General features: G+C 50.7%; 6 protein-coding genes, 1 long non-coding RNA gene and 2 pseudogenes across 14 annotated transcripts; 3 read left to right on the top strand and 6 right to left on the bottom strand.

Moving 5' to 3' along the window:
• Nucleotides 1-17,904: 17,904 nt before the first annotated feature.
• Nucleotides 17,905-22,468, bottom strand: LOC120660823 (annotated as a pseudogene).
• A 2,825-nt stretch (nucleotides 22,469-25,293) lies between these two features.
• LOC120660822 lies at nucleotides 25,294-26,096 on the bottom strand. The gene has a single exon (XM_039939467.1). It carries the CDS (start codon nucleotides 25,958-25,960, stop codon nucleotides 25,679-25,681), a length of 282 nt encoding a protein of 93 aa, XP_039795401.1. The 5' UTR covers nucleotides 25,961-26,096; the 3' UTR covers nucleotides 25,294-25,678.
• A 3,797-nt stretch (nucleotides 26,097-29,893) lies between these two features.
• Nucleotides 29,894-33,236, bottom strand: LOC120660820 (gamma-tubulin complex component 3-like). Its single transcript, XM_039939466.1, has 2 exons — nucleotides 30,883-33,236; nucleotides 29,894-30,791 (listed from the first exon to the last, which is right to left on the bottom strand). The coding sequence occupies exons 1-2, from the start codon at nucleotides 33,156-33,158 to the stop codon at nucleotides 30,536-30,538; spliced, it is 2,532 nt and encodes an 843-aa protein (XP_039795400.1). The 5' UTR covers nucleotides 33,159-33,236; the 3' UTR covers nucleotides 29,894-30,535.
• Nucleotides 33,237-35,292: 2,056 nt separating this feature from the next.
• On the top strand, nucleotides 35,293-40,156 carry LOC120660818 (uncharacterized protein C227.17c-like). Of its 8 annotated transcripts, none has more exons than XM_039939460.1 (4): nucleotides 35,302-35,455; nucleotides 37,936-38,003; nucleotides 38,906-38,995; nucleotides 39,541-40,156. In XM_039939460.1, the coding sequence occupies exons 3-4, from the start codon at nucleotides 38,983-38,985 to the stop codon at nucleotides 39,921-39,923; spliced, it is 396 nt and encodes a 131-aa protein (XP_039795394.1). In that variant the 5' UTR covers nucleotides 35,302-35,455; nucleotides 37,936-38,003; nucleotides 38,906-38,982; the 3' UTR covers nucleotides 39,924-40,156. The 8 variants fall into 8 exon arrangements, with proteins under 8 accessions (XP_039795396.1, XP_039795394.1, XP_039795392.1 ...); XM_039939461.1 differs by lacking the exon at nucleotides 35,302-35,455 and adding an exon at nucleotides 35,725-36,173; XM_039939462.1 differs by lacking the exon at nucleotides 38,906-38,995 and having other exon boundaries at nucleotides 35,293-35,455.
• Nucleotides 40,157-40,543: 387 nt separating this feature from the next.
• Nucleotides 40,544-41,444, top strand: LOC120660819. The gene is made up of 2 exons (XM_039939465.1): nucleotides 40,544-40,945; nucleotides 41,062-41,444. Exons 1-2 carry the CDS (start codon nucleotides 40,748-40,750, stop codon nucleotides 41,122-41,124), a joined length of 261 nt encoding a protein of 86 aa, XP_039795399.1. The 5' UTR covers nucleotides 40,544-40,747; the 3' UTR covers nucleotides 41,125-41,444.
• A 2,064-nt stretch (nucleotides 41,445-43,508) lies between these two features.
• On the bottom strand, nucleotides 43,509-46,834 carry LOC120660817 (annotated as a pseudogene).
• A 5,230-nt stretch (nucleotides 46,835-52,064) lies between these two features.
• Nucleotides 52,065-53,139, bottom strand: LOC120658865. The gene has a single exon (XM_039937008.1). It carries the CDS (start codon nucleotides 52,601-52,603, stop codon nucleotides 52,187-52,189), a length of 417 nt encoding a protein of 138 aa, XP_039792942.1. The 5' UTR covers nucleotides 52,604-53,139; the 3' UTR covers nucleotides 52,065-52,186.
• Nucleotides 53,140-55,046: 1,907 nt separating this feature from the next.
• LOC120660816 (zinc finger protein 8-like) lies at nucleotides 55,047-56,609 on the bottom strand. Its single transcript, XM_039939455.1, has one exon. The coding sequence runs from the start codon at nucleotides 56,237-56,239 to the stop codon at nucleotides 55,367-55,369; it is 873 nt and encodes a 290-aa protein (XP_039795389.1). The 5' UTR covers nucleotides 56,240-56,609; the 3' UTR covers nucleotides 55,047-55,366.
• A 7,576-nt stretch (nucleotides 56,610-64,185) lies between these two features.
• On the top strand, nucleotides 64,186-64,744 carry LOC120658926. The gene is made up of 3 exons (XR_005668884.1): nucleotides 64,186-64,305; nucleotides 64,380-64,490; nucleotides 64,568-64,744. It is a non-coding gene; the product is annotated as an uncharacterized LOC120658926 (long non-coding RNA).
• The last annotated feature ends 4,868 nt before the right edge of the window (nucleotides 64,745-69,612 follow it).

The raw sequence follows: 69,612 nt of genomic DNA, 5'->3' as shown, positions 1-69,612 counted from the left end.
CCTGGTTGTACCGTGCGTTTCGGATTGCTGCTCGCCACCTTCGCTCGTCAACGAGGTCCACGTCGTCGCACCGGAGCTGCTCCTGCATGGATTCGTCAAAGGCCTGGACTCGTGGTGAGCCCAGGTGAATTTCTGGGGGAAGGCATGCTTCAGCCCCGTAGACCAGGAAGAACGGAGTCTCCCCGGTGGCTCGGCTGGGTGTGGTCCGGTTGCCCCATAGTACGCATGGAAGCTCGTCAACCCATTTGGCACCGTGCTTCTTCAAGCAGTTGTAGGTGCGGGTCTTGAGTCCCCTGAGGATCTCTGCATTCGCTCTCTCAACCTGTCCATTGCTGCGGGGATGTGCTACAGAGGCAAAGCATAGCTGGATGCCGATGTCCTCACAGTACTCTTGGAAGAGCCTGCTTTTGAATTGGGTCCCGTTGTCCGCGATGATGCGGTTTGGGACGCCAAATCTGCACACAATGGACCTGAGGAATGCGACTGCCGATTTCTTGGTGATATTCACCACAGCCCGATGGCGACATAGAGGAACCGGTAGCCGCCGACAGCCCGGGGGAATGGCCCCAGAATATCCACACCCCACACAGCGAATGGCCAAGAGGGAGGAATCATCTGCAGAGCCTGAGCTGGGGTGTGTATTTGCTTTGCATGGAACTGGCATGCTTTGCAGGACCTCACCAGCTCAGCCGCATCCTGGAGTGCTGTTGGCCAGTAGAAGCCATGCCGAAAGGCCTTGCCAACAAGCGTGCGAGAGGAGGAATGACTTCCGCACTCGCCTCCATGGATCTCCGCGAGCAACTCGCGGCCCTCTCCCTGGGAAATGCACCGCATGAGGACACCGTTGGCGCCACGGCGGTAGAGATCCCCTTCTACCATCGCGTAGCGTTTAGCCAATCGGACTATGCGCTCAGCAGAGACATCGACGTCAGGGAGGATGTTATCTTTCAGGTAGTCCCGGATCTCGGAGATCCATGCATCGGGAGCTCCCAGAGTAGGTGGGGGTGGTTCTGTGAGGTCGCCAGGTTCCTCAACAGAGCACACAGCCCAGGTCGGGCACCATAGGTGGAGTGCTGCCGGGACCGTTGGCTTCAAGGTGCCAGCTTGGTCCTCTTCACCCAGCTCGGCAGTCTGGGCGGTAGGTTTCAGCAGCCGTCTTTCGAAGACACCCTCGGGCACGGGTGCCCAGGTAGATGCTCTCGCGGAGAGATCATCTGCTGCTGAGTTGAGCTCGCGGGGAACATGTTGCAGTTCCAAGGCGTCGAAGTCCTTCTCGAGCTTCCTCACGTGTATGAGGTATGCCGCGAGCTGGGGTTTGTTGCAGTTGCAATCCCCTCGGACCTGCTTGATGATTAGCTGCGAGTCCCCCTTCACCAGAAGCTGCCGGACCCCCAATGAGAGGGCTTGCGTCAGGCCGAAGATCAGAGCTTCGTACTCCGCCATGTTGTTGGTGGCCTTGAACTCAAGGTGCACCATGTACTTCAGCTGATCTCCGTTTGGGTCGATGAGGACCACACCAGCTCCGGCCCACTTTTCGCGGGCGGACCCGTCGAAGAAGAGTGTCCAGTGGGGCTCGGTGAAGACTGGTGCCCTGATTTCCGGCTCCGGGGGTCCAGCGTTGACGACCGGACCCCCAGGATTGCTTGGGGAAGGAGTCCACTCCGCTATGAAATCAGCCAGGATCTGGCTCTTGATTGCATGGCGTGGCTGGAAGTCCAGTTGGAACTCTGCCAGCTCTGCCGCCCACTTGGCGATATTGCCTGTGGCGTTGGAGTTGTGCAGGATCGCTCTTAACGGGTAAGAAGTCACTACGACAACTCGGTGTGCCTGAAAGTAGTGGCGCAGTTTCCTGGACGCAATAAGTATCGCATAGATAAGCTTATGCGTCTCAAGATACCTGGCCTTCGCCTTGTGGAGGACTTCACTGACGTAGTAAACTGGCTTTTGGACGGTCCGGACCCTGGTTACCAGGTCTGGCTTGCCCTTATCCGCCACATCGGGTCCTTGGGCCCCCAGTGGCTCTGGGTTCCCACTGGCACAAGGCTCGTCCGGACCCCCTTGTGCTGGGTCCGGGGCTTCAGGCAGAGGTGAGGCTGACGGGTCCCCGTGTCCGGGATCCGGCTCACCATCTTTGGCCGGGGAGACCCTGGTGTCCCCCTGACGAGCTTGCTCCGCCCTTTCGGCGACCAGCACCATGCTGACTGCCTCCGCAGACGCAGCAAGATACAGAAACAACGGCTCACCAGGCTCTGGAGCCACCAAAACTGGCAGCGAGGTGAGGTGCTGCTTCAGCTCCTGGAAGGCCTGCTCAGCCTCTTCGGTCCAAGAAAATGGACCGGACCTCCTCAATAGTTTGAAGAAGGGGAGGGCCCTCTCAGCTAGCCTCGATATGAAGCGGCTAAGAGCAGCGAAAGATCCAGTGAGCTTCTGGACATCCTTGATGCGGCCAGGAGGCCTCATCGCTTCGATCGCCTTGATCTTGGCTGGGTTTGCCTCGATGCCCCGATGTGAGACCAGGAAACCCAGCAGCTTCCCTGCTGAGACGCCGAAGATGCACTTCTCGGGATTCAGCTCCGTGCGCGTGGCGCGGAGCCGGTCGAAGACGAGGGACAGGTCCTCCACTAGTGTTGACCCTACCTTAGTCTTGACCACAATGTCATCGACATAAACCTCAACAACATCTCTAATTAGATTACAGAAGGTTTTGTTCATAGCTCGTACAAACGTGGGTAAGGCATTCCTTAGACCATACGGCATGACAATGTAGCAATAAAGCCCATCTACTATTACAAAGGCAGTATGCTTCCTATCCTCTCTAGACATCTGAATCTGGTGGAAACCAGAGTATGCATCTAGGAAAGACAAAAGGTCACACCCGGAGGTGGAATCCACGATCTGGTCGATACGCGGAAGAGGATAGGGGTCTCTAGGACATGTCTTGTTGAGGCTGGTGTAGTCGATGCACATCCGAAGCTTCCCGTTGGCCTTTGGGACGACGACCGGATTGGCCAACCACTCGGGGTGGTGGACCTCCTCGATGAAGCCAGCATGTAGGAGCTTGTGGACTTCTTCGCGGATGAAGTTTTGTCGCTCCACGGACTGCTTCTGAGGCTTCTGGCGCACCGGCGTGGCGTCGGGGTAGATCCTCAGATTGTGCTCGATCACTTCCCTGGGGATCCCGGGCATCTGTGACGGTTCCCAGGCGAACACGTCGACATTTGCCCGGAGGAAAGCGATGAGCGCGTCTTCCTATTTCTCCCCCAGGTTCCCCGCGATGCGGGTGGTCCTGGTGGAGTCCGCTCCAATCTGCACCGTCTTCACGGGAACATGGTCCGGATCGGACGGTTGGACCTTGGGAGCCTTTGCAGGCGCCTTAGGTTGCGAGGTGGACGGATCCTCCTCGGAACGTGCAGCCTCTGCTGCCAGAGCATGCAGTCTCTCAACTGCAGCGACGGCAGCAGTGCGGTCGCCCTGCACGGTGAGGACTTCGGCAGGGGAAGGCATCTTCAAGACCAAATACCCATAATGGGCAATGGCCATGAAGCGGTAGAGTGCCTGTCGGCCGATGATGGCGTTGAACGGAAGGTTCACCTCCGCAACATCGAACATGACGCTCTCTGTGCGGAAGTTCTCCTCGGTCCCGAACGTGACCGGCAATGTGATGCTCCCCAGAGGGAACACCGGGTGTGGGCCCACTCCGGAGAATGGGCGAGAGGGAGTCAGCTTGGACTCCGGGATCTGCAGCTGCTTGAACGCTGCATAACTGATGATGTTGAGGCCAGCCCCACCGTCAATCAGCACGTGGTAGAGCCTCACGTTGGATATGACAGGAGCAGTGACTAAAGGTAGCACACCGGCTCCGGCCATATTCTCCGGGCAGTCGGATGGCCCGAAAGAGATGGTGGTGTTCATCCACCTCTGGTGCGGCGCCGCCTTCGGGACCCCCGGTTTCACCGAAAGGACCTCCCGGCGAAGGGTCTTCACGTCCCGCCGGGAGACAAGCTCCCAGCTTCCGCCATACATTACATACAGCTTCTTGCGGCGGTCGCCGTTGTCGGAATCGGAGTCATCGTCGTGGTAGACGCCCTTCAGCTCTCGAGCGGGGGATTGGTACCCCAGCTCCTTCTTTCCGGCTGCGGCCCCGCCGTCGGAGGCCTTCTCCTTGCCGGCCCGCTGGCGAGGAGGGGGTGAACCGTCCTTAGAGGACTGCTCACGCCGCCCACTGACCCGCTTCGCGAGCTTTTGGATCTCGCGGCAGTCAGCGGCGCTGTGGCGAGCGGTGGGATGCACTGGGCATGAACCTCCGCTTCCACCTTGCGGGCGAGGGCGTTTACCATGTGCATTCTGGCCCCCAGCCGCTGCCGCTGCAGCCGGTGCCGCCGCTGGCGCTGCTGTTGCAACGACTGGTCCGCCAGAATGCGGCTCCCCGCGACCCCGGTTCTTATTCTTCTTCTTCTTGCCACCGCCCTGAGCGGTAGCACTGGAGCCACCAGCTTTGGTGTCTCCGTCTTGGGGGGCTGAGTGCCATGCACGGCCCTCAGCGGCCCTGGCACACTTGTCTACCAGCTTCTCGAGCATCTTCTCATCACGTACCCCATGGCATAAAGCAGTGATAATAGATGCATCTGAGATACGAGGAATGGTACCCCGTACCTTGGTGAAGCGCGAGATGAAGGCCCGGAGCGTTTCCCCTGGTTTTTGCCTCACGGCGTGAAGGTGTGCCTCCACACCATTCTGCTGGTATGCACTGGCGAAGTTCGCTGTGAACCTCGCACAGAGCTCTTCCCAGGACTGGATCGTCCCAGGAGTGAGGTTCATGAGCCAGGTCCGGGCTAGCCCGGACAAGGCTACATGAAAGTAGCTTGCCATGACGGCACCGTTACCACCAGCCGCTGTGATGGCGGTAACGTACACCTGCAGGAACTCCGACGGGTTAGTGGTGCCGTCGTACTTTTCCGGCAAGTGGGGGCGGAACTTGGGCGGCCATGCCACGGCGCGGAGGTGCTCCGCAAGTTCAGCACAGCCCACCCCAGCCACCGGTGCGCCTGACTGTATCCGGGCGTTCACCGGAGGCCTAGGTGCCAGCGCGTCCAGATCAGCATTGAGGTTGCGACCCTCAATGTTGAGACGGCGCTCGCACGCCCTCTCGACGGAGACGCGGGCATCCTCTCCTACGCGCCGGCGGTTGAGCTCCGCCCGCAAGTCTTCTGTTCGTGCACCCCTCATGGTAGGGGAGCGCACGGACACCGTCGCCCCGCCCTGACGCTGGCGGTAAGGTACCACCGCGTTGCCGGGCGGAGGTCGTTGCCCAGTCCTTGCAGAACTGGAGGGGGCCTGAGCCAGGTGAAGGAGACGGTCAACGTCATCCCGCCACTGCCTCAGGGCGTCTGGCGAGGCTGCCTCAGCCGGAGGGTTGCGAAGCAACTCCCTAGCTGCTGCCAGCGCTCCGCCGCTCGCAGCCTGTGAGGGGGCCTTTGATGGGCGCCCTGACTCTTGCCGGCGAGCGGCGCGCGCCGCCGCCAACGGTGGCTGTTCCACATTCACAGTTGCCCCTGGAGCAGGAACGCGAGAGGCATGCGGCGTGGAGGACGCCACACCCTCCGTCATCTCCACGTCGTCCACGCGAACCATGGGGACGAAGAAGAGACGAACTGCGACCAGCAGCCCCCTACCAGGCGCGCCAAATGTCGTGGTGCTGCAAACCACAGCCGGGTGGCGGAAGGCACCCGCCCTAGCCATGAGGATGTGTACTCGGGGGTTAGCTGGTCTTAGATCGATCTCACCAAGAACACGATGAACACAGCAGGATTTAGAGTGGTTCGGGCCGCCGGAGCGTAATACCCTACGTCCACTGTGTGTTGTATTGCCTTTCCACGAGAGTGAGGAGGTTGCGAGAGCTTGAGTCCGTCTGGCTTGTCCTGTGCGCAGCGAGCGCCTCCCTTTTATATCTCAAGGGGGAACGTACACAGCCGTTGGGTCCTCGACAGGTGGGTCCAACGATGCAACATAACGTACTGTTCATATATTATGGCATCGCAGGCAAAGGAGATCACTCTTGAATTCTCTCGCCTGCTCCCGGAGCCCTTCGTCCATCATGTCCTGGTGCTGTCTTGTCGAGACGGAGCCTGACGTAGCTAGTGGCATCGCCCGCCACGTTGCTTAAGCGGGCGGTGTAGCTTGCGGCGTAGGTGGCATGATGGAAAAGCGCCATGCTGTCGTATCCATTTAATGCTGCAGGCGGGCTCTGCGCGGGTGCGGCACAGGCGGCCCACTGTGCTCCTTGGTAATATGCGGCGCGCAGCGGGGCCTGACAAAGGCTGTCTCGTGTACCGCGGCGGCAGAGCACGCCTTGTCCATCGCATTAAATGCGGTGGGTGGGCGAGTCTTCCTGCGGAAGACTCGCGCACGATCCCGCGCCTCTGGGACACGTGGTGGCTCCGGACCCCTACATGGTGAGGGGAGTCCGGACGGGCGCAGGAGGTCCCGGACCCCTCTGGGGGTCCGAGGCCTCGGCGGTCAGATCGGAGCTTCCCTTCCTTAGACCCACGTGGCGTCACCGGACCCATCCCCAGGTGGGGTACGGTCCGGGGCCGTTGGCCTGGTGAGGGAAAAGCCTGGCCTGTGGGACCTGGCTACTCCGTCCTTCCCGTGCAGTTACGGATAACTACGCAGGTCCTGCCTAGCTGCAGGAAGAGTGGGTATCCCTGCTACAGGGTACCGACACTAACACACATGCACATGGTGTTGTTCACGTGGTTGTGTTGGCACATTTGCAAAGGAGAAAGAGTTGGAGTTGATGTTGATCAACTTTGGGAAGCAAGAAAGGTTTTTCGGTTTTCTCCGGATATTAGGTGGTCTCTTGGAGTGGAATACTGCTTTGATCCATTGTGTTTTGGATCAAGTATTCAGTTGTGTTGTGTTGCCCTCTGAATTAGCTTTCCATAGAGTCCAAGATCACCAAATTTGGACATCGGAGCTAAGAGTTATGGCCGTTTTACCGAGGTACATTTCTGCTGGAAATATACCTGCGGACGGTCCGCCCAAGGAGGGCGGACGGTCCGCCGTTATCTCGGATGAGCTCTAACAGGGCCGTTTTTGGCTCTGTTGGTGGTCCAAAATGAACTGCGGACCGTCCGGTCCTTGGGGGCGGACGGTCCGCCTCCTACTGAAAATTCTGGGACAGAAACACTGCGGTTTCTGTGTGTGCTCACGTTTTGAACGGCGGACAGTCCGCCCCTGTGGAGCGGACAGTCCGCAGGTCACTTCCAGATTTAGTCAGAGACGTTTGCAAATCGGTTGGTTCGATGTTTTGAACCGCGGACAGTCCGCCCCAGGGGTGCGGACAGTCCGCCCGGGGCTCTAACGGTCGACTCTGACACATAATCATTGCAGATCTAGCCGTTGGTTTTGAATGGCGGACAGTCCGGTTTTTGTGAGGCGGACAGTCCGCGAAAACTCTGTTTTCACGGGTTTTGAGTGTAACGGCTAGTTTGGGGTCTCCCTCTATAAATAGAGGGTGTGGCCGGCCATTTGAGATGGCTGAGCACCTTGGGGACTTGGTGTCCATGTGTGAGAGTGCTTGAGAGCCCTCTACTCACTCTAACTTGATAGTAATCATCCGATCGAGTGAGAGAGCGATTCTAGTGCGATTGCTTTAAGAGATTGCATCGAGTGGCACTAGGTGATCGTGTTGCAAGCCGGTGTGCTTGTTACTCTTGGAGGTTGCCACCTCCTAGACGGCTTGGTGGCAAGAGGCTCCGTTGAAGCCCGCAAGAAGATTGTGCGGTGCTCCGGAGAAGAGATTGTGAGGGGTATTGTGCTCACCCCGCGGGAGCCGCGAAGAGCAACTCTAGTTGAGCGAGACGTGAAGAGCAACAAGTGGTTCGGCCGGATCATGTGCTAGAGCTCGGTGTGAGCACTCCACGTGGGAGAGTGTGACTTGAGAGTCACCACTAGCAAGAGGATCGGCGGCAACCTTGGAGCTTGTCTCAACGGGGATTAGCTTGGTGGCAACCAAGTGAACCTCGGGATAAAAATCACCGTGTCAATCTTGTCTACTCTTCTCGGTGGTTTGCATTCTCCAAATCACAAGCGTTGTATTTACTTTCATATATATCTTGTGCTTGTGTAGTTGCTCTCTAGTAATTAGTTAGCTTGTGTAGCTTGCTAATCATGTTTTTGCTTGTGTAGCTAGAAGTAGAGATCCTAGTGTAACTAGTTAGCTTGTGTAGCTTAATTAGTTGCTCTTGCTTAGATTGTGTATCTAAGCAAGTTGAGCTCTTGGATTTGGATTATGTATCCTTGTCCTTGAGCATCTAGTGAGCTTAGATTTGGCTTTGTGCTTTTGCTCATTAGAATTGTGTAGGAGCTCCCCCGGTTTGTGAAGTACTAGTGCTTAGACTTGTATGACTTGGCATTAGAATTGTTAGGAGAGCTCTCACTAGCTTGGCACTCCATTTGCTTTGTGTAGGATCTTTTTGGAGGTGCCTTAGAGTCATAGTTAGAGGGGTGTAGTTTTGGCTAAGCGAATAGTTTCAATTCCGCATAAGTTTCGGTTAGCCGGCGCAATTATTTTTAGAAAGGACTATTCACCCCCCTCTAGTCCGCCATCTCGACCCTACACATGTTTTGCTCAAATTGATGTTGAAACAACTTGTTTGGGCCGCCACACCTTCTTCATTGTCGCTGACGTCTTTGGCACGGCCTCCACTTGTTGTTCCATTGCCTCCTTCTTGCACACACGTTGCAGCCTTCTCTTCTGAGTATGAGACAAGCCTGAGGGACACCACCTCGGCTGTAAATACTTTAAATCTTGCTCCTTGCTCTTCTCATTCTCTTTGCTGCAATCAACATCTTGCTTGACCGGATTATTGCTAGCAACAATCGGTCTTTGTAGTAATGCATAATTTGGATAATAGGATGATATTGAATATAATATGATTGCATATGCATCCCACTATAATCCATAGGTATATAAAAGTAAGGATACCAGCAATACCATGGAGCAATCGGTCCACTAGATGAAATATAATTACCTTGACTCGATTGCTCTTGATGTCTTGACGATGATCCCGTATCCTTGACTTCGCTTGTTCGCCCCTTGTCTCTGAGCACTCCCTTCCTTCTCATATTTGGCCAAGAGTTCCTTAAAACTCGGTCTTGTCTTGATTTTGGAGGAGTTCCCAGATTTATTGTTTGCATCGGTCAGACTAGTCCCACTACCGGTCAGACCGGTCGAACCGGTCAGACCGCCGCTTTGGCCGGTCAGACCGGTCGACTTGTTGTCGGCCTTCTTCTTCTTGTCTTGCCCCCCGAGTGTTTTTGCGCCTTGAGAGATCTTCTGTGCCAGCTTCTTTTCAGGTCTTTTATCACCAATAACTACATTCTTCCCCTTGGTTGATTCGGCTTGACCCGGCCGAACTAGCACTTTAGGAATATTCAATTCCAACACATGCACTGGAAAAGGATTCTGATCAACCTGCATATTAGGAATAACCAATCGTCCTTCATTAATGGCTGATTGAATTTGTCTACGTAACACATTGCAATCATTAGTAGCATGTGAAAAAAGTATTATGAAATTTGTAATATGCTCGCCGGTTCAACTCTTCAAGCGGCGGTAGAGTATGTGACATCTTGACATATCCAATCCTATATAACTCATCAAATATCCTTTCGCACTTGGATACATCAAAAGTAAAATTTTCATCCTGCCGATTTTTGTTAATCGGCTTAAGAGCAGAACAAGTAAATGGTTTGGCTTGAAATGGCCAAACAAACTCAGCAGCATATACATCTTTAGACTCATCGTCCGAACAATCTGAATTGCATTCTAAAGTATGCACACTAGAACAATGATGCCTATGAGATTCTTGAGACTCTTTCCTTCGGCTTTCTACAGCCAAAGCTCTTTGATGCACCTGAGTAATAGTAAAGAAATCATAGCCCTCTAATCTTTCTTTAATATGAGAGCACAAGCCATTAAAAGCCAAATCAGTTAAATCCTTTTCTGCAATATTCACACTAAAGCATCGTTTTTTTGTATCACGGAATCGTCTTATATAATCATTGACAGATTCATCACGCGATTGTCTAACCAATGTCAAGTGAGACAATTTAAGCTCATCATGCCCATAAAAAAGTGCTCATGGAACTTCTGCTCTAATTGTTCTCATGAGCCAATAGAATTAGGTGCCAAAGATGAAAACCATGAGAAAGCGGTTCCAGTTACAGATAAAGAAAATAAACGCACTTTCAACTTGTTTATTGAACCAGCTTCTCCTAATTGGGCAAGATACTGACTAATATGCTCAAAAGTACTCCTAATATCTTCCCCACTGAATTTAATAAACTCAGGCAATCTAATACCAGCAGAGTATGCAACCGAATCAAACGAAGTAGGATATGACTTTTTGTATGTGCGGGTTTTACTTCTAACATCCACTCCAAAACTTTCTCTAAGCAGATTAGCCAAATCATTCTTATAATCAGTGATCATTTTATCGAAATTACTCGAAGAATTTTGCTGTGTGGATGTAGATACCTCACGCTGGTTTGGAACAAACTGACCGGATGGACCGGTCTGTACGACCGGTCGGACCGGTTGGGGGGAACCGGTCTGACCGGATTGATATACCGGTCTGACCGGTCTCTGCCGGTTTTGCCAACGCTGCACATATCGGTCGAACATCTCGTCGGAGATAGGACCGGTGTGTGGCACTGAATTCCTGGAGATTTCTGGTGGTGTGTACTAAACAATCTCGTTTGTTCGGCTAATGTTGGCCGAACCAGAAATACTCATAAAAGGATCAGTGTACGTGGGTGTAATAGTTTGACCACTAAAATAATTGATCAGCATCCCATATTGAGGTTGACTCATAGGAGATGCTGCCGATGGTTGAGGAACATAAAATTCAGACGTAGAAACAGATGGAGGTTCATCGACTGATTCTGGTTTCTTACCAGCCGATTCCCTTTCCTTAGAGCTAAGCCAATTAACCCAATAAACATCACGCTCAGCTAGCAATTTTTGAATTTGTTCCATAGTAATACTAGAAGGTGGAGCAGTTGCACCAGGTATTACCTCAGTAGATGCATCCGAGGAGGTAGAAGCGAAGTCGATCTCCTTGATCTTGGTGACTTTGCCGCGTCGATCGACCTTGATGCTCGCAAGCGCTGCTTGTAGATCTTCTTCATCGCGCTTCTTCATGCGCTCCTCCAGTAGCAAACGAATGTCCTCCGGAAGATGTTCATATGTCGAAGGGATGATGTTTTCCTTATCGATTTCTGTGTTGGAGCACATCTTCTTTGGAGTAGATTAGATCGGTTTTATTAACCAAGATCTTTCTTTTCCAGCGGAGTCGCCAAAAAGTATGTTGACGCAAATCTCGGTCAACACACGAACGAACTAGATCGTGCGGCGCGAAAAAAAGCTCGATGTAGCTCTTCCTGCGTGGAGCGGTTAGACCGGTCGCCGGTAAGAATCGGCGACGGCCGACGAACGCAAACCCGGGAGGGACCCGTCAGCATAGGCGCATGTAGGGTTGTTTTAGGATCGGCAGGCCACCTAGAACACCTTCAAAAATCGCGGAGACAAAGGAAGAACAGCAGAGCGGGTTGGAAAAGCTAGGGTTTGGAGAAGAGGATAAAAAATAGAGTTTGTATTGATTTTGTTCGATTGGATTCCCTCAATCAGCCGTGACCCTTTATATTTATAGGGTGGGGTGGACTTATCTCGCAAGAAATCCTGTTTACAGATCTAAATCTATGAAAAACCGTAGTTGTACTCGGACTCTACCCGGACCGATCAGACCGATCGGTCCCTATCGGATAGGCCATAGTGACTCGACCGGTCAGACGACCAGTTGGTGCCAATTTTGACTGTCATCATGTCAACAGGTTGATCTCGATCCGTCGACCGGCGGCGAGGCCGGGATGCATGCATGAGGAGAAATTGCATGCATGATTTTAGTTCCTGGGTACCGTGGTAGGTATTATCATGTACGTTGAATTAGGCATTGAGATCTGTGCAATGCCCTGCCACCGATAGCTGAGTGGAGATTAAATAATATTATATACTAGAAGTACGTATTCTGTATAGTACAGTTATGTACACGTACAGTTATGTACACACTAATAAATAACGCACCCGTCTCTCTCAAAATTTCAAAATCATTTGAACCACCACTTCAGCACCCCCGTCTCTCTCCTCTCCCCCTCATCGCTTCCGGCGGCGGCGGAGCTTGCCTCCAGGCCAGATCCGGGCATGAAAGAGGCAAATCTGGGCAGCCTAGCACCAGATCTGGCGGCGGCACGGCGCAGCGGAGCCGCACGACGGCCTTGCCATGGAGGAGCTGCTCGGCGTCGGCCTCGACAAGGAGGAGTTCGGCGTCGGCCTCGGCCTTGGCGAGGAGGAGCTCGGCGTCGGCCTTGGTGTGGCTGTTGGGCGCAATAAGAGCTTGTTGTCCTTCCTCTACCTCTCGTCCTCATCCGTGTACGCGCACCAGGCCGCCGCGTCGTACGCCGCCAGCGGAGGCGCCGCCTCTGCGAGGCGGAAGTCGGTGTCCGTGGCGTCGGCGGCGTTGGCGTCCAGGACGAAGGAGCGAGTATTCCCGCTTTACTTCCGGCAACAGGTACTGCTCCGTTCTCTATGGAGGGTTGCAGGTACTACGCCGAGCCCCTATGTATGAGCGCTGGATCTGCAAGCGGCGCGCTTCCTCTTTGCGGGCGGGGTCGGGAGCCCGACGGCGACTGAGCCGGCCTTGCTGCTGCTTCCGTCTTCCTCCCAGCGGTGCTGAGCGCCATTGGACACGTCGCCATCAACCTCCATCTCGTCGCCGCGGGCGGTGTCAAGATGGAGCACCGTGACGAACATGTCGAGGTCCCCACCAGGCCCCCGCGCGGCGCTCGAGCTCCTCGACGGCAGGCATGACGGGAGGCAGGCTCTGCGGGTGAGGGAGCACTGATCCAAGGAGCTCCGCGGGCCTATCGCACACGCTCGAGCGCACGATCAGCTGCCGGTACGGGGCGGTGCTCATCGGCACCACAGCCGCGGTGACTGCTCAATCGAACTAGCTCATCTCTCTCTCTCTCTCTCTCTCTCTCTCTCTCTCTCTCTCTCTCTCTCTCTCAATCGCAGAGCCTGGACGCCTCATCCTTGTACTTGTCCAGCCAGGCCGCGCCGCCCGGGAGGTGGAGCGTCGCGACGAGGGGCACCAGGCCCGCGTGCGCGGCGAGGAGCTGCGGCAGCGCGGTCCGTAGCGACGTCAGCGATAGGAACGCCGACGACGCCAGCGAGCGGTCCAGGTCGTCGACCCTCGCGCCGGCGTCGCGTTGAAGGCGGCGGCCATCGACGAGGGCGGTGGCTGACTGTCGCTCATGGCCGGCCGCTGGCTGTGATGGTAATCGCACGAGCTTGACGGTGCAACAGTACGTGCGGATGGACGGGATCGGTGGCCTGGAGCTACGGCGACCTTGTTCTCAGCTTGCAGAGTACCTGACTTCTCTCCGCTTATTTTTGCTTTGTTAGATCCTCCCCCTTGCTTCTCTGAATGGATGTACTGCATACATGTGTGCCGTCTGCTTATACATGAATTATACAAATAGTTCTTTACATGTGTGCCGTCTGCTTATACATGAATTATACAAATAGTTCTTTCAATTCTTGTTATGTTTTAATCAGAATAGGTGATGTTTAAATGCCGAATTTCTGGTAGATAGAGATTCAATGGAAATCTGGTTGGTGTACCAGCATGTTCAAGCGTTTAAACAGCCTGCACACACACCCTAGAGGATAAGCTCAAAGTAAATTCTGATATTTTTATATATACAGCGGTACGAATGAGTAGTTGTACAAATGGTACTACTAGTATATTCTGTATCTGCACGCAAATGGTACCGGACTTAAATTTTGATATTTTTATATATACAACGGTACAATCGTGGCACTCTGATATTCTGACTATGTTTCGAAAATTCTTGACAATTTTGTATCTCTATCATATATATATATATATATATATATATATATATATATATATATATATATATATATATCAATGTGTTAGGCTCAGGCACAGTGTGGGTGTGGCCTTTGAGTGTGCTTGTATTGGTATGTATGATGTTCTAGATTGTATAGTGTAATCAACAAAAAAATGTGTATCTACATGTATGAAGAAACATATGTGAGATTTTGGATCGTGTGGATTAAGTTAGAAAAAATGATGTAACTATGACATTAAAAATGAGTGTTTATCGGTAAGGTACCAGCAGCATTTATGAGTTCAATATACCGGTATATGTTTATCCCATTGTTTTGTAACTATAGTGAAATAATAAATCAACAAAATATTATAGAAGCAGTTAAAAACATAATAAAAACAACAAAGTATCCCACTAGTAGCAACGTAGCAACGGCTAACCTCGACCATGTATTAATGGTTGAAAGGTCAGCCACTAGTAGATCCGGCGGTTCAAAATTTTTTTTTGAACAGGTCATTTGCTTTCCACGGCTGCTAAAAAAGGAACACAGTACACATGCACACAGGTTTTTCCTCGATCCGAGGGAACTTTAAGTCCTTTCACCTGGCAAACGCGCAGTAGAGCACCACCTAAATACAGGAGTAAAAAAAATACAGATAAATACACTCAAATAAGACAATGTTGCACAGATCTCGCTACATGACTTGTGGCCAGGATTCCGTCTCCCGTGGTTGCCGGGAACATAATCGAGTTTCCGCCTCATTCCATCAGGTTCAGGCACGCGACCCCGCGCGCGGAGCACGGCGTTGTGGAAGGTAGGCACGGCGCGCGGAGCACGGCGAGCGCGGTCGAAAAGGCGCCCAGAGATTCACGTCGCGTCGTCGCGTCAGCAGGCAATGATGCCTCTCCACCCCCGCGCATGAGAGAGATCTCAAGGCATCACCGTTGGCTGGTTGTTTACTACTAGTACGTACTGCAATACAACTGCTAGATCCGGCAGGTGCTCACATGTACAGTCTGCTGGTTGCGAGGAGTGGCGGGCATGCAACTCATGTTTCTACTCATTGGCCCGGCCGGCCGTTGCAGGGTGTGCGTACAGGCAAGCAAGATGATGAAACTGGCTTCAAAACAGCTCAGTTTGTTTTGAAATTTGAAGCAGTACCGATTGGTTCATTTACTACTCTGTTTGACGCGCTGATTGCTAGTAGGAATTTGACCGTAGGGGATCGGACTGGAATTTACTCAGGTAAGATTAAAACAACTTCCACGGGTCAGTAATCGTGCGTGTCCATCCGGTGCACTAGTGCAATGCATAAAAGTTGGTGTACACGGTGTTTCGGTTCATGTGTTGACTGCATTAAAGTCGTTGACTGAACAGCGCTGCCTGCCGGTGGTAGATCTCTGACGAATTCAACCCTCACGGTCTCACCCCAGGGGAGCCAACTTGATTGCCGCTACCCATTTTTCCCGTGGACGGCCAATAACTCCGTTACCTGGAATAGTCAGGTGATCCCCTCGCCGACCTGTCGTGGAGGGAAAAGCGTTTCCCCGGCATTGCTAGTAATTCCATCTAGGACCGACGGCGACGGGATCCTGCTCGCGACAGTTACCCAAACCTGCTCTCCTTCGAGGAAACAGGCAAAGCGGCCATGTGATCGAGTGAGCTCGGGTCGATTCGCCCGGCCCGGGGGCGCTGCCGGTCCCGGTGCCCTCGCGGCGAGGCCTTGACTTTCTCGCGGCTGCGCCCGTGGTTGGCTCCGCGCCGCGTCGGGCGTCGGCGACCCGCTCCGCTGCTACCGGGTTGGTCTTCGTGGCGCCTGTGCTTTTCAGTGCTGGAGTTTCCAACGCGGGGGGTGGTTAGTGATAGGGAAGGGTGTGCGTTGATGGGAAAGGGTTCCTCTGACTTTAGAGTCGCTGACGCAACACCAGGGGAGTCTCGTCCGCGTTGATGTGCAGCAGAATTGCAGGTGATGCGGCGCGGCAGCCTGTTCCAAAATACAGTCGCCGATCTGGTCGGTCTCCAGCTGGCTCGTTTGATGGCGGGTGATTTTTCTGATTGTATGCGAATTTGGAATTTTAAATATGAGCAAACTTTCATAATGTCTGCAATTTTTTGTGGGGGATTAGATATACTACTATACTACTGTCTGTGATAGTTTTGTTCTTAAAGGAAAAAGTCTACCTTGCCTCCTTTAACTATAACAAAAGTCTGATTTTTCTCTCTCAATTGCAAAACCGGATATCCACCCTCCTCCAACTATCAAAACCGTTTATTTTACCTCCCTCCATGGTTTTATAGGCGGTTTTATATTTATTTTTCATACATTTTTCTCTCTTATCTATTTTTCCACTCAATTGAGGCAGCAAATGTGGTTCAAAAATCATAAAAATTGGCATAGTGGTAAAGGAGAGTAGGAAGAACCCAAATTTGCAAAGTTAAACCTAAAAAATTTGAAACTTAAAGTTTCAAAAAAAATTGAAAATTTGTTGAATTTTTAAGGCATCAGGATGAGCTCCATCTTGGACAAAATTTGAATTGTATGACACATATTAGAGGTAAATCACTAGAAAATTTTTTGTGAGCATAAGTTCCATAGCAAGGTTTATTATGAAGGGTCAAATTTGAGCCAAATTTTATAATTTTATTTATTTTCACATAATTTAAAATATACTCAAGAATGTGCATATGTATAAATCAAAATATGCAAATAAATAAAAAAGAATTATATTTGGCTTAAATTTGACTCTTTCTAAGAAGCTTAAATTTTTTCTAAACCTATACTCCCAAAATTCTTTAATTATGCACCTCTAATATGATCATACAATTCAAAATTTGTCAAAGATGGAGCTCATCTTGATGCTTTAAAAATTCAATGAAGTCTGAATTAGGGGTGCCAATTGGTAACCATTAGGTGCCCCTCCAACCCTCTCTAGTTCAAAATTTTGTACTAATTCTTCAAAACTATATCTCAATTTAGAAAATTAGTACAAAATTTTGAACTAAAGAGGGTTGGAGGTGCACCTAAGGGTCACCCATTTGCACCCCTAGTCTGAATTCTTTATTTCTTCAAAGTTTCAAATTTTAGTTTTGTTTGAGTTCAACATCGAAACGTTACAAAATTGTGTTTGCTATACTCTTCTCTACCACTATGACAATTAATATGATTTTTTATCCATGTTTGCTATCTCAATTCAGTAAAAGAAAAAGAAAGAAGATATATATGAAAAAAATGTAAAAACAGCTTGTAAAACCGCCGAGGGAGGTAAAACAAACGGTTTTGATAGTTCGGGGAGGCTGGATACCTGGTTTTGTAGTTGAAGGAGGAAAATCAGACTTTTGCGATAGTTGAAGGAGGTAAAATAAACTTTTTCCGTTCTTAAAACATATAGGCCCAAACTGACGAGATGGAAGAAGAAGCGGCCTGCCACTGCCAGGATATGCGGCGGCGCGGGCTTGGAGAAAACCCACGGTTTGCGGCGCGGGCGACAAATGGGCTTGGCCGGGAACTCGGTCTGTCTGGCTACTATCTAAAAGGCCCAAATATTTTATCTGCTGTTCAGATTTGACCCAACCAATGGTCGCTTCGGGGTCACCTCGAGATCAAGCTGCAGTCCAATCGCCAGTCAGACAAAACGAGTCTCAGGTTGTGTTTAGTTCCCTCCTATTCCTCCAAATTTTCCAAACTTTCCATCACATCAAAACATTAAATATAGCAAATGACCCATGCATGGAGTACTAAATGTAGGTAAATAAAAAAACTAATTGCATAATTTTGATGTACATTGCAAGACGAATCTTTTGAGCCTAGTTTGCTTAAACAATATTTACCACATACAAACGAAAAGTGCTACAATACTTTTCGCAAACACTTTTCGCATACTTTTTGTAACTGAACACAGCCTCAGCAGTCAGCACTCACTTTAGCAATCACCGTCAAACTTCAAAGACAGTTCATAAAAAAATCACTATAAACCTGCCATAATTAGAGATGGATGCAGGATTTGAGATATGGGACACAAGAACAGAGTCTAAACAATCTCCGGGTTTACCGTTAAAGCAGTAACACTGAATTAGCCGGAGCCAGGAACGGATACTTATTACTATTATTTATCTCAACGAAAGGAATGACCCAAAATGCTGTAGCTGCACAATTCCGCTCCAATGCAAATGTGATCCGGCCGGTCCCGAAACGGCACCAGCTGAGCTACAGTTTATGACAGGCCCATGACCTTCCCGGTGGCAGTGTCGACGTCGATCTCGTAAAAGCAGGGCCTTGTGGGAAGGCCGGGCATTGTGCTCATGGTGCCCACGAGCGGGTAGATGAACCCAGCTCCTATGCTGGCCCTCACGTCCCTTATTGGTAGAACAAAGCTGGTCGGGGCGCCCTTCATGGAGGGAACATGTGAGAATGAGTACTGGGTTTTCGCCATGCAGATTGGGAGGTTGGAGAAGCCTTGTTTGGTGTACATCTCAATCTGCTTCTCAGCCTGCAGCAAAGTCAGAGAGAAGTCAGCAGAGCAGGGCATGGCAAAATTTTATGACTATGAATGAATCAAATCTCAAACACAAAGGAGGTACCTGTTCAGAATATTCGACACCACTAGCACCATAGAACTTAGCTATGGATTCAATCTTCTCCTTTATGCTAGATTCCAAAGGTTACAGAAACTTCAGAGGCTCTGACTGGCTTTCACATGCTCGTTGAACCGCAAGTCCAAGTTCAACCTGAAAAGAAGTTAAATGGAAAGATCTAATTACACGATTAAATTAATTCCCACGATTCTGACATTCATACCACTCTAGGCAAAAATGGACCCGTGAACTCTTTTGTACCAGCGTGGAAAGTTGAAAAATAATGAATTTTGTTTCGACATCGGAGCAGATTTACAATTCAATGTTTCCAGCTAAACAGGGACAGGTATCTATATTTCATAGGATTAAAAATGTAGGGAAAGGGAACTAACCGCTCCTTTACCACCATGGGCATGGTGTGTGCAGACGACAGCATCAAAGGCTCCAGCAGCCATAGATGCATTCCGCACTGCGTTCATTTCTGCTTCAGCATCTGATGCAAATTTGTTGATTGCGACTACAACATTAACTCCATAACTCCTTGTGTTTGCTATATGTTTAGCAAGGTTGACACATCCAGCTTCAACAAGGGCCACATTTTCACTCACATATGCATGATCCAGAGGCTTTCCAGCTACAACATCTGGCCCCCCCACCATGCATTTTAAGAGCTCTAATTGTGGCCACAATAATAGCACACTGGCACCAATCCACTGTATCTACACTTAATATCCATGAACTTTTCAGTTCCAATATCAGCACCAAAACCTGCCTCAGTAACAACAAAACCACCCTTCCCAACAAACTTTAAAGCTATCTTATCAGCAACTATCGAGGAATTTCCATGAGCAATGTTAGCAAACGGTCCAGCATGTACCAAAACTGGTGTGCCTTCAAGAGTTTGCATGAGGGTGGGATGAATTGCATCTTTCATTAGGACAGTTAAGGCACCTCCAACGCCAAGATCGTCAGCAGTAATTGGCACTACTGACTTGCTGTTCCCTATCACCATTCTTCCTAGCCTTTCTCTCATGTCAGCAAGGGAAGTTGTAAGAGCTAACACAGCCATTATCTCACTAGCCACTGATATGTCAAAGCCTGTTTCTCTCACCATTCCTTTTTCTTCAGGGCCCTGTCCAATAGTGATTTTCCTCAGGAAATGATTGTTGACATCCATCACCCGTCGCCATGTAATGGACTCAGGGTCAATGTCAAGCCTTGCAAAACGTCTAACTTCATCTGGAGTAAGTTCATTGGGATCTGTCTTCAAAATGCCAAGCTTTGTCAGTGTCATGGGCAGCCAGCAGGCTGCCACCGAGATGGCAGGCGGAGCCAGCCCAAGGGCCCACGCGGAACAGTACCGCGTGAACAGTGCCCGTCAAATTAGATTAGATGGATTTGGTTTGTTAGGAAAGGAATAAGATAGATTGATTAGGTTAGGATATTACTTAGGGGTTAAGTAAGCCTTGCTTACAGGTCAAGTAACCCTCTCTATATAATGAGAGAAGATGTATCAATCTAATTAAGCAATGAACACCTATCTCCTATCTCCCTCTCTCTACTCTTAATCTCATCTCCTTCACCATTGAGCAGTTAGGCAAAAACCCTAGCGCTCCTAACCGCCGAGACTAATTATATAGAGAGGGTTACTTGACCTGTAAGCAAGGCTTACTTAACCCCTAAGTAATATCCTAACCTAATCAATCTATCTTATTCCTTTCCTAACAAACCAAATCCATCTAATCTAATTTGACGGGCACTGTTCACGGGGTACTGTTCCGCGTGGGCCCTTGGGCTGGCTCCGCCTGCCGTCTCGGTGGCAGCCTGCTGGCTGCCCATGACAGTCAGACGTTTGAGCATTACGTCAGCAAAGCGCCTCTTGCCTTCTTTGTTTGCTGGACATAATCTGTTGAATAGTGCCTTGTCTGACTGAGAATTTTCATGGAAGATCCTTGTATCAATAGCAGCAGCCAAGAGATTGTTTGCAGCTGTAATTGCATGGATATCGCCTGTCAGATGAAGGTTGAACTCATCCATGGGTATAACTTGGCTGTAGCCACTTCCAGCTGCACCTCCCTTGATTCCAAAGGTAGGCCCTTGCGATGGTTGACGAAGGCAAGTGACAACCTATAATAACAACAATATATCAATATATGAAATGATTTCCACATTCTCTGTCAGTATGCAACGTACGCTTGTCTTTGATATTGACAGTAATTTAGCGACACAAACAATGGTGCAGCCACTCATAAGAACCCAAAGGTTTACACAAGCCATAAGATCAAGCTAACAGAAATGCATGGACAGTAAAAGTGGAAATGATTTTTAAGGCATCGATAGCAAGAAGTTACATAGAATAAAGATCAACACCAACTGATGGTTCCATATGTTTCTACAAAGCTTACTCAAACCTACACATTTAACTTAACCATAAATCCGGATTGCCATAGAGAAAAAAAGGCTGCAAGTATAACCAATGCATGCACAGCTATTCACTACCAAAGTGGCAGAAACAAGATAGCCTTCTGCAATCCGGTCCAAGATTGCATCAAACAGAGTTTTCAGACAAGACCCATGGTTCCAAGCAGCTCGCAAGGTTTGCACTATCAGTCCCTAACACCTTAAGGCTGAATTGATCGGACTATGGATCAAGCAAAATTAGCAGTAGGAAGCCCACCTTTTTATCAAGGAACGCGCCCAGAGCCTGGCACAGGCAGACGGTGGTGGTGGACTTGCCCTCCCCGAGTGGCGTCGGCGTGATGCCGCCCACTACGACGTAGTAGCCGTCTTGCTGCGCCTTGAGGTCATCAAGAACCGACAGCAACACCTGCAACCAGAAAACAACGAGAACGGAGGGTCAAGATCCGATCAAACCGCAGGGACACTGACACCACCTGGGACCAAATCAAGAACGCACCTTGGCCTTGTACTTGCCATAGGGGTCGTAGTGTTCGGGCCCGAGGCCGAGCTCCGCCGCGATGTCGACGATCGGGAGCGGCTCGACTCGACGGAATTGGCAATGTCGATGTCCGCCGGCACCGGCGATGCCACGTCCAGCCTCCGGATCGTCGGGCTCGGCATCTCCGGCAGCAGCGGCGGCGGCGGCAGCGGCGGTTGCGCGACGACGGCGCTGGATCTCGCGACGACTCGGTCGCGGCTGGGTCCGATCGTGGCGGGCTGCAGCAGCGATCAACAACAATCAGTGCTTATGTGTTGAACCACAATCTAGCTCTTGCAATGCCACCTATTGCACACATCTAGTCTAAAAACACGTGATTATACCCTCATTGACGCCGATTTGTTTTAAACATCTTAATTTCTACCCATGGATCCAAGCTCCAATCACAGCAAGGGGAGAGCTATCCGCATAGGGACTTACCTGCAGTGGGTGGAGGGGGGGAGGGAGACGACGCGGCCGCCGCCGTCGCATCTCGGCTGCCAGGCGGGGGGAGGGGCGGTGGGTCTTGCCGGCTACGGGTGCAGCGGTGCCTCCGGCCGCTGCCAGCACGAGCTGCTGCAGCGGGGGCGGGGGCGGAGGGAGGCCGACGCCGACGGCGGGAAAGACGGCGGGGCCGAGTGGCCGAAGGCGAGGGCGAGCGCAGTGGGCGGCGGGCGAGCGCGACCGGGAGTGGGCGAGCGCGAGTGGGAGGCGGGCCGGAGACAGATGCCGTGAGGGGAGGGGCCGGCGAGGCGAGCGGCGGCGGCTCGGGGCGGCCCCGACGGCGGCGACGCAACTGCCCCAACCCCCTAGCGGCGCCGTGCGGATCGGAGCGGATGGGAGTGCGAGCGTGGTAGGGCACGATTGGACAGGGGAGCCTCTGGCTGCCGGAATTGGTTATCGCCTCCTGCCTCCTCGCCGCCCTCGCGTCAGGACGACGGCGACATAGGATAATGGAGGTTAAAGTTTTGGGATAATTGGTTGGTGGGGCAGTAGATCCATATCACCGTTCCCAAATAATTGAGGTGCTCAAACCGATTCCGCTCGCGATGCTGAATATGCGGTTCCATGTCCACGCGCGCCCTTCGCCTTCTTTTTTTCCAAAATTGTCCGCTCCTTCCTCCCGTGCCTCCCTCCACCTCGACGATGCCAAAACCCTAGATGGAACCCCACCCCACCTCTCCCTCTTGTTCCTCGGGGCGCGGCACCAGCCATGGCGGAGCCGGCGCTCCTCGACCCCTCCCCGTTCGACCTCCGCCACTACCCGGCGCACCTCTTCGACCCGGACCTCCTCCGCTCCCCCGACCGCTGCGGCGAAGGCGACGACTCCGGCGAGGGCTCCGCGGCCGGATCCGGCCCCGTCGCGTCCACCTCCGCCTTCCCGGTCACCTCCGCCGCCAATTCCGCCGTGGCCAGCGCCGGCGACCGCGAGGTGAAGCACGAGGATTCCGGCGGCGGCGAGGCGGATCTGGGGAGGGAGGCGCTGAGGAGGGGGCTGGCCGCCACGATTCGCTAGGGACGGTGGAGGGAGGAGGGCCGCGCGGATCTGGAGCGGGAGGTGAGCACCGGAGAGGGAGGAGGAGGTGGTGGGGCGTCGCCTGCGAGGTGGTTTGAGGAGCGGCGCCGGCAAGGGCGGTGGAGGGAGCTCCACGGGCGGCGCGCCGGGGAGAGCAGGGAGAGCAGAGGTGGAGAAAGAGAGAGGAGATTTTTTTCTTTTTTCTTTTTATTTTTTACCTGAGTTTTTTTATTAAATTTTTTTCTGTTGAATTTTTTTATTTGTTTCGTACAATTTTTTTCTCTTGAAGGTTCCTCTCTCCAAATTTTTTCTTTGTTATGCTCTCTATTTTTTTCCTTGAAAAAAGTTCCTGCTGCTCCAAAAAAAATTTGAATTTTTTTCCTCAAAAATTTTTTCAAGAAAAAATTTCTTGAAATCAGAAAACGACAAAAACTTACTAAAATAGAGAAAAAATGAACGGTCGGAAAATCGACCGTACGGAACTCTTCCGTACGGTTGACCGTAAATTAACAGTGCCCGATTCTGCTCTCTTTCTCTGCAAAATACTTGGTTTAACAAAGAAAACCCCACAGCCTCTGACGACTCTGAACCACAAAAATCTGATACTCCGATGTGCGCAGCAATGCGTAGCATCAGAAAAGCATTGAGGCTTTCAGATCCAATGCGCACGCACACAAGTTTGGGAGGGCTTTGGCCTCAGCGGGGTGCTCTTATCGTGGGACGGATGGATGGACGGACGGAAGACGGGCTGCAATCCAGATAAGGCTTATAAGGGTTTTGCCGGAGCTGTGGACGTGGTAAACTCGCGATGATGATGCAAGGGGTTTAGGACGGGCCAAGTCTCCGCGGATTTTTAGGCGGGAGGAGGTGACCTTGCTCGAGCTCCTTGTATCAGTTCACGAGCTCCTTGCATCAGTTCCCTCAAAAATTTTCAGTAGGCGCCCCCGGTGGATTAATAGACTTGCGTGTTTCCGCGTGGAGAGGAATCTTTTTCGATTGCTTAAAAAATCATTTTTGAAGAAAAAGAAACCTTTTTTATCTGGCATTTTGCTGGCAGCGAAGAACGGCGTAAGAATCAAGTGTTTCGTTCACGCCACCGTGAAAGCTTTTTGCTCTACGAAACAGCACGTCAAGCGTCAACCGATTTAGTGTCGTTTGCGCTTCCCAAAAAACAAATTTGATTAATTTTATATTAAAAAATATTAATAGTTATGATACATAATTAGTATTACTGAAAAGATATTTGAATCTAATTTTTTAACAAAATTATTTGGAGACTCAAATGTTGCACACATTTGCTACAAATCGAGTCAAATTTGTGACACGCACACCAACGGCGACACTTATTTAGGGACGGAGGGAGTAACTCCTGCAATTTGGCAGGGTACACAGTACACACTAGGTGAGAGGTACGGTGTTTCTGTTTTTCTTAGCTTTTGACAGTTTATAAAACTAACTCCACAACTCCTGTGATACTTCACGAGATAAATCTAGTGATGCCTTTTAATCGCATGATTAGAGGATAGTTACTTTAGCATTATTGTAGGAAATTATGAATTAATTACCATCATTAGATTTGTCACGAAAAATTATACTCATCCGTGAAAAAATTTCACAAATAAATTTCGTTTAGTACTTCATACATACAATATTCTCTTGTAGCGCAAGTTGCACTAAAGAGAACCAAACAGGATCATGGGAGGGTGATCCCCATCACATGGGTTTTGAAGCTACGGTGGTTTGGGTCACACGACACAAGGTGGATATAAGGGGGTGTTTAGTTGGTGAAAAAATTTGAGTTTTGGTACTGTAGCACATTTTGTTGTTATTTGGTAACTAATATCCAATCATGAATTAATTAGGTTTAAAAGATTTATCTCGTCATAATCAGTTATACTGCATAATTAATTATTTTTTTAACTACATTTAATGTTTCATACATGTGTCCGAAAATTCGATGTGATTGGTACTGTATAAATTTTTTTTGAACTAAAACACCACCTAAGAAACGCTTGAGCTTGACACTGGAGTCGAGATAAGGGCCCCACTACTATGATATCAATCCACACGCTGGAGTGAAGGGTAGGCTGATTGGTCGAGGGTCAACGTCGCCGTTGATTTTTTTTTCTGATTCGGATATGAGCAAACGCGACTTGTTTGGTCCATTCACTCCCCTCTGACAGACCGATTATTCAGCCCGGGGACACCATCTCTGAAGAGTGAAGACCATCCAGAATTCAGGATAGGTTAAGCCCAAGGCCTAATTCCTCATGAGTCAAAATCCCGTGCGAGGAGATTCACGGCTTTAGCCCGCTTAGTGGAGTCAAACGGTGGTACACTACTGTCTAAACAGAGGAATGCCCTCCGAAACGAAGCAAGGGCGGCGGATCAGCATTTAGCGATCCGCTCGCATTCAGCTTGATGTTCCACGAACCTCTCCAAATTCTGACACAAGCACACGATTTGACCGAACTAATCACATGCACAAACCAAAAACTCCACGAAAGTTGGACACCCAATCAAAAGCTTACAGTAAAAAACAACAAATGAACCTACACGCCACAATCTGTGAAAGAACGAAAGAAGGTGAAGAGAAGATCGAGCTCGCTACGGTCCGCTACGCTAGCTAGCTCACCCGCCGCCCCGCACGGCCGGCGGCGGCCCCAGTCGGTCAGTCCTCCTTGACGAGGTCGTCGGCGGCGACCGCGGGCGACGGCGACCGCGGCGAGGAGCGCGCCCGGGCGGCGCGCGAGGGCTCCCCGGCGAGCGGCAGGTCGGCGAGCAGCGCGAGCATGCGGCGCGCGCTGGCGGAGCGCGCGGGGCGGAGGCCGAGGCTCTTGGTGCGCGAGAACACGGAGGACGACTGCGACAGGATGAGGTACACCAGCGCCTGCACCAGCACGAACACGCCCACCTTCACCAGCGCCGCCTGCAGCTCCGGCTCCGTCTCCATCGATCTCCAATGGCGGACGGCGGCCGGGCGGTCACGCACTGATGGTCTTGCCTCTAGGATCTATCGGAGCTCGAGCTGATCGAAATGGATGAAGAATCGCTGCTTGCGAGTTGAGAGTTGTGAGGCGAAGCGGCGGGTGGCGGTGTTTTATAGGCCGGAGACGGTGACCGGGCTGCCGGTTTGAGTTTGACCGTGGCAGGGCAGAGGAGAGAGGGGAGGTGCACCTGTCTCTGTCTCTGTCTCTGTCTCTGTCTGTGCCTGTGTGCGTGCCGCGTGCGTGCGGAGATGTTTCCGTCCGTGGCCAACCGCAGGTAAAATGCTCGAGGCGGGGCGGGTGCGTCCGACCTGCTTGCGTCGCCGCGTGCGTGGGCCGGCGCGGATATTGTTATTGTCGCGATCTGAATCACTCTCTGATGGGCTGCTGCCCACCCAACCCAATGGATGCTTCCTGGGGGGCGATGGAGAGCAGGTTATTTGAACGTGATTGCGTGAGGGATATGCCTCATCAGGGCAAGTCGCAGACGCAGAGGAGAAGCGCGAGCTTTCCGAGTCAGCTCATGAGGAAAGCATGGTCTAGATCCAACAGAGTGCAAGAACTAACACCGGAGGCCACGCAGGATTGCATTTTTGCATAGCTGTAACGCATTTGAGACAGTATGCCTCCTTGATTGATATCACCACATTCCATAGACATTCAGCAACGGTGCTGTCAATCACTAAACGGGGAGAGAACAGCAACCAGAAAAATGAGCCATTCGCTCTTGTAAACTGAAAAAAGAAAACAAACTGACAACGAGAAAAATTTCCTAGCAATCTAATCTCTTAAAAACAGAAATCAGAAGAAAAACAAGTACATGAAATTTACACCGATAAGAAATATCAAACAAAAAAAATAACTTGCATCAATTTTATAGAGCACAACAGCAGGTCCAAAATAAGGATGGGCATGGAGTGATCCATGGATTCCAAACGATCCGTACTGTCCAATTTCGGGACTTTTCCGGCTCTGTGGGAGCTGCTCAAGCAAAAGAAAGTGGCTTCATCTAAAAATTCTCTGAATATTCCCTACAAACCGGAACCATTTTTTGAGAGAAGCCCCTCCCAAATATGATTTCAGTTACATAATGCCCTTGATTAACCCACCCATAGCGTCTTCAGGGCCGGTCTCACCCGCAGCCATGCCGCGAAGATCCAAGGCGCATTCCCCGCCAGAAAGCTTACTTCCAACCGGAGCTCAAGCGAGAAGGAGACAATTGGATCACAGCAGGCGCTAGGCACCTTGGTTGTTTGTTTTATGAGTAATTTCTTTTCGTGTCAGTTTTGCTACACATTGCTCTCTTTGTATTCAGGGGCGGAGCTGCATGTAGCTGTCGGGGTCGCGCGACCCCGACGGAATTTGCCAAAATCAATGGAAAACTACTATTTAGCACTGTTCATTCATGTAGCCGACCCCAACGATTAATGCATCCGACCCCGGCGGCTTTCTCGTCTGGCTTCGCCCCTGTTTGTATTGTGCAGCGACCTTGCGTGCACGTAAGGCGTGTTGTATTCAAACTCTATGTTATTGAAACAAAGATACGAAGCTCTCCTGCGTATTGAAGAAAAAAATAGCCCACAGCTTCGGCTCAAAATTCCAATGTTCCTAGAATTAGAGATGATGAGCACTTGAGCAGGTCGCCTGCCAACCTTTGGTCTGGAATTGGTGTACTGGCCGTCGGTGGCTGTCTTTTACCCAAGACTAGAACATGATTACGTGAAGAATGAGCGACAGAGCCACATCGGAAGACAACTTGCTGAGTCTGCTAGGGTGCTGTTTGTTTCCGCTTTTCTGAACCTCGTTTTTCTGAGAATCAGGATTCTGAGATAAGTCTGCTGTCTGGAGAATCGGCTGTCTGAATAAGCAGAGTGTTTGACAATCCTGATTATTTTGAGTCGATTCTCTGAGTTGAGTGGTAAAATATCTGAAATGCCCTTGAGGCTGATGACATCTCATTTTTTGCTGAATACGAGTAGAATTCAATAATTCTTATATTTTCTAAGTATCTTGACTACATAATATTACTATTAGATCAAATATATTAATATCACAATATATCAATACATTGTTCCAGCACTAATTTCTAAACTACGAGTACATAAATGATGGATACAACTAAATCACGAAACCATAGCGGATCTTCTGAGTCACATTCTCTAATGTCCCATGAAGCTTATGCATAAATCAAATAATGTAGGCTCAGACATGTTGAATACTGCAGTACTTGATTCTCTGGACTGATTGAGAAAACCATAGCTTTCGAGACATACTGAAAATCGTGAACAAAGTAAATGGAACTAGCATAAACAATTACAGACAATAGTAGCATCGCACTAACATTCATTGCATCGAATACATAGCACGTGCTCAGAAGAAAGCACGGGGCATACGCGGATGAGGAGCGGGAAATTGCGGCGGGCGTAGCGGCCGGCCCAGCAGTTGAGCACGGCGTCGACGGCGTGCGCGTCGGCGGGGGGCATCGCGAGCACGCGCGCGGCGGCCTCGGACACCTTCCAGTCCCGCTGCCACCGGGTGCCCTCCACGCGCCGGCGGTGCCGCGCGGGGAGCGACGCGGCGCGGACGCCGTCCACCTCGGCGCGGGCCGCGCGGCGACCGCGGTCGAGGTCGACGGACACGGCGGGCCGGCGCTCCGCCCAAGGACGCCGCGGTGGCGCGCGGACGACTCGCGTGGGCCGCGCGTCGGGGCTCGGCGACGGCGGGGGAACGGAAGCCATCGGCGGCGGCGCAGGGGAGTATCGGGAGGAGAGGGGTAACGGGAGGAGGGAGGGGTATCGGGTGGGAAAAAAAGCCTCGCTTCTCGCGTGCGCGAGGTTGGATATGTTTTTCCCAGAATCGTGTTTTATGTTGAACCGGTGATTCCCAAAGAAGCGGTGGTTGAAATAAGCGAAAAATAAGTGAAGTGTTTGGGTAAGATTCTCGCTTATTTTCATCCAGAATCAGCTTTTAAGCGGAAATAAACAGGGCCTAGGCCTTATCCAGATAAGCGTGGCCCAGATCCAACAGAGCGGGAAAAAAAACAGACTTTTCAAACTACAAACAGGAATCAGGCCCTGAATCTTGAGTTATGCGTGCGCGTTTTCTTGGCACCTTTCTCTGACCCGAAGGATCCCTGCAGGTTGATGATTCTCTTTTTGAGATGGTGTGTGATTTCAATTGCAAGGTGCAATTTTGTGACTGTACACATCTGACACAAGGCTTCAATACCAGCACATCTTCACCGACTTTTGCAAGTCTCTCTTTTCTGCCTCCGTTCGGTTGAATCTTTGCCAGTAGTTCACCGACTTGGACCGTGTTTGGATTCAAGAGCTAGAGTTATTTGAGCTAGAGCTAATTAGCTCAAGCAAATAACCCTCCAATAAAATATCCCTTAATATGTTTGGATCCAAGAGCTATTTAGTCTTTAAAGCATATTTTCCCAATCATTGGAGCTCTATTACATCTCTTGCTATGGTGGGCCCCACCTGAAATAGCTCAAATAATCACCTCTTGGGTGGGATAGTTTTTTGAGGTAGGCTATTTGCAAATAGCAAAGAACTAGCCCTCATGTTTGGAGATTTTAAGCTATTTTGGGCTATTTTAGGCTAAAAATAACTCTAGCCCTTGAATCCAAACACGCCCTTGGACATCTTCTATTAATTTCATATCTTGATAGCAACGTTAGATTCTTTCAACAGGTGAAACCAATTTACAATTACACAAATAAAGGGAAGTGAAATCACTATGAATCACAACCCCGTTGTTCTACACTTCTCCTTTTTAATAGCATTTCTGTAGATGTTATCTTATAAAGTGTTACGATTACAATTAGTATTGGCATAGCATGCTATCCAGATATAGTTCAGCTTAAATAAAAGTTTCAGTAATCGGAGAAAGAATAGCAACAAGCGAAACGAGACAGTTGCTCCTGTAAAATTGAATAATACAAACTGGTAAGGAGAAAACTCCAAAGCAATCAAATTTCTCAAGGAAGGAAAAAAAAAAGAATCAGACTGGAACAAATTACATGAAATTTACACCAAGTACATCCATAAGAGAAAAATCAAGACCAAAACAAACTTACATCAATTTTGTACACTAAAGTAGTATGGAATGCATGGCCCCAGCCCCATGGCATTAGCAGATAAGCACCAGGAGAAGAACAGCGACAGAATCATTACAGATTCTCGCATTGGGAATCCTTGGTAACAAGATATTCAGATTGCTGGCCCAGGCACAGTTCCCAGGGGTTACGTCTTCCAGTGTCAGGGCAGGGTTAGGGTTCGGGGATTTTCTCGGTCGGGGAAGCCGAGGCTTCTTCTTAAGTTAATACCGGTGGGGCGGTCTTTCCCCACCCGGCCGAGTTTTTTTTTTTAAGATATTCAGATTGCCTTCATAAGGAGGTGCAGGGCACTTGGAGTGACCATGCCAATTAATCAACCAAGTGTCAATCAGTGGGGATAAGGTGTAAAAAAGAATACCTCCCAAGTCCAACCAAAAGCTAAATCTAATTTCTAATCCTTCCACATAAGAGTAAATTTTCATTTGCTAGAGGAAAGACGGCTGTAATATTCAGTGAAGTCTAGACGGAAGAGAAGGAACTTCAAGTCAACATGCTGTTGCATCGGCAACTGGGTAATAAATGCATCAAGAGAAGCTGTATAATCTTTTGCGATGCTATCCAGGTCTTCACCCATTTTCCGGAAAAGTTCCCCAGCTAGTTGGATCATGGCTTTTCTGCCACCATCAAGCCATGAACCTGATTCCTTTGATTTTGACTTTGGTTTACCTTTCCCCCTGCAGTAAAAATAAAAGGTTGTTGTGAACATAACAATAGATATGTTAAGTAACGATGGAAGTACAGTATCTAAGTTTGCAATGACCTAACCTTAGCTGCAACTCATATATCCGTTCAAACCATCGATCAGCGTGGCTCCGAAACTGTAAGATGATGTCAAACAATTCAAAAAGATTTCTAAGAAGTCCTTGGGACCGTTCACCAAGGAGGGCCTTCTCCAGTATCGAGTTTAGATACTTATCGTGCGCCAAAAGAAGGTCATCTAAATCCTTTGCTGCATCCATTTCATCAGAGAAACGAGCCCATGAAACCTCCAGAACCTCAAACATAATGTAGTACTGGAAATTGGTCACAAAATGATTCATTTCGTTGAACAGAACTTGGCATTTACGAAGAACTGAAACAAACTGAGCTCTGATGCTTGTTCCTTCCTTGTAAAATGGAGAAGAAACAATGCAATTAGGCTTCATTGTCTTCCACACTCCAGTTAGGGAGTGATCCACACGCTTGAGCTTCCATAAGAAGTTGAAAACTTTGAGATACATCTTCATAACTGAAGCTGTGAACACTGTATCTAGGGGCACCCTAGCATCATACTCCAAGGAGAAGACATCCCAGCCACGGTCACCATCTCCATGATCCATCATCTTTACTTTTATGCGATCCAAGATATCACGGTCATCATACTGCGCATTGGATGCTCGAATTGAAGTCTCAAGCAAGCCAGCCAATTGGAAGGAGCTAATCCTATTTGCTGGCTCTGACAACTCAGGGCCAACAACGTCCATCAAATACTGGACAAAATCACCCTGCCCAAGAAGCAAGTACCGCTTGATAGCTAGGCAGTGGTCCTTAAATCGGTACCGCTTATGAATGACATCCATCAAATGCCAATCAATCCTCTTGGCTGCCTCAACCACCAACGCCTCCAAAGCATCAGTCTCTCCATAAACAAGCCCACCTCGAGATGTTGTGGTGCCAACATATGCAGCTGCCTCTGCAGCGGCATCAGCCCAGCCACTATCGTCGCAGCAAACTCTAAGAAAGTTGATTGACTTGCCAGTTCTAAGAATTCGTTGTGCCAGCACTGGAGAAATGAAAGCTGGAAGCATATCAGACTGAATAAGGTAGCCCTCCCGCCACAATGATTCTGCTTTCACTGGTTGCCCAACGATGAAGAACTCTGCAAATACATCCTCCAATTCCCCTTCTAATACCCAGCTCCGAACCATTTCAAACAATGGTGAGCACACCCGACGCAGCAATCGGCCCATAAACTCCTGAAACATAGGATCCCCATGCTGGGCATGTCCATGGATCGCACCAGCCATAGCACCACCCCTCAATCCACGACATGCATCCACCAGAACAGCCATTAGGCGCATTCGCACTGCAGGTTCAGCAAGCCACACTGCAAGACGCCGCAATGAGAGGTAATTACCCGACACACCTGAATCAGATCCAGGTGTGGGGATTGGATTCAATGAGTACGACTCCAGAACAGCCAGCAGCTTGTAGTAATCAGAGAGCTCCTCCTGGAGCGCCGAGCAGAACGCCTGAGCAACAGTCCCCACCTCAGTGGCAGCATCTGACGGTGAGCGGCTTATGTTGTCAGAAATGAAGCCCCGCACCTTGCGGAACAGCCTGCCGAGCTCGCACAGCTTGCGGACGAGGGTCCGCGTGGACCGCGGCACGCGGACGCCGTCCGGGAGGTCGTACGCATCGCCGGCCTTGTCGTAGCGCACGTAGCGGCCGTCGATGCCCTGGCACGCGTACAGCACGTCGCGCACGAGCACGGCCTCCGAGACCTCCGTCTCGTCGAGCACCAGCTCGGTGTACTCCCGCAGCGCGATCTCGCGAATGTTATCCGGATCCTTGGACACCAGCACGACGCCCCCCGGCGCCACCCCGTGCGCCCGCTTTCCCCCGGCGCCCGCAGCCGCCGCCGAGGTGGCATTCCGCGGCGGCGCGGCGGTGGGGAGGTTGGGGAGGCACGAGGCGGCGGCGGCGGCGCGGCGGTGGGAGGAGAGCGAGTCGAGCAGGTAGAGTAGCGGCCAGAGGGAGGCCGGGCGCGACCGGGCGGAGAGCTTGGAGTGGAGGTCGGCGAAGGCGAGTGCGTCGTCGGGGCGGCCGGAGGCGGCGAGGCGGCGCTTGATGGACTCCGCGAGCGCGTGCTCGTCGGGGAGGACCGCGGGGGCGAGGCGGCTGGAGAGGAGCCGGTGCGCGAACCGCAGCGCGCCGCCCGCGTCGCGCCCCCCACCCCTGCTTCCTCCTCCTCCTCCGCCGCCGCCGGTGGCGGATTCGGCGGCGGAGAGGAGGCGGTGGACGAGCTCCTTGACGAGATCCTGGGTTTGGTGGTCGTCCATTGGGGAAGTGGAGGGTGGGAGTGCTAGGGTTCCAGCAACTGTGTGCGAGGGTTTGGGGAATTTTTGCGGGTACGGGTGCGGTGGCTGGTGCTGAGCGAAAAAAAATGTTTGTTACAGTGTGTTTAGATTACTTTGCATTTTATGTTTTTTATGTTTTTAGAATGAAATTTTCAATATTTGAATTATTAAATGTAAACTAATCACAAAACTAATTACAGATCTCGTTTGTAGATGACAAGACGAATCTAATGAGCCTAATTAATCCATCATTAGAGCATATTTACTATAGCTTAATGTAGTAATTTAATATCTAATCACATCATAATTAAGCTCATTAGATTCGTCTCGCGAGTTACAGTCCATTTGTGTAATATGATTTATTTTTTGACTATATTTAATACATCATATAAATAATTTATAAAAATTTTGTATTTTATGTTTTGGGATCTAAACAACTTAGAGCACCCGCAATGGTTACGGAGAGTAGCTCTCAGTAAGGTTGACCACGTCATCCATAGAGAGCAGTATAGATCACCCACCCAGCAGATTACCTATAACACGTACTTCAAAATTTTGTGGACCCCACACATCAAAAATTTTTAATACCCTCTTCTCTCAGGTTCTCATCAACCTCTTGCGGCAGCCGGCACCCAACGGCGAGCTCCAGCCGCCGCGCTCGTCCCACGCGCGCGCTCGTCCCCCGCGCGTCGAGGCGGCAGCATGCTCCGCAGGCCGTCGCGCCGCTCCCCTAGCTAGCTCGCTCCTCCGCGCCGTGACCCTTCCTTGCGCAGCTCCGTTGAGAAGCTTCCTCAGGCGCCACGCTGCGAAGCCGGTGCGGCCGCGAGGGCGGCAGAGCGGCGGCGTCATGTTGACCCAAACAGCCTTGCGCCCCACCTCCGTTCATGTTGGCTGCCGGGGCCTGCAGCCGTGGTTGGCAATTTGCCATCCGCGTTGTGGCCGCGCCGACAACCTCGCCCGTCCCTCGCACCGGCCTCGCCGCGCCGACGACCTCGTGTGTCGCCGCACCGGCCGCACGTGTGCCGACGGCGCTGCGCGCCGACCTCACCTACCGCCCGCTCGGCGGCCTCGCGCTCCGGCGGCCCCGCGCGCCGCCCACCTGCTGCCTGGTGGTCTCCCGCGCTCGCGGCCGGCTACCAGCACCCGCGTGTGGCTGCCCGGGGATGGCGCGCTCGGCCCCTCAGTCCGCTTTGCCTTGAAGGCATCACCGTGGGGCCCGCTTACCGTGGGGACGCGTGCTAGCGGCTCTCGCCAGCTCTAGCGACGTCTGAGGGGCCGTTTAGTTCCCAAAATTTTTTTTAGACAAAATTTTTTATCTCCTCTTTGAACATATGTATGAAATACTAAATATAGTTAAATAATAAAACTAATTGTACAGTTTGAATGTACACGATGAGACGAATCTTTTGAGTCTAATTAGTGCGTGATTAGCTATAAGTGCTACAGTAACCCGCTGTGCTAATGATGCGGTCAAATGCTTCAAAAGATTCGTCTCGCGGTTTCCAAGCGAGTTCTGAAATTAGTTTTTTAATTAGTGCTCGAAAAGCTCCCCGACATCTAATCAAACAATTGATGTGATCGTTAAACAAAAAAAATCTCTCATCGCTTCTCTTTCCTACATGGAAGGCTTGTAGAGAGGTCGTCCCTAAACACCACTGCGGCTGCCCTTAGACTGACCTTAGCAGCCTACCTAGCGCTTGTGTAAGTTGTCCACGTCAGCAGCCTAAATCCTCGTCAGCAGGCCAAGAAGACAAGCAAATAATTCTGAAGGCTCCCGCCGGACGGTTCAAATTTGGCCGCATGCCGCTGGCGTGGACAATGTACACAGGCGTCTAGGTAAGCCACTGAGGTCAGCCTTACTCCCAAGCCCGGCTAGACTCCACGCAAGCGGTGCGGGCGCGGCGAGGAATCTTTTTGGAACAAGACTGGTTGCTGTGTGGCTGCATGTGGGTCCGGGGAGCTAGCTTCCGTGATGTGGTCCACAGGCGCAGGGTGGCCCACCGGAGGTGGCGTGCGGCGTAAAAAAAGACAGGTAGTGGGTCCATCTGTTTGGTCATCTTGTCGATCCACCGAAATGAAAGGGCTCCTTTGATCTTTTGATTGGGCCCATGCCGAGTCCAGCATGTTCTCCCACGAGGAGAAGGATAGGCCCACGAGCAGGCTTCGGTTGCTTCGTCTTCCGTGAGCGCCGGGCGCATCCCCCCAGTCGCCGCCGCCGGCCGCCGCGCCGTGCACCAACAGAGGACAATCGCGCTGCATCCGTCGGCTTGCTTCCAACGGTAAGTCCCATCCCTTGTTCTGCTCAATTAATCCGTGGTTTCGCTAGTGATTTGTGTGTTCCCTAGGCCCTAAAAGCCTTCATCTCCCCGCTTTCCATACCCTCGTCGAGATACACCGATCCATTGCATGTTCGGTGCTCCTCCAGGGCTGCGGCGATAGCTTCTCCTCTCCCAGGCCACAGCATCACCTCCGTGCGCCGCGGCGCTGCCCACCTCCTGGGCCCCGTTCGGATGAGCAAGATTGGCTGGGCTGATCAGCCCAGCCGCAGCCCAGGCGTTCGGCAGCACCAGCCCAGCCGAACGGCTGATGAACCACCTGGTGGCCTTAATCGTGCCCTACCACGCTCGCACTCCCATCCGCTCCGATCCGCACGGCGCCGCTAGGGGGTTGGGGCAGCTGCGTCGCCGCCGTCGGGGCCGCCCCGAGCCGCCGCCGCTCGCCTCGCCGGCCCCTCCCCCCACGGCATCTGTCTCCGGCCCGCCTCCCACTCGCGCTCGCCCTCGCCTTCGGCCACTCGGCCCCGCCGTCTTTCCCGCCGTAGGCGTCGGCCTCCCTCCGCCCCCGCCCCCGCTGCAGCAGCTCGTGCTGGCGGCAGCCTGAGGCACCGTTGCACCCGTAGCCGGCAAGACCCACCGCCCCTCCCCCCGCCTGCCAGCCGAGGTGCGACGGCGGCGGCCGCGTCGTCTCCCTCCCTCCCTTCCCCTCCACCCACTGCAGGTAAGTCCCTATGCGGAGAGCTCTCCCCTTGCTGTGATTGGAGCTTGGATCCATGGGTAGAAATTAAGATGTACAAAACAAATCGGTGTCAATGAGGGTATAATCGTGTTCTTAGGCTAGATGCGCAATAGATGGCATTGCAAGAGCTAGATTGTGGTTCAACACACAAGCACTGATTGCTGTTGATGAACACCACTAGTTTTGAGTTTGCAAATATGTGACTGATTGCAAGAGCCAAAGACGAGGAGGCGCACCATACAAAAACTTAGTGACATGAAATGATAACAGAACATTGAATCAGTAAATCTGAAATCATCTAGAACTTAGTGACATGTCAACTCCAAACAAAAACTAGATATACAGAAAAGCTAGTGTATTAGTTGAACCAGCTACCTCTGTTTGAACACCATGATGGTCATAGGCAATACTAGTGATAAGCTAGTGCACACTCTGATTTGTTTCAGCTGGGGAATGGACAGAGAACGTCTGCAGGTACTAACTCATTTCTATTAGGAAATGAGATGGTATACAAGTATACAAGTATAGGAGTGATTGCTACAGCATATACACATGCTGAATTTAGAAAAAAAAAATGATGCAAGAACTTAGAAGCATGGTTTTTGAAAAAAAAAGTATTGATTACTGACCAAATAATAACTATGATGCTACTAAATGAGTGACCTTGCGAGGTGACTGAAGCCTAACAATACTAGGAAAGAGACATCTGAATGTGAATGGCCCCAGGAAACTACCAGGTACTAATGTGTCAGCCTGCACCGATCAAACACAGGGACCTCAAACATGTCATACGCCTTTCATGTTGGTAGAAAGAAATGAAAAGCAGAAGTAGCCTTTTCAAAATATGAAACGTCTAGGATTTCTGAGATGGAGATGCAAGACCATATTTAGCATCAGTCTATAAACCTATGAAGCTATGTAATCCCCGGGAATAAGGCAAGCTGCATCTTGATTCAATTAATTTGTATTGATAATCAATTATTGCAAAAGGATGTGGAGATGCTATGAGATTTGTAACTTTTAGTCAAGTGTTCTGAGCTTTCTGTATTGACAGTCAGTTTTCAAAAAAAAAGGACATATATGAACCCCTAGGACTGAATAAATATCAACAATGATCTAACAGCATATGACTTAGCATATGAATTATCTTGCATGTTGCCAAGACAAGATTATGCCAACACAGCACAATGAATTACATATACTTACTAGTACTATTTTCCAATACTATGACCTGTTGCCAACTCATGTACTTAAAGGTGCAGAACACGTTCAGGGATTGCAATGCTATTCCCTTGACCAATTCATATTCAGAAACTAAGCACAGTCTGAACTTGAATTGCACTTAAATATGATAGAACAAGCAGTTAGCTGCGTTTAAATCTTTGAAAACAATAGTGTGTATAGCATGCAGTATCAGCAAAAGAACTGAAAGTGTTAATAATAGCACAAACGTTGGACAACAGTAACTGAAAATGTAGCTATTGTAAATTCAGAAGAATTTGTAAGTAGCTAATATAAAGATTCAGCCTTGGATCATTGCTTACCCGAGTTTCCTTTATACCATACTATATGCATGATACTGTAACCTGAACCTCTTTTTGCTCCAACTCGGGCTTTGTAGTTGCTTTCTGTACTAATCTGTAATGAACTACCAGGTTATGAAATGCACAGATATGGTAACATGTTTATCAATTGATGCATAATACACTGAATGTTTTTCCCTGATGCTCTTTGTTCCTTTCAGATTTGATCCACTTCCAGTGCTTCAATTTTGACACATGCAAAATTGGTGATTAGCCATCTGAGGGATCTGTAAGTTTACCCACAGATTTCTAATAGTCTTTGTGCAATCAGACATTTCCTCTGACACATTGCAATCAGACAATTATTTGTGGCTGCGTAAGTATGGAGATGGTTCGAAGTACGATCCATCAGATTGGGTGGCGATGAATACTACAACTAGTACCTCAGTTCTGAGGGAGTTGGTCTCTGTTGCTGTGTGACCTGCATCATGAGTCTTAATTTGTTATTGTGTGCAAGTTTGAAACCATGGGTAATGTAACGAAGTGCTATTTGATTAAGTGCTAGGAATTACTGTTGCGGTTAGTAGACAGATAATGTAATGTAATTAGATATGCAGCAGTGGCACCATTTTGTTTATTTAATGTGTTGCATTGGCACTAAAATTTGAATTTGAATTTGATGGGGCTTTGCCGCTAGGAATGGGCACCTCCGCACCTGAGTGCCTCCGCCGGACGGGACGCCATCCTATTCAACGTTAACAGTGAATTCCAGCCAGCCACTCCCATCCTATCCAGCAGTAACAGTGAATTCCAGCTGCTACAGTCCATTCCAGCCATCTGCCCAGCCCAGCCAGGGATTATAAGTTAAGCCGAACAGGCTGCTGAGCACCCACATCCCAGTAGCAAGCCGCACAAGGCGCTTGTCGCTCACCCAATCCAGACCCGGGTAGGCGGCCGTGACCATGAGGTTGCTGGGCTGCGCTCCTTGGAACATAATGTCCGGGTGTGAGGATGCTCTATTGTAATTTCCGGTTTCTTGAGTGAAATAATGACAGTGCTACAGAATTCTTTAGAAAAAGAACTGAATCTTCAAATTAATGAACGTACAACTAGACAAAAGTGGTATTTCTGTGTACAACTAATTTCATAATGCTAAATTATGTATTGCTATTGTTATGGCTCCGGATGAAGAAGCCACCGAGGAGAAATTGGCAGTGGGGCACGTGCCCTGGTAACAAAGCTCGCAGCTGCCGAGGCTAAGTGAACGAATGTTTCTGTTCGGTAGTCATTCCCTTACCCTTCTCATAAATTCATTAGGTGTAAATGTTTGAATTTTTTTTTCTGAATTCAGTGCCAATGCCCATTGCTTAATTCGGTGATGGCTTCAGTTAGCAAACAGCCAAACTCCTCTTTGTTCAGAATGTGATGGCTTCACCTTTTTGTTTGCAAAACAAAAAATCACTAGCTCGATTTAGAATGAGTGTTGAATTGCTTTATGTTTGCAGTCTCAAATCAAATAATTTCCTATTTCTGATGCCCCAGTTTATTTTGATATGACAACAAATAGTTCACATTTTTCTTTCCTTTTCTACTTCAGTCATTTGACTTTGCAGTTAGCTCATTAGATGGATTAGCAGTTGAAAGACGATGAATTAGAGTCTCTATTGTGCTTCTTCCTGTACATTTTAAACTTTGTACATTGCTGGTCTGGTCTTTGCATTCTTGATGCCCAGCAAAAACTTCTGAGCATTTGTGATCATATGCATATTCGCTAATAGTAACCCAATGTGTAGGAATCTTACAATTGTTGGATTCGTATTATGCAGCAAAGATTATGGATGTGAAAGAGAAGCCAGAGACGACCAGTGGCCCACCACCGCCACGTCCCGACTGCATAAAGTGCTTCGATGCTCTGTGGTTCTGCTACTCACCATTCCACCAGATGCAGAGCTACTACCGGTATGGGGATTTTGACAACTGCTTCGGCAAGTGGGGTGACCTCGTGGATTGCCTCACTCTCAAGACGAAGCGGGTGGCAGAGGTGGAGGAGATCCTCATTGCACGGGAGAAGGCCAAGCCACACATCTGGACCTTCCGGACAGTCGATGAAGCGTCGGACCACTGGTGGAGGATGTATAAGCATTTAGTAATGATGTCACCACCACTGCCAGCTGCTGCGCGGCCTCGTCCCAAGTCTGATAAATCTTGAGAGTTGAGGTTTCTGCATGTGTTCTGTACTTCTGTTTGTGTTTATGTTGCATTTTGATATTAGCGATGAGTTCTGTTGAAATCTGATTGTAACTTGCACACCTATGAAGTGGAATCATCGAGTTAGATAAAACTACTCTGATGAATTCTGAATAAGTGGGACTTGCATTCTTATTGGATTCGGATGAAACAAAGTCAATAAAGCTGCTTATGTAGAGGCGTTTCCATTGTGAATATGTATTTAGTAACAAGAATATGAAATCGTAAATAGTGTAAAACTCTTGCCTTGCTCGATCTAAGTCTAAGGAAATACAAAAAATCTGCTTATACACCAATTTACTGTCATGATCAAGTTTGGTGTTATGTTATGGAAACAAAATACTGGAAATCTGAGTCGTCGTTCTCTTTAGTCAGCAAAAAACTGATGTTGCAGCGTGTCAGTCTTATGGTCGCAGAGAAAAATGATGTTGAATCTGGTAAAATAGTTGCTCACAGTGAAGCCTAGAGGAATGCACTACTGCCCCTTTGCTGATTGTTTTCCATGGTGTTTTCGGTCAAACCAAAGCAGCTCTGTGCCGCTGTTGTGAAGAGGATGCAGTCGAAGTTTGCTGATTGTGTGTTTTTAAGCAAGCAAAAGCAAAACCATTTTCAGTGCCCATTGAAAACTGCCATCTCTGCTGAATTGCTTATACGGCCTTGAAGCTCTGAAGACGGCCAAGTCCAGGGAAGGCAAGGCCACAGAAATTCTCCTGAACTGAAAAGTTTGAACAGAAGCGAGCGGCGGACCCGCTGAATCCATCAGTAATCCACTTCCCCGTCGAGGTCATGTCCGCCGGAAGTGAGAGGCCTTACGCCTTCGCGACGCCCTCGACGGTGCCGGTGGGCTTCTCCCGCGGCTCCGGCTCCGTCGCCGCAGCCACGGACAGCGCCGGTACGAGTTCCTCCTCCGGGGCGACGACCAAGAGCAGGAAGCCGCCGTTCCGGCCCGCCACGGACGACACCAAGCCCGTCCTCCGCGACCCGGTTCGTCCCCAACCTGACTGATAAAAAAACTCTGCATCACATCTGTCGCTCTTGCATCACATCACATCCTGGCACTGATCTAGGGTTTGGTCTCGGGTGTCCTCTGAGCGTTGCAGATTTCACGGTCGGACCCGGTGGAGACCGAGCAGGCCGTGCTGCGGTTGCCGCGCTTTCCCTGAAATCGCCCCACCTCCTCAGTCCTGATGGTACGGTACTCCAACTACTGGTAGCGTATGTCTCTGGGTCCTAAGTTCTGCTACCTATGGAGTCGTTTCTAGTTCTGTAGCATTCGCAGCGGTTATGCTATGGTTCATCATGTAGTTTAACCTTCAACGCTAGGTACATCAATTGTAAGTTCTGTACCATCAATCGGAAGGAATTAAATGGTCCACTGTATGACCAGGATATGATTATGTGGACAGCGTTTTCTTCCCATTGAAATACTGTGTCAACTTTGGGAGCATTCATATTCTAATTTCTGGATGCACTCCATTTTCGAGTTGCTGACTTCAGTAGATGTTATAAATTTGCTCAAAGTTATACGCTAATTTCCTAATTTGGTAAAATACGTTACGGTCAGAATTCTTCTTATGCCAATCATCTGTTCTTGTTGTTGCGAGCTTTCTGTGCATTTTCTCAAGTGATGTGGGTCATGAAATAAAATATCTTTTGAGATTGAGGCATTGAGATTTGAGATTTGGAAAAAAGACTGATGAAAACATTCAAACTAATACAACAGGTAAAGATGTAGAATCGATATGTACAAACAAAAGTTCAAACCAATAGAGAAACTAGTACAGTTAGGTGTGCTGCCAGGATTAATAAAGTTGGTTTAGATAGTCTATGCTTAGGTATGCTACTAGGAAATGCAGAGTTGATTAGATATTATATGCTCAGCTTTACATCTATAAGCTGTTACCTTGTATAATGAAATCATCACAAAAGCATCCAGGTCGAAAAATGGCTTTCAAATTAAGCTCTGGGGAAGTTGATTTAGCTTGTATGGGCTTAGTTTCTAGTTTTCATAGTTCAAAAAAAATCTACCATAAATGCAAAAATCTAATTGTTTTTTCAGAGTTTCAGTTGCAGCATTTGGCCACATTATCACAAATAATAACTGCAAACCAGTAATTACATCATTCCAGTTCCAGTAGTGCCAAATCTATGCTGTTAGTAGCTTGAGGAGCTTCTCTGCTATTGTTTACAAATTCGATTGCGGCAAGGGACTATACTCTTGGCGATAACATCAGTAATATCACAATTTCGAGTGATAGATTTGTGAAGTCTGCCTGACATATAATCATTTACAGTGACCTCGGGAAATGGCTTATCCACTGAAGCCTGAAACTGACAGGCAAGTGATGCAATGGTGAAAATCTTGTGTAGATGGTACAAAGAGTATCACTGGGGAGTAAGGACTAGGAAAGTTTGTTGTTTTCGGCATGCAAAAATTATAGCAATATATTATTGAACGTACATGGCTGCCTGTGGCAATGTTTGGTATTGAACAACTGCTACAGCATGAAAATTATATGGTAACAAGAAGCCTAAAGGATCTGCAACTTGTTGTTCTCTACTGATTTTGCTTCACAGTAATCATATCATATAAACACACTGAAATTAGTTGACTAGAGCCTAGACGGTAGTATCATAGTATGCCTGTACAGTGTGGGCATATGAAACATTAAGTTTGGTGTTTGACCAATTCAATTATGTAACCGAATATATCTTACAACTCTGTCCAATCTCCAATGAAAGTAGGATTATCAGTACTTCAGTTTCTCATGTTATCTGGTCTAGTTGTCAGACCTATTATTATTATTGTTATGTGCTAAATTTTCTACTAACAGGTAACAATAATCAAGTTACACATCCTCTTTGTTCTTGCAATTTTGTTTTGAATTCTGGACTTGTTGGTGAGCAGTAATCACATATTCTCTCCTTTACTCAGATCATGGAAAAATGGAATAATATGCTGGAATGCTGGTATCTCTTTTTCTACAGTGAAGTCCCTGCGTTGTTATTTTACTTTATTTTGCTTCGCTGGTGATGCTTGCAGTTCTTTGCCCAACCATATTTATTGAAAGAACCCTGTGCATGTTCAATGACTCATCAGTTTGTTATTTGGAAAGTTTGCACTGCTAATTATGGTTTTGCACCATTCATGTATTTGTACTTGATTAGAAAACTGACAGTTACACGGAAGTAATTGAAATTGGTGATCTCCATACATGTTTGATTGCTCATGTCAAATCTGGGTCAAATTACTAATATGTGTATATATCACATTGTAAGAGATGTCTATATCTCAGAACTAACAGCAAGTGGTGCTGAGAAACTAGCCATATGTCTGATGTATGCACATCTACGACAATTCAAATCACTTGGGTTTTCGGGTGCAGCCCAAGAAAGCCACTTAATGGCCGAGAAAATTAGGAAGTTAGCCTAAATACATCATACATACACATATTACAATCATACCGTGTGATCCTCCTTACATGACATTCACAGCAATAAGCTATACTGTTCCTCATTTTCTTATGGAACCAGTTAGTCTGATCCAACCTGTTATTTTAGGGGTTCAATTTCGTCTAGCCCGGTGTCGCTGGTTTAACGAGAACCAGCGATCCTGAGCAATGTTTGGGCAACCTGATTAATTCCAATGACACCCTCAGGAATGCCAAAACACTAGTCAGCACCCGAACGAAAGGCGACGCCGGGGCGCCGCCTATCACTGAAGCAGGGGCATCAACGGCGCCAGTGAACCACGGGAGTCGGAGCGCGGCGGCGGCGGTGAGCCGCTCCTGGGGGTTAAACGTGAGGAGCCCCTTCAGGACGTCGAACCCATCCTGCGACAGCGTCTCGCTGGGAAACAGCTCCCGGAGCCGGCCGTGGTGACTAGGCCACCGTGGCAGCCGCGCGAACCGACGCAGCACCTTCCCGACAATGAGCGGCGGCGCGAACGTCTGCAGCGTCTGCCAGCCCGGCGTGCCGAGCACATCGAACATCCTGTCGAGCTGGCGCGTGCCGGCGTCCACCTTGAAGAGCACCTCGCCGGAGAGCAGCTCCGCCATGACGCACCCGAGCGACCACAGGTCGACGCGCTCGTCGTAGTCCGTCCTGCGCGTCAGCACCTCGGGCGCCATGTACCAGGTCGTACCCGCTCGCGAGTACGGCGGGCCGGCCCCAGCGGTGCACATGGCCAGCCCGTAGTCGCAGATCTTCACGGCGCCGCCACCGTCCTCGCCGACGAGGACGTTCCCCGGCTTGATGTCGCGGTGGACGATACGGTGCGCGTGCATCGCTTCGGCGCCGGTCAGGAGCTGCCTCATGATCCGGCGCACCTCGGCCTCCGGGAACGGGGCGCCGTGGGCGCGCAGGCGCTCCCTCAGGGCGCGGCGCAGGCTCGCCCCGCCGTGCTCCATGACGAGGGAGTACTTCTTGGTGCGCGGGTCGCGCGCGACGGCGTGGAGGCCGACGAGGTGGGGGTGGCCGCCGCAGGCCGCCAGGAAGCAGGCCTCCCGCAGCAGGTCGCGGACGACGTCGGGGCCTCTCTTGCCGTCTCGCCTCCGGAACGTCTTGATGGCGACGGCCTGGCCGGTCTTGCGGTGGCGCGCCTCGACGACGGCGCCGGAGCTGCCGCTGCCGATCTCTCCTATCTGCTTGTAGCTGCGGGTGCTGTCCACGCACAGCTTCCTCCTCCTCTTGTTCCGGCGGGTTTTCGCCGCCGCGGCGCGGTCGTCGATCATGGCGCAGATGGCCGCGACTCGGCGGGCGCTCATGGGTGATCCCCCCGCGGCGTACTCCTCGATCTTCGCACAGATGGCAGCGAGCCGTGTGGCGTCCATGATCGTTCCCGACGAGGCGACCTCGTCGACGGTCGTGCACCCGACGACGGGTGCAACTGATCGCTTGGCAGCCATGCCGATCGAAGTGGTGTCGTGTTGTAGCCGGGGCACGAGCGGAGTACGCCGTCCACGTCACATAAGTAGAGGCGGATGCGCCTTGGGCCGAGTAGTGGTCGGATTCACAAAATAGTCGAAGACGTAACGTGGGTTAACAACTTATTAGTAGCAGATTACAGAGATTATTACAAGATGGTACATCAAACCGAACACGATCTTCAGTCTAATCCGACCAGGATCTGACCTAAAACACCAAAGTCAAACACAGTCAACCACGATCATCTCCGGCCGGACTCCGACTTGGTGAGGCTCCTCAGCCTTCCCAGCATCCTGACCTTGCCCTCCCACCCCATCCCCTTCCTCCCTTTCTTCGTCGGCGACCCGTCAGAGAGCTCCGCCGCCGAGTCCTCCCACTGGAGATCATCAGCCGCGTTTCTCCTGGCCTTCAGCTCGGCCGCGAGCTCCGTCACCGCCGTCTCCGGCTCGTCCCTGTTCCTCAGAAGCACCTCTCCGACCTCGGCCGGAGTCATCTCCGCGCCGCCCCTGATGGAGTCCTCCGCCGCGTCGAGCATCTCGTGGTAGCCGACGCCGACGTAGCGCTGCACCAGCTCCCGCATGGCGTGCGCGCCGCACGCGTCGAGGCGCACGTGGACGTCCATCCTGCCCGGGCGAAGCAGGGCGGGGTCGATGCCGTCCACGTGGTTCGTCGTGAACACGATGATGCGCTCCTCACCGCAGCACGACCAAAGGCCGTCGGTGAAGTTGAGGAGCCCGGACAGCGTCACCTTGCCCCGGTGGTTGCCGCCGGCGTCGTCGTCCGAGTCGGATGAGTCGTCGCCGTAGGCGGCGGCGTGGAGCTTGCGCCTTTTCTGCAGCCTCTCGGAGGCTAGGCCGCGGTCGCCGGTGAGGTGGAGGGAGCAGTCGATGTCCTCGATGACAATGAGCGAGCGGTTGGTGGTCTGGATGAGGAGCGCGCGGAGGTCGGCATTGGTGGCGACGCGGGTGAGCTCCAGGTCGAACACGTCGTACCGGAGGTGGTTCGCCATGGCGGCGATGAGCGAAGACTTGCCAGAGCCCGGCGGGCCGTGCAGGAGGTACCCGCGTTTCCACGGTCTCCCCGTCCGGCGGTAGAACTCCCTCCCCTCGGCGAACGCCGTGAGGTCGGCCAGGAGGCGCGCCTTGAGGGCCGGGTCGAGCGCGAGCGTGTCGAAGGTGGCCGGGTGGCAGAACGGCACCGACGCCCACGCCGCGGCGCCCCGCGGGGACGCCGCGTTGGTGTGCAGCCGCCGCGCCCGCGACGAGCGCTCCAGGTGATCCGCCGCGGCGGCGAGGTGCGCGAGGTACTCCGGGAGCACCGCGGCGGCGTGTCGCTTGGGGAGGCGCAGCGAGAAGGACCGGCGCTCCTCGAGCGAGTCCTGGAGCGTGTCGGCGTGGTGCGTCCACACGGCGCGGTGGCCGTTGAAGGTGTCCGCGACGGAGTGGTTCGGGGAGAGCGACACTGACGGCGGCGCGGGCGCGGCCGAGGCCGGCGCGGCGTAGGCGGAGCGCGGGAGCGAGAGCGTGAGGCGGGGCGGCGGAGGGGAGGAGAGGAGGAGGGAGCGGTGGAGGTAGAGCTGGACGTGGCGGTAGAGCGCGTTGGGCTCGACGGCGGCGGAGCCGAGGAACTCGGGGACGTCGAAGTAGGAGTAGGGCGTGAGCGAGTCCTGGAGCGACTGCCACAGCGAGTGAAGCAGGGAGAGGAGCTGCGTGGGGAGGACGTTCTGCAGGATGGTGAGGAGGCCCAGGAGCGACCACATCTGCGACAGGAACTCCATTGACGCGGTCGCGATGGACCTTAGCCCTGAGCCCTTGAGCTCAGCTTCTTGCAACCCGTGCTCTCGCTCTACCTGGGTTCTTGGTATGGCTCTTGACCTACCAGTACACCGGTAGCGAGTAGAAGAGTGTGGTCAAGTGTAGCTTGGGGCATTGGCGGCCATGGCATCTAGTTATACGTAGGGAAAGTTCCATGGAAAGAGAGGGGGAAGAGAAAAGTTACACGTTACACACCGTAGGCTCCACTAGTATATATGCGTGCATGCATTCTTCAAAGACGGATAAGAATTCTAATACTCCATCCGTTTCAAATTATAAATCATTTTAAAAATCTTGAAGAGTCAAACCATCTCAAAGTTTGACTAAAATTATAGAGAAAAATATAAAGATTTATGACATCAAATATGTGCACTATGAAAATATAGCGAACAAAGAATCTAATAATACTTAATTAGTATCATAAATGTTATTATCTTGTTATATAAATTTGATCAAATTTGAAAACTTTGACTCTCCAAGATTTTTGGAATGACTTATAATTTGGAACGGAGAGAGTATCTGACTATCACGGCAGGTGAATCACTCATACCCCCGTCTCTAAGTTTGCGCTGGCATATTATCATGAGAATTAACGACTTATACTAGACGAAGGCAGGGAACACCAATGCCCTGTTAGATTTTGCAGCAGACTGTTCCATGATTTCCTAGGGTTTGTATACTAGACCTGGGGATCATATATCTTATCACTGTATGGCTGCATCCACAATCAAGTCCTAAGAGGAATTATTATGTGACAGAACAGAAGACCTTTTTTTTCCAAAGGAATCGAGGCGATGCAAGAAGATTATTTTGGCTGCGGCTCCGCCTCTAGAGACGAGGAAAAGGGACTGAAAAAGAGGTGAAAGGGGCAGGGAGTAAGGTGCCGCTTCTCTTTTGCACACGCTCTTTGGCCATCTTTAGCAGGGAGGGGTGGAGTTGCCTCGGCAGCTGGGAAAGGACACGGTGGCGCACTGGCCACACTGCCGGCCGGCCGGCCGTGCGGCCCAGGAAAGCAGGGCTATGCGCACGGAGCGAGGGCGGCGCATCGAACGTTCTCTTCGCTCCGGCATTGCTGATCTTCCTCCACTAGTGCTCCGGCGCCTGACTGACTACGACTGATCTATGCATTTGAAAGTGACAGCCGAAACACACGCAGAGTTCGTTCGAACGCATGCACTGGCTACTGACATTCGTGCAGATTTCATGACTGCTTCTCTGCTACTGACATTCGTTCGAACGAGCAGCAAAACGCGCCTGCTACTCTGCTCTCTGAATTCGCTATTCAGTGAGAGTAGCAGCACACTGCTCATACTGTTTGCATTGCAGGTACTTTCTTCTACATGTGGATGTCACATGGGGATCAAACTCGCACGAAGCATAGGATTCTTACGCCCAAACAAAAGCTCAGTTTGCACCCGCCGTCTTTGCTGCCAAAGCAGGGCGGGGGAGATTAGTTTTACCAAAGGCTGGGCTTAAAGGCCCTAATTGTCCTTTGTAGCTGACACTGACGACGGGGGCGCTGCTGGAGGCGCCTTTTGCCGGGAGGGAATATATGCCAAAAAGAGAACCCATCATTGCGAGACGGGCCTTTCCGTCGCGTGCAACCGTCGTCTCCCTTTCGACATGGGCCGAAAATCGCAGTGGAGCGAGCGGCTCTCGGCTCCGTTCTTGACATCACGCATGTCAAAGAACAGGAGCTTTATATCTGTTTATTATTGCGCTCTCTTTCAGTCATCCTATGTGCTATCTTTTTCTGCTTTTTCAGCTACGAGCTCGGCAATGTTTTATGCTAGAAATCTGTAAGGTAAGGATGATGCTTGGTTTCTTGAGGGTAAGCATTACGTACTAGTGAGCAATCTGAAATTCCACCGAAAGTATCTGAATTTGTGGATGATAGGCAGGAAGCTCTAACACCATTGCTAGAATACAAGGCCTAGGATGCTTCCCTGCTTTTGGGCTATCTTTTTCCCTCATAAAAACATTTGGCACTTTCCTTCAAAGGAATTTTCCTTGCATTTGGCATCTGCCTGCAGTATTCTCCATACACATGGCTGGGAATCTGATTTTGAGTCCCCCAAAACGGTACTTTTTCTGAGCGTGCAAACTTTAACCTTTACCTAGCGGTGCTTTTGCATTGGGTCTTTTGTGGAAACTTTTCTTTTTCCTTTATTTCAATTCCATTATGCTACCTTTGGCCTAAGATAGATTATTAAACTAGACTGCCCTTTTTTTGAAAATTAGACTGCCCTTTTTATCTACAGATTTTTTTCCATCGGTTAAAATAGTGGGTCCTGACTACTGCTGATGAAATCGCGTAAAAATGCTCTAAAATGGGCAATTGCGCCTGCAGAGAGTCCGAAGATGCAACAGTACTAATTGGTCCGGCCCAGTTTGTTGAAGTCATGCCATGCCACAACAAGCAGCAGGGCCTGCAGGGCCTTTGTAGCAGGCTTCACTTGGGTAAATATAACAGCCCAATCCTAGGGATAAAGACCCAATCCTAACAAGCTTCACTTAGGTATTTATGGTCTCATTTGGTTTGTGCTGTGCTAGTGAATGCTAGTCACTTTGACTGCTAATTACGGTATCGAATAAAGCCAGTTTATAAAATCAACTTCAGAACCCCCGCGCTAGTGACCCTGAAGAATTTAATGAGGCCTTTGGCCGCGCGATCAGAGGATCGTTACTGTAGCATCACTGTAGCAAATCATTGATTAATTACTATCATTAGATTCGTCGCGAAAAGTTACACCCATCCCTAAAAAGGTTTTGCAAATTGACTTCATTTACTACTTCATGCATAGAAGATTCTCTTGTAAAATGTAATAGCGTAGCATGAACCAAACGAGGCCATAAGCCCAATCCAGAGCATTACGTATTTATGATTGGCCACTCCCAAAAAAAAAGTATTTATGATGATAGGGGGTAATTCCCGTGATTGTTCGTGGTACTGTTCGGACTTAGTTTTGCAAACTAGAACTCCATTACAATTACTTTAAAGTCCTTTTTAAAAAGGCTTACTCATAGCAGTAGCAGGAGTGGTGGAGGCCGGAATAACTGGCAGAAAGGGTTGCTTCCTCTTCTTCCTTCTCCCATCTTTTCTCTCATGCTTCTTTCTCAAATTTGTAGAGGAGATTTAACGGGGCTTCGTGGAAATCATGGCAGTAGGGGGAGAGGCAGGGGGCTCGAGCCCCTCTCGCCCCATCGCTAGATCCGCTACTTGTAGCAGCTAGACACGTTGTAAGCACACACCACAATGGTAGAGCCATATAAATCATTGAGTTGGATGTTTCAGTAGATGAAGTGTGACGCTGAGGTACAAGTCTGCAACGTTAAGTGTGGCAGTCCCTTGGTTATTTTTTTTATCAACATTCATTTTCTATGTAAATCTCTTGCCATGTCATTATTTTTATCTATGTGGCAACTTATTTAAAACCCCTATAAACCACCACTGAGAATTTCAATAAAGGTAGTAGGCATTTTTCTCTAAGCTCTTTTCCTATGACGACAAAAAAAAGGCCTTTAAATCCGAATGTATACTCTCTGTGTTGCTGGCCCGTTGAGCTTCCGCAAAACTGGGAAATCTTTCTAAAGCAAGCACTTGTAGTTAGGTTTGGTGTTCAAGGGGTGTGTGTGTTTGAAAGGAATGTTCAAGTTGCGTTCAGAGTTTTAGAATTGTTCCATGTTGGTATTTAATTTGATAATGCTAGGATTAGAACGTCCAGCGTGTAGAAAAAATCAATGCCTCGACCCATATTGTAAGAGTCAAGTAACGATATTGCAATTACTATTTCTTTATATTGCTGTGGCGTGGATGTCGCATGAAACATGATGTTAATGTTGGGTTGAAAAATTTTCATTCTCGAATTGAATATCCAAGCCAATTATATACACATTTTTTTGATATTGCAAGTGCTAATTTCTGATGTGGCAACTATTATTTATCAATGTTGTGACGGACCGTCCGATGAAAAAATTCTGATCCGACGTTCGGGCGCTAGGAGTGCCGTGATCAGCCGGATCTACAACAATTAGTTTGGTTAAGCCAGCGTCAATCATAGAACTGTTTTTCTATGGTGAGTAATCATCACTTATGGTGACAATGGCTCAAATCCGAGCAATAACGTGTACGATCAAAATCCCCAACCCATGCGTACTCTAAGCAAGTATTTACGTGGGCGCGGCGAGGTGCCAAAAGTTTGAGGCTACATCACGAAATCGGGAGAAACTACTCTCCCGCTGCCTCAAAAAATAAGTCATTCTAAAAATTTTAGGACACATTAACAAGAAGATAGAATAATCATGTTTGCACCTATTCAAGGGCGGAGCCACCACTAGGGCGAGCCAGGGCGGCCGCCCTAGGTCCCTCTAGAAGAGCTCCAGAGCATATCTAGGTAGTGAGGAAGAAGAAGGATGATGGATCTGACATCTGAGGAACATAGGAAGAACAGAGGAGAACAGAAAATTGGCTTTCGAAGAACAGATTACTTAAGAAAGGAGTAACCGTTCATACAAGTTGTTTGATACCGTTCCTCCTCGCATGCACTCAGTATTTAACAAGCAACTCTCTTGCGTTTACATGGGCTAGGTCCGATACATGCACGCAAACATATCTAGCGAACCCATTCGCTGCGCTAAAACGGACACTAGACTTCCTGGTGCGGTGGCCCATAGTATTAGATGCTTCCTCAGGTTCGGGGGTACTGACAATATCCCCCGTTCTCAACTTCAGCAGGGGTTCATGATGGCACGGCGGCACCCTCCGAACGTGAGGATGACGGTCCTCTGCTACTGAGAGTTGTGAGACCCAGGCCATTGGCGCATTGGACGAGTGGGCTGCCCGGTCGAGTGGGCTGCGGCCTCTTAAGCGTTTCAGCCTAGCGTCCCAGCTCAGCGATATGTCTACTTGCCACCAGATGTCGTTGCCGACTTCGGCAGTTCACCATCCACCCCCCCTGCAGTCCCACTCAGAGCCCACACCAGCGTGTCGCTGCCGTTGCATGATGGGCGATCGCGACGGCGCCCCGCACCCGTCCGTCCTGCAACCCCGCCTCGGCACCCCCGGCCGCGCACCGCGGGTGCCTTCAGCCAGGCATGCTACCTCGACGCCTCACTCCGACTGTGCAAAAGTTTTATCGTAGAACTTCGCCTTAGGTCAATTCCTGGGCTGGCTTCGCCACTGCCCCTATTTATTACCTATATTTGACGCTGATTGATTCTTACATGCGTATTAAATAGATATGTTTTTTGGACAAATTTTGAATGTTAGATTAATTTGTTTTTTTTGTTACGGAGGGAGTACCATTTTACCTCGCGAAGTTTCATTTTTGGAAACAAGCACAATCAGCATCACAGCCAGAGCAGGAGACGGTACAGTTGATTCTCGTTGCATTGACAGTTGGACTCTGATCTTACAGCAGTTACATTACCGCAGGTGCTTTTTTTACATCGATCGATATTGATCGGGCAGCAACCGGAACTCTGATCACCTGCTCGCGAGCGGGAACCACTTGTCCCGGAAGTTGGACTGGTAGGAGACCATGACGAGGAGCAGCAGGAGCAGGAGCCCGACGCCCCAAGGCGACCCGCCGGCGCGGTGGATGGAGTCCCGCTCGGGCATCGGCACCGCCAGCAGGTCGCCCACGCCCCGCGCCGCGCCGCCCTTGCCCGCCGAGACGCCCGACAGCAGCCGCACGGCCAGCAGCAGCGCGAACGGCGACGCCATGAGCAGGATGCGCGCCTGGCCGGCGAACGACTCCGCCGCCGACTCGTAGCTCGTGTACCACGAGAAGCCCAGGAAGAGGAGCAGCACCAGCAGGAAGAAGCACAGGTGCAGCGGCACCTCCAGCGCGGCCCCCGCCGCCGACGGGCCGCCGCCGCCGCCGCTGTACGAGTTCCCCATCGATCGGTGGGGATTCGGCTGGAGCTTCGTTCGTGGACGGATGGATTTTCCCAGGCGATCTAGCAGGTCGTTTCTCGGATCGAAGCTAGCTTGGAGCTTGGTGGGGATGAACGCGATGGAGCCTGGGCTTCGATGGGGTCAGCTCGTTTGTAGGCACGCCGGCGATACGCCGCGCAGCCAATGGGCGCGCGCCACGAGTGACCGACCGCACATGGCGAGCTCGAGCGCCAGCCACTCGCCTTCCGACACGTACGCGCCGCGCGCGACATGGCCGGCGAGCAGCGGCGTGCGCGGCCGCGCGCGCACGTGGGGCCGGCTCCGCGGGAAGAGGAGGGGGAGGCGGGAGGGCGGCTTTGCTTAGCGCGCGAGCACGTCGCGTGCCCCTCGATGCTAAGCAAAGCGCGCCCGCTCGAAGGGGGTGGGGCGTACGTCAGCGGCGGAGCGTGGCCGCGCTGCCGTTGCCGCGCTGGCCGGTGCGTGGAGCGCAGCGGCTGCCTTGGCCAGGCGGCCGGATCTGTACTTTTCTTTGGGCCGGTGTTCCCCGCAGCTCAAGCATGGTCTGCAGCTGATGCGTGGTTTGGGGGATAAAAAAAGAGGCGACGAGGCGGGAATGTCTCCAAGCGTTTGGTTTGGAGCGTATCAGCGTGCTCTCGCAGAAGATGCGAGCGATCTAGGACATGGAGACCAGTGTTACTGCGTGGGTGGTCACGTGACGTGACGTGACGTAATATGTATGCCATCCGATTGGTCTGGTCAGGTTTTGGAGCAGATCTGGTCGAGTCAGCGTCCATTTTGCACGGATAGGATGTAGCGGCATGACGGGAAAAAAGAACAGAGCCGGAAAATATTATTTTTCTAAAAGATTTGAATTTGGAAAAGAAATCCGGCGCAAATTGATAGATGGACAGGAGGAAAAAAGGTCTAGGCCCACATAGTTTCATTGACGATACAGTCCTTTTATGGGCCGTTTCGGATTTCGCACGGGCCACACTACATTTGGTTATTTATGCTCGCGTTTGACGTGGGCCAAGGTGTCCCGGCCCATGGTCCTAACTAATCCCAAAAGCTAGCCAGCTTTCATTTGCCGTTTCTTTTTTTTTTTCCTTTTTTCTCAACGTAAATCATACGCCATATTATTTCACATTTTCACATCACATCACATCCTGGCAATCTCCATCCTCTGAAATATATATATAAACTCCTTCACGGGATACGAATCACGAATGTCAAGGTCAACGTGAACCAACAGCTGCTGGTTTGATTTATTTCTTCTTCTTCCTGAAGTCTTTCTGCAAGCGGTTGCAATCAGGCCCTGTACGTGTTCTTGGGAAACTGAACAGGAGTATGCTGTGTGCATCGCCAGCGTGCCTGTACATGGGAAGGAATGAAAGAGCAGAGGTGCAGAATTCTGCGCAGGCAGGCCGTGGTCACGCATAAGGCGATGGGCATGCGCAAGTGCCAGAACAGGCCGCGCCTTAATGCTCCTTCAGAAATTTCAGACGCTGTATTGCGGTACTGCCTAGTATGCCTAGTACGATTTCCGTATGAAACATAGAAGAGATTCCCCTATTTTCCTAGATAATAAATGAAAGATCCAATCTAAGAATTTAACCTGACAGGAAAATAACTCGAAACCATAAGTTGCATACACTGATTGTTTTAATTTTATCCCAGAAATTTAAATTGATGGCAGTTCACTACTACTTTAACAAACATTATGACCGGCCTAAAACTGCGGCATATTTAAGAAAAAGTTGTATCCTATTACTATTAGGGTGTTTTTCATGTCACACCAATTTCTCTATCTCCATCGAGCAAGAGCAGCCCTACCGAGTGCCATTTAGTTTTTAGTAAGATTGAGATTGTGATTTTCCATTGACTCTAGCTATGTACTCCCTCCGCTAGATTAATAGATTTTGATATGGATTTAGACATATATTATATTTAGGTGCGTAGTAAATACTATAAATTTAAAAGGACCAAAACATTTACATTTTGAAACGGATAGAGTAGCATTTAGAATTTTGGGGTTAGAAGAATTGGGTTTAGGGTTTGAGGGTTCTGGGATTTAGAGTGGCCTCCGGATAGAGACTGGAAGGGTGGTCCGGATCGGATAGAGAGTGGGATTTGTCGCTAGTTTCATGTACGGGTGTTAGAGGAGGGTTGTCAAACAGAGTGTTTAGCATGGCGGCTGGGCCATTGGGGAAAGAGGGTAGGGGCGACGGGTGAGAAAGAAGAAAAAAGCAACTGGATAAGCTGTAGTAGATAAGAGATCGAAATGTCCCAAAACTTGGGTGCTGTTTTGGTGGTTGAGAGAGACAGTGTTTGGCCATTTTGACAAATGAAACTTGGAAGTACTTAGCAACATGACTTAAGAAGCTGGACGACAATTTGAGAAAAAAATGGGGAAAAAAAGCATCAGTCAGTACCAGTAGGTGAGATCGAGCGAAAAGATGCTTTAAGAGGAAAAAAATTAAGGCGACAAAAGAAAAGATGGCACCAGCCCTTTTGACGCTCGATCTCACCCAAGTTTTTCTCCCATCATTGTCTCTCATTTCTCACGAAAGGAAATCGAAAGCCGCGAATTGGACGAAGTCTCGCCTCAAAAAAAAAAAAAGGAGGACGAAGTCGAACAAATGAATCTCTCAACTGAGCGCCGCTACCCAAATAAACAATTTCAAGAGCTAAAGAAGAATAGGTTTTTCCCCCCTCAGTCGTCATCACGAACCCGCTAAATGATCACACCATTGTTCCTCTCTAGAATTACAAGGTGAGATCCAGACTCACATTCTCTCTGTTCTCAGCAGCTTCTCCCCGGCGGCGTTCATGCTTCGACGAGGTGGACGAGGAAGACAGGGATAATCGCGAGCCGCCCTGCCCTGCTGCTGTGTTCCCTCTTCTTGCTCCTGCGGCCATTGCCTCCTCCTCCCGGCCTGGCAAGGACAGCTGCGCTGGGCGCTCTTGGCGTGCCAGCGGCGCGGCCACGGTGCCGGCCGGGACCCGCCAGAGCGCGGCAGCCGGCACGGGGCTGCCGGTGATCGGCTGCGACAGGGAGCCGGCCCCCGCATAGTACCTTGGCACCACGGGCGGAGCAGCCTGCGGGAGGTGGCTGGACCACGAGGGGTAGTGCGGCGGCGGCCCCGGCGGGGGCTCGTAGCGCGCCATGCCGAAGCGGTGTTGGTGGTAGCTGGTGAAGGCGGGGTACGCGTGGGGGTGGCCGGGGTACTGGGCGTGGTGCATGGCCATGGCGCTCTGGTACTGCGCGCGCTTCGCGTGCTGCCGCTCCCGCTTGTGCGCGTTCTGGTGCCCGCCCAGAGCCTGCGACGTCGGGAAGTTCCGGCAGCAGTAGTGGCACTCGAACTTGCGGCCTCCGCCACCGTCGCCTGCGCCTGCGCCCGCACCCGACCCCGCCGCATGGCCCCCCGCGGTGGCGCTGGACGCGGCAGCATCGCTGGTGGCGGTGGAGGACGTGGCGGCGTCGTGTGGGACCTCGAAGCCGAACAGCCGGATCGGCGAGGGGCTGGAGGATGACGCTGGCTGCGGCGGCTTGGGGCGGACGAAGGGGAGCTGCGAGAACGACTCGATGGCCGTGTCCGGGGAGCTGCCGCCGACGTGCTGCGCGTCCCGCTCGCTCATCGCCGCTCCCCGAGAGCGCGAGCGGATGCGCGCTTAGGCCTTAGGGTAAGGGGAATGTGTAGGGAAGCAAGGAAGGAGGAGACCTACGCAGCTAGCCTACGCCGCGGCGGCAGGAGCTTTTTTTCCCTCCTGCCCCTGCTGCTGCTGCGTTTATGGTGGTATGTTGGCATGGAGCTGAGCTGAGCAAGCTGCTCTGATGTATTGGGCGCGCGTGTCCCCTGCTAAAAAGGGTTAAATTCGGTGGGTAGCAGCGGGACCAGTTTAGGGTAAGGGTTCACAGGGGAAGTGTTAAATGCTGTGCGTGTTCAGATTTGTTGACTCCTACGTCTGCTAGCTCCTTGGCAATTGATGCAAAATAACATGAATTTAGGATCTTGTTTCTTCTTCGTTTTGTCGTATTTTAGATCGTGCTTGTTTCTCTTGGAGCACACTTATCTCAAACCCCAATGATAACACCTGATCCCAGAGGTGCTCATGGCCGTCCACATCCTCTCCGATCAAGAGTTGCTCTACATTCCCACATGCTCCCTATCTGTATCTTGAATAAACTTAGTTCCCACGGTTCTTAAATATCTGATGTTTAGGACAAATAAATTAGGCTCTACGACAATGATACCCTTATTATCGTTCATAGGCTAGCTACTTGTGATAGTATCTCTCACTAGGTAACCATCATTTGTCCCTACCTACGATCCACTGGTCAATGTGACTCAAATCCTCCCTAAAAAAATGCTACTCAAATCCCAAATCTAAACGGCCATGAAAAGCTTGCAAAATGGAGCATAAATCTCGAGGGACATCTTATTGTGGTGAATGAATTCATTTTTTAACAACTTTATATGTCAATGAAATATTCTCTCCGTACATCAACATAGCAAAAAAATGGTTTTTAATTTAAAATAAATTACTTATGTTTTTTAGTTTACATTTAAATATTTTTTATTCTCATAAAATGGAAAATTACGGAAAGAGCTAAACTTTTCCGGTTTCAACAATTTGATGGCTTTTGTTACCCGATTTGTAGTTGAATGTTGAAAATCGAATTTTTGTAATAGTTTAAGGGTGTAAGCCGGATTTTTCCCAAATGGTTTTTACCATTCATATTTCATCAAATGGCAAATATGTCTTTTTACAGTAAGCTATAAAACTCTCTATGGTTCAATATACATGTTGTTAGGACATGGACAGGGTTTACAAAATAAAGTTTTTACCAGTAAGTTCTAAGAAAAAATGACACCTTAGAGCATCCTTATGTATTATGTTATATCTAAATTTGAAGATTGTACCCTTTGTAAAAATAGAAAACCCCCAAATTGTATAAGGTAATCCAACAGATTAGGCATAATCGGTTTCACGTCAGTTCATCCCCACCAAGCTGAGCTCTCTTTGCCACCGAAATTCGTCGCAGTTGCTTGTTCTCTACTCAATTCCTCACATACACTGCATCATAGGATCACCACCAATCCATTTGAGCTCTTCCCGAGTTGAATCGACCACTGGAGCCCCAATCCCGGTCATCTTCTTCCTCGGTCTTCTTTCCTCCATGCCCAGGGCCCACCAGATCAGCTTTGGTGCCCCTCTCCTCTGCCTCTCAGTCAAGGTGCCGGCAGGAGCGGATCCGCGGCCAGGAGCAGCACGAGATCCGCCGGCACGCAGGAGCAGCACGGCACGCCGGTGGGAGAGGGCGCGGGATCCACAGTGCGCCGCGCGGGAGGGGGCGGCGCGGCGGAGAGGCTGGCGTGGCAGAGGGGGTGGCGGAGTGGCTAGCGCGGTGGAGGGGACGGCGGAGAAGCGGGCGTGGCAGAGGGGGTGACGGGATCGGCGTGGCGGAGGGCCTGGAGGGCCCGTGGAGTGATGGACGCCGAACAAAGTGCTTCTGCAAAGAAAGCTAACGGAGGGTGTTGGATGGATAGTCAAGTACAGAGCTGATGAGTTTGGAGAGTCGGTTGGATTTGGATTTAAGCTCAGTTTCTTTATTTTTATATAACTAACTTATTTTACATGTTCTGTTGGAGATGCTCTTAGACAAAGATAAATAAATATGGCGAATCTAGTAGTATAGCCTCTATCTTACATTGCTAACCTGTGTGATTCTATGGACAAAAGCCACAAGCCCACAACTCGATTTTATGGTCAATTGGAATTTCATCAGTCACTTGACTACTTGAGCTGCGGACTCCTGTTAGGTTTTGAGGCACAACATCAGCTACTAAACCTAAACACCGGTGCAAGCGATTATCAGGTGTTGAATGTATCGGTCCGATTGTACGAACTGTGTCGCATCGTACAGCAGGTGTGGCCCAAGAAGGCCTAGCTGCAGCTGCAGAACATCTCTCGAAAATCTAGTACTACAAGCTCTGAAGGATTTGTTTTTCGCTAGGAAATATTGGAATAAATCCGTAGTACACCTTGCGATTCCAAAAGAGGCTTGGTTCGCACGTAGGATTATTCGATTGATCGATCACCCGTCCCGCGCCCGGGGGGTCTCTGGGCTAGCTTTTCGCATTGGCCGGCCGCCGGCGGGCGCGCAGGGGATGGCCGGATGGCGACGTGCCCGCCCGTTCCGGAGCGAGGGTGCACGCCACCGTCAGGTGTCCGGGGTCGCGTCGCTGTCCGCGAGGCCGACCCGTGCGCGGCCTCGCCATCGCCCAGGATACCCCCGATCCCGGCCGACGCGGACTGCACGGCACCGCCGGCCGCCGCTTCACTGTCAGTAACTCGGAACCAGCGGCTGCTGCCGGTACCTAGCTAGCTACGCTACGATGGCGCAACTAGTTGCCCGTCGATGTGGACCCGCGCACGCCACGCCGTCAGAGTGAGTGCACGCGCCGGTGAGCATCGGTCTGTGAAATGCGATTCCGAATGCCGCCGTCATCGGCTCTCTCTCTCTCTGGCCGTTCGCCGGAACGGAGGGAATTCAGCCACACTGGGGTCTGCCATGCCGGCGAAGCAGATGGGAATGAATCCATCGAGTGGTTCAAATTATGCGAGCCGCGAAAAAACTGGCTACCCGCAGCCGCAGGCTGCAGCCTTGCCATTCTTTTTTCCCGATTTGAATGATGAGAGCAACTCGTGTCCGGAGTTTGGATCCGCGCCATGACAACGATGCGCGCACGCACGTACCATCGGAGCTAGCACTAGCAGCCGCTGGGTATTATTCGATCGGTGCACACATTTCAACGCGCTTCATACTTCGTACGCGCCGTGTCTTTCAGCGAAGCCAACACTGGTCGCGTGCGTACTGGTTGGCTGCAGCAGCACTAGCTCATCACGAATGTTCATGCTGCCACGAAAGAAGAAGTGAACCGGAGCCCGGAGGCGACACGTGACGTTGAAAGGTTGTTGACGTTAACGATCTATCAAGGCTAGTAGCTTTTATCGGCAGCTGCTGCCGTGGCTTGAGTTGTGGCAGGAAAACATTACTATAGTAGGACTAAAAAGCTGCCCTCAGAATCCGTCCTCTGCAAAAAAAAAAGGCTTTGGGTTGTACAAACTTGGAGTTGCTTGTTGAAAATAGAGCCCCAGCAAGCAATCCAGCAGCTCCCGTGAGACTTTCTCGTGCCGCCAGCCCGCCACGTTCCGTTATGATTGGATTGAGCATCACGTACTCCTCCGTGGTTGTTTAAGCACCGTACCGACGTGGAACTGACCTGTCTTCGCTGCGTTCGTGCGCCCTACCTTACGTGCTCACGTCGTACTTCAGATTCAGCGACACTGTTTTGCCTCACCCCCCCCCCCCCCCCCCCCCCAACCAGCCCCAAAGAATGCGCATGTATGTATCCCTGTCACGAAATCGGGCGGCGAGCGAGCACGGCTCCTGATTTGTCAGGCTTAGTTTACTACATCTGGATCCGTCCCATGAACCCATCAAGGCATCAATCATGCCATCACGCCGCCCGCCGCCGGTCCATGCTCCGCACAGCTCGCCGCCGCCGCCGCGTTCGCTTCCGTCCGTCCGTTCCGGGCCCGGGCCCAAAGCTACCAAGCAATGAAGAAGCAAGCAAATTGCCATTGCTATGGCGTACGGCGGCGGCGGCGAGCGAGGCCGGTCACGCTCGCGACATGCATCCGTGTACTGTTGCCGTCCGAGGAGGTAGCCAACCGGCCGCCACCCGGTGTGGATCGGATCAGGATCAGGTCAGGGGGCACGCCGCGCCGGCCGGGCGCAGTACACAGAATTAACTGAGGTGGGTGAATCCGTTTAAGGATTCACATGAGCGTCGCTGCCGCCATAACTGTCCGTTCTCCATTGTAGATGGATGGATGCATGCCAATGCCATGGTCCCGGCCGGCCGGACTGCTGCCGTCAGCGACACCGGCGTGGCGCATTCAACCAACGCCACCCTCAAGTACCACGGACCCTGCACGAGGATCTGTGCTAGGATTGGCACGAATGCTTCAGGATCGGTCCAGTGCCTGCCCGCTGCGGCGCAGAAGCAGAACTGGAAGCGCATGCAGCATGCGCATGCTTTTCCATGAACTGTGAACCAGATTTCTGCTGCCATTCGACGGCATCAGGTAACTGCGCTGCGCCTTTTCCCTCGATTAGAAGCAGCAACGTCGCCAGGAAAGTCGATGCGCACCACCAATTCCTCAGGCGCGCCCGTTGCCAAGAAGGCGACGAGTTTCCACACTGACCCTGACGGACAGGTACGTCGAGAGGTCGACAGGCACAACTGTGAGGCCCTATCGTTTACCATTTGCAGCGAGCGAGGCCGGCCAGGTGATGAGATCGAGCGAGCCCCAGCTTTCCTTCCCCCCTGCCTCTTTAAAGCGATGGCTCCGCGGCACCTGTCCACGAGCTTGCTCGCTGCTCTCGATCTGCTTCGCCCCAATCGCTCGCTGCCCCACGGCGCATGCGGGTCGCGGACAGCGACGTCGCAGAGCGCGCCTGTCTGCTGTCCGTCCGTCGTCTGCCCCTGCACCCTGCCGCCGTGCTCTGCTTCCCGGTGCGCATCACGACGTCAACCTCTCTCATCGGCACCGGTCCCGGCCGGTCGAACGCAACGACGAAGAAAAGCCTCTCAGAGTCGTGCTTGCTTTGCTTGCGTCTGAAAGGCCCCGTTCCGATGTAGGGAACGGTGATGAATGAACGGTCAGGGTACAGGCCGTGCGCAGTCTAATTTGGTTCCTGCGAAGGTTGCAGCACAGTACTGCAGCGTACAACCGAATGATTTTGATTGCGGCTGGCCAGGCCCTGAAGAAGTGAAGATAGATGTTCATCATGTTCCTTCTTATATGTGTCACGGCCAAGGACCGAATGTTTTGAACTCGGAAGCGGTGTGCTAGGCGTGGCAGTCATTCTAGGTGCCCGGCGCTGTCTCCGGCATCGATCGATCCGAGCTTTTCCATCGTGCTGGTGGCTGTCACGGCAACACACGAGCTTTTCCATCGATCCGATCCGCCCCGTCCCTCTCTGGGACGGCCAAGGCCAACCACATCATTCAACTCGACAAACTGGCCGGGGCGCGAGTGCACGCACCCATCGCTCGCCGTTCGATCCGTCCATCCATCGATCGGCCTGTCCGTGGCCACTGGCTCTTCCCCGTGCGATCCTAATCGGATACTCCCCGCGACGGCGATCGGTGGAACGGACGATGGATCGGATGTGCGGCACTGTCCGTCCACCGGATTGGTTGGCCAGCGCCGAAGCACGTCGCCGTCGCCGCCCGGGCGCCTGGTTGGCCGGCCGTTTGCGCGTCCCGTGTCTGGCCGGCCGCACCGGGCGATCTCCACGTACGCGCGCGTCTCCTCGGCCCCGAACCGGGACGCGGGGAGGGAAGGGATCGAAGATGTGGCGCGGGGAGTTCGACAAGTAGCTCTGCTCATGTGAGGCACGGGCGTGCGGCACTATAGCTTCGTGTAGCTTGGTCTGGTCTGCCTGATGGTGATGGCGAAGCGAAGCCAAGCGAAGGTAGATGGGGGCCGACTAACAGGTGTACGTTGGACTGCACGACCTCGTCAGTGGCAGGCACTGCACGCGTCCCTTGCCGGTTGTCAGGGCAGCTGGGCAGGCAGTGCGTCCTCATCTAGGCAGTTATTTCTAGGCACTGACTTGTCGCGTTACTCTGTTCGGGGTGGGCGAGGCAGCAGAAGGTGAGCAGAGGACCACATCAACAGCGAGCTGCGTGCGTAGCCAGCCAGTTGCATCATCTGAAAGGTCAGCTTGAATGCATGCATGCTTTGCTCGCAGATATGTGGCTGCTATGCATGGCTCCGAATGCCGCTAGCGCGAGGAGGCGTCGCAGAAGGGACCAGCGTCCGGCCTGCGGGCTGCATGCGTGTCCCTGACCACGATTACGCCCGCAAGCCTGCGTGATGAGCCGGGCCGCATGCATTGCGCGCAGAGAGCCAGAAGGCTTGGCGTACTAGCTAGCTAGCTCCTGGCCCTGCACGGCCAATGCCAATCTGCCATTGCGAGGAGAGCACGTCGTACGCGGGGTTTCCTCGGGGTTCCGCCAGGAGCCCGGGACCGGGACCATGCGTGCGTGCGCACACAGTTCACGTACGCGGTCAGTGGCGGGCGCTCGCGCTGCGGTGATGAGCTGGGCGGGGTACGTGGAGCACGCGTTGGGCTGCGTGTGCGTGCTCGCGCCGCGCCAGGACGAGCAAAGCGTGGCAGATGCGTGCGTCATGCGCCCGTCCCGTCTCGCGGTGGTCCAGCCGGTATGGTAACAGTGCAGCTAGCCGTAGCCCGTAGCCCTCTTCCGGGCCATGCATCGGCATCGCCCACGGGACGCGCGGGTCGTGGCTACGCACGTAGGCCTCGTCAGGCATGCCCGGGGCGCGCGGCGGACGCGGTGGGGCGCCGGCGCAGGCAGCGCGGGCAGGCAGGCAGAGGCAGGCACCGCGCGCCGGCGCGCCGCACGGGTTGTCAATGTCATCGATGCGGCTCCGCCTGGTTGTCGTTTGGTCGGGGGATCAGAGTCGCGTATCGTTGACCTTCTTTTTCTTGGCCCCGGCGTTATGGATGGACTGGGTTGGAGTTTTTAGCCGAGCCGCCGAAACGACGAGACCCGACGGATCACCGGCCCAGTTTGACGTACAGAGAGACATCGCCCCTTGGCCCATCTGTAGACGTAGCCCAAGGAGATCGATCCTCTTTGGGGCCATATGACATGGGCCTTTTCCTTCCTATTCTGGGCAGATATGGGCCTGCTGCTCTCCAAACTACGGCGATTATCATGCGGATTTTTATTTTTTATTTTATTTTTTACAAAAATATATTTTCGTTTTCAAAATTTACAGGAATATATCCCGGCCGCCCCGCTGCCAGGCGGCCGGGACCTGGTCGTCCCGCTGCGAGGCGGCAGGGACTTTTCTGTAAAAATTTTCGCGGAGAATTTGCGCTGAAGCCCCTTGGAGGACCGGTCGCCCGACAGTGGGGCGGCCGGCCCCCCAGGCCGCCCGGCAGCGGGGTGACCGGTCCACACACTGAGGCTTCGTTTAGGGCGTACCTGACCTGGTACGAACCTAAGACTCGTTGCCGCTTGACGTATGCTGACATGCATCCACAGCCGCATGTTGCGACTTCGCAGGATGGCTATGCACGACACAGGGATGAGGCACTAGCTGGGGCGGTGAGTAAATATTGACGGCATTTTTAATCTTTTAAGATTTGTGGACTAAGTTTTCTTGGTTGCAGTTCGAAATGTGTAGGTTGCTTGAATTAGATTTCTCACTGAATGTAATGAGGATTCATGGCGGGTCTACGATGAGCATGCCGGCGCAACTCGAGGCCTGGACCACTCGACGTAATAGAGCCCGAGACATCCTTCAGGCCTTTGGTACACGGACGGTGTACAAGGATTCCTACGGATCGTCGCAAGCGTCCACGTCGGTTTCTTGTGGTGCCGCAGTGCAGCAGCCTCCCCCATACCACCCACAGTACGAAGGTATGGTGTGATATTTACCGATCCGTATATTTGTAGGCAATATTTAAGTATGACTCCACACAGGGTACGGGTACCCCGGTTCTCAGCCCTATGGAGGGTCAGGTGCCTCGCAAGGGGCTCCGTTTCAAGGAACCCAGTTTACCTCTATGACACCAGCTGCAGGGACTTTAGGTAAATATGTGTTGCATAATTTTATTTGGTTATGTTTTATGATCGAAGGCTCATACATTACTATTTACACTCAGGATCACAACAGTTCACCGGAGCGGGGCCTTCTTCGTATCACCCTATGCCGCCACCAGGAGGATATCAAGGAGTTTATTCCTATCCACCACCACCACTACCTCCAACACAGGGTACGTACAATCATTTGTACGGAATTGCATTCACCTATTTAACATTGCTTAAAAAAAAGGTTTTTTGTGATCCGTAGGGTGGTCTCAAGACAACGACGAGGCCTCCATCGACGACTTTACACGGTTGTTTGCTACGCCTGCCCAGGACGATGATCCCAGCTTGCATACACCTCTGGCTCAGTTATGCCGTCCTGCCAGAGACGTGAAGCCACCGGACCGTCATAGCTACCCTACAGATCACGTATACGCACAACGTAAGAGAGGTCGGCACGGTAGGGGTGGTTAGTTGTTGCCACTTGTTTCTATATTGTTATTATGGACCTGTCGTCTTGGTTTTCATATTTTGTACTCAAACTTTGTTTATGCTACCTTACAATGCAAGCACACTTTTGCAGTATTAATGAACTGTTAGACCATTATATGTTATATGAATAGTATTACGACAAACCGATAATTTTTTCTGAATTTTTGGTGAAGAAAACGAGGGCCGGCGGCCTCTGGGAGGCGGTCGCCCCGCTGCCGGGCGGCCGGAGCCTACCTGGGGGGCCGACCGCTTCGCTGCCGGGCAACCGGTCCTCCAGGGACCTCAGCGCAAATTCTCAGCGAAAATTTTTGCAGAAAAGCCCCTACCGCCCCGCTGCGGGGCGACCAGGTCCCGGCCGCCCAGCAGCGGGGCGGCCGGGATATATTTCTGTAAATTTCGAAAACAAAAATATATTTTTGTAAAAAACAAAAAAAAAACCACCGATTATTTTTTTTGCGATGGAAAAGAGTGCCTTCATTAAAGAGATGAAAAATTACAATCAAGTTTGAGTAGCTCACTAATACAGGATGGAGCTTGTGATCTCCAAACCACACAATGCAAAGTACGCCTCGCTAAGCTAGCAAGCTCATGAGCCACTCTATTGCACTCTCTTCCTATTTTACTAAATTTTACCTCCGGAAGCAGCATCATGCTGGCCTTTATTTATTTTATAATACCGGAAAAACGTGCTCTATCTGCCGTCGATTCTTGCAGTGCTTTTACAATATACAGGCGGTCAGACTCTATGACCGTCGGCTTACCCATCCATTCCACTGCCAGTTGAACTCCTTCAAGACATGCTGTAGCCTCAGCTTCCTCCACTGACGAGCATCTCTGTATGACCTTCCATGCTGTCAATAGAACCTGACCAGCATGGTCCCTGATAATCAAGCCAATGCTCGCCTCACCGGACTGTGCACTAAAGGGAGCATCAACATTAATTTTTACCCATCCCTGCCTGGGTGGTTCCCAGTTTGGCATTTCTTTTGTGTTTCTCTGAACCCCATCATTCCTTCTCGCTGGTGACCAGGTACTAACTGCCAGTGACTTTCCTTTTTCATCATGTCCTGCACCGTGTCTTATGTTCAGCAAGGAAGACCAGTAGTTCCTCACAAATCTTGCCGACGCCTCCACCGACGCAGAGCCATTTCCATGCACTGCATCATTCCGCAGGTGCCAGGCTCTCTAAAAGCAGAAAAAAACCTGGGCTCTTTCTTCTGTATCTAGTTTATCCAATAGCAATAGAAACCATTCTGGGCCAGACCTCACCAACATATCCTCCGATATCAGTTCCCATTCCTTTCTGAGCTCTTCACGCAGAGCTCTCGACTTTGTACACGCAACCACTGCATGGTAACCATCTTTCTCGCCTCTACCACATAACCGGCAAGAACCGGCAAGTACTATCAGATTCTAAATTTCTTCTCTTCCTATTCCGCATGATAGCCAGAGCCTCGGTTGCTAGCTTCCACGCAAATTTTTTTTATCTTTTGAGGAACCGGAGTACTCCAAAGATGCTTCCATGCCCTTCTCCCTCCATCCATTGAGCTGCTGGTACTCGCCACTCTTTGTTGCTGTATGAAATCCCTGAGGGCAAGCTTGTAAGCACTCCGAACTGACAAAATACCACTTTTCTCAAAGTGCCATGCAATGAAATCATCAGTAGGTCTAGTTGGAATTCTAATCTTTAATACTTCCTCTGCATCATGCTTATGGAAAATTGTTTTGACAAGATCCCTGTCCCAATCCCGCACATCTCCACGCATGAGTTGGGATACCCATCGCAGTCGACACCTTGTTCTTTTCCCTGTTATTTTCAGGAGTGAATCTTTAGGTATCCAATTATCCCTCCAAATCTGGATCTTGTCACCATTCCCAACTCGCCAAATGACCCCTTTTTTAGCAGCTCAAGCCCAAACTCAATTCCCTTCCAGGAGGGTGACGAATCCGAAGGGAACACTGTATCGATCAGCTCGCCGTTTGGGAAGTACTTTGCTTTAAGAACACGAGCACACAGGCTGTCCGGGTATGCCACCAGCCTCCAAGCTTGTCTTGCTAACAGAGCCTGATTAAACAACTTCATATCCCGAAAACCCATACCTCCCATATGTTTAGGCAGCATCATCTTTTCCCATGCTATCCAATGTATTTTTCTCTGATCTGGTTCGTCCCCCTACCAAAAGTTACGAATCATTTTCATATAATCCTCACAATATCCGGCTGGTAGCTTAAAAATCCCCATCACATAGGTTGGTATAGCTTGTGCAACCGCCTTAATTAGTACCACTTTGCCTCCAGATGACATATATTTTTCGGACCACCCTGTCATCCGTTTCGCAAGGCGTTCCTTTGTTGGCTGGAAACGTTCTGCCTTCATACGCCCCTCAGGCACTGGTAGACCCAAATATTTCTCCTCAAAGCAAGTTTTCTGAATCCCTAAACAGTTTGTGATCTCTCTTTGTGTGTCCTCTGGACATTGGGGCCCAAACAAAACTGAGCACTTCCCTGGAATAATTCTCTGGCCTGTGCATTGCTCAAACATTTTTATCGCCTCCTTTATCTTTTCAGCCTGCTGTCCATTAGCTTTAAAAAATAACAGACTATCATCTGCAAACAATAAGTGTGAGACTCCCGGAGCTCTTCTGAAAATCTTTATCTCTTCTAGTTCTTGTCTCTCCACATAATTATTTAGAATACAAGAAAGTCCTTCGGCCACAAATAGGAACAAGTATGGTGAAAGGGGATCGCCTTGTCGGAGGCCTCTCGAGGGCGCAAAAGAATCTAGCAGCACACCATTAAAACAAACTGAATAGCGGACTGAGGTGATACAGCTCATAGTCCAATGGATCCACTGTTCAGCAAAGCCCAATTTCTGCATGATACCCTGCAAGCTGTGCCAATCAACTCTGTCATAAGCTTTTGATAGGTCAAGTTTATAGGCACAGAAGTTATTCCTTTCACCATTGGTCCTCTGTATGGCATGTACACACTCAAAAGCTAATAGGGTATTATCTGTGATTAATCTCCCTGGGATGAATGCGCTTTGAGTTGGGGAAATAAACTCTTGCAAAAAAGGTCTTATCCTGTTTTCCAAACATTTGGAAACAATTTTATAGATCACATTGCACAGACTTATTGGTCTAAAGTCCTTCAACTCATCTGGTTTGTCCTTTTTAGGAATAAGAACTATCGATGTATTGTTCACTCCCTCTGGCATAACACCTTCGTCAAAGAAATTCCGCACTGCACCAATTACCTCCTCTCGTAGCACTTCCCAATTTCTTTGAAAGAATCGGGCTGGGAAGTCATCCAGTCCGGGTGCTTTTAAAGGACCAATCTGGAATAGTGTTATCGCCATAAATTAACATGTTAATTAATGGGCCACGAGTGAGTTGGGCTTAATGAAGAAATTAAAGGAGGCTTACGAATCGGCTCCTGCGTGAGCGTTTGGGCCATGTGGGCCATGTATCTTTAGATTTAGTTCAGTTTGAGTTAGAGATAGAGTCTGATATGGACACGTTAGTTTAGATTGTTGTTCATGTCTCTGGACTATAAATATGTACTCTATGACATTTGTTAAGGAGGAACGTCATCACATTTTGCAAACAACAACTCTCGACGCACCGCCACCCCTAATTCTAGGGTTTCGTCCAAGTAAGCGTCATGCTGCCCTGATCGCTTCTTGCGATCAGGGCAGCGTTGTTCTTGCTTTTACCTTGGTATTACTTGTACTGAAGCGTTTTTATGGCGAGTAGTGCTAGTTATCCTGATTTTCCTAGCATGATTTTTAGTAGATTCATCGTGCTTTTGTTGCTTATCATCTACGAACATCATGTCATATCTGTGCGATCATGTTTTAATCTTATACTAATTCTCATTGCATGGAATTAGTCGCGTAGAGATAACACTCTGCTTCTTTTTTATCTAGTAGATCTAATCTGTTATGGTTAGTTCTTATACTTAAGAATTGGCGTAATATCTGCTAGTTTAGGCCTTGCAAACGGGTTGGACGATCCCGGCGACGTATTAGATGCTTTGCCTTGATCTTAATCGGGATTGATCCGGGAATCAGCTTTTGTTTGTTCTTAGGCCTCTTTTCTGGTCAAGGTTCGGTTATCTTTTACGCTCGTTAGGCTTGACTACGTGTAGGATGTTCCGATCTAGCAGTGAAGCTTTTACCGTCGTGGATTAGATTAGCTAAATTTAATTGAAGCAATTTTTTGCAGTTATTTGCTTTATCCATTACCATCTGAATATGCAGATCCAATCTGACACCGGGACTCGATCGGCTCTTTAAAGCTGATGCAAGAGTTGTCCCGGGGAGCCGACCATGGCTCGGACTAATGTTTACACGTGTCTGTGCTTGTAGACAAATCGTCAAAGGCACGTTCGCACCCTCCTGATCGGGTATAGATCAAGTGGCACGCCCTGCATCTCCGGAAGCGACGGCGTGTGCCAGGATCTGGGCCGTTGACTGAGGGACCGGTGCCAGCCAGCGCCCTGGCAGCCTCCCGGCTCCTCGTGTTGCCTATCACTACTCGCCGGTGGGTTTTGTCCGACAACAAATAGTGCATCTGAGATTTCATCATCAGTAAATGGTTTACACAGTGCGTCATTCATGTTACCGTTGACTTTATTCTCGATCATATCAAGGAGTGGTTTTGGACATATCGTTTCATCTCGAGTATAGAGATTTTTGAAGAAAGTTGTCGCCATTTCCTCCATCTCTTTTTTATTCTCAATATATCTATTATCTTCTGCCTTCAGTCTTCTAATTTTATTTTTCTTTGCACGCCACGCAGCTTTCCGATGGAAAAA

This window comes from Panicum virgatum, chromosome 2N (assembly GCF_016808335.1).
Source record: "Panicum virgatum strain AP13 chromosome 2N, P.virgatum_v5, whole genome shotgun sequence".
Taxonomy (NCBI): Eukaryota; Viridiplantae; Streptophyta; class Magnoliopsida; order Poales; family Poaceae; genus Panicum; species Panicum virgatum.
This window is presented reverse-complemented; position numbering and strand designations above follow the sequence as displayed.

Excerpts from the sequence above, each read along its gene's own strand:
- LOC120658865 (XM_039937008.1), bottom strand. The coding sequence starts at position 52,603 with ATGGGGAACTCGTACAGCGGCGGCGGCGGCGGCCCGTCGGCGGCGGGG.
- LOC120660822 (XM_039939467.1), bottom strand. The coding sequence starts at position 25,960 with ATGGAGACGGAGCCGGAGCTGCAGGCGGCGCTGGTGAAGGTGGGCGTG.
- LOC120660819 (XM_039939465.1), top strand. The coding sequence starts at position 40,748 with ATGTCCGCCGGAAGTGAGAGGCCTTACGCCTTCGCGACGCCCTCGACG. Across the intron at positions 40,946-41,061 it reads AGCCCGTCCTCCGCGACCCG|ATTTCACGGTCGGACCCGGT; the intron begins GTTCGTCCCCAA and ends TGAGCGTTGCAG.
- LOC120660816 (XM_039939455.1), bottom strand. The coding sequence starts at position 56,239 with ATGAGCGAGCGGGACGCGCAGCACGTCGGCGGCAGCTCCCCGGACACG.
- LOC120660820 (XM_039939466.1), bottom strand. The coding sequence starts at position 33,158 with ATGGACGACCACCAAACCCAGGATCTCGTCAAGGAGCTCGTCCACCGC. Across the intron at positions 30,792-30,882 it reads ATATATGAGTTGCAGCTAAG|GGGGAAAGGTAAACCAAAGT; the intron begins GTTAGGTCATTG and ends TTTTTACTGCAG.